A 69,404-nucleotide genomic window follows, 5' to 3' on the forward strand; every position below is an offset into this window, starting at 1 on the left:
TACCTGTGGGTAAACCTCCTCGTCCTGCCCCCTCCAAGGCCCTGAGGGACGCCGTTGTTTGCTGCTGTTGCCGGGCTGCTCCTTGGGCAGAGAAGAACTTGCACAGCTGCGCATTTGTCCAGGGACTTGGCAGCCAACGGACTTTGTTCGCAACATTCCGGCTAACCGAAGGACCAGGAACACCGAAGGGGAAGGCGCGGAGGGTCGTGCCGGGGAGAGGGGCACGCCATAAAGTCTACCTGTGGGTAAAACTCCTCGTCCTGCCCCCTCCAAGGCCCTGAGGGACGCCGTTGTTTGCTGCTGTTGCCGGGCTGCTCCTTGGGCAGCGAAGAACTTGCACAGCTGCGCATTTGTCCAGGGACTTGGCAGCCAACGGACTTTGTTCACAGCATTCCGGCTAACCGAAGGACCAGGAACACCTAAGGGGAAGGCGCGGAGGGTCGTGCCGGTGAGAGGGGCATGCCATAAAGTCTACCTGTGGGTAAACCTCCTCGTCCTAACCCCTCCAAGGCCCTGAGGGACGCCTTTGTTTGCTGCTGTTACCGGGCTCCTCCTTGGGCAGCGAAGAACTTGCACAGCTGCGCATTTGTCCAGGGACTTGGCAGCCAACGGACTTTGTTCGCAGCATTCCGGCTAACCGAAGGACCAGGAACACCTAAGGGGAAGGCGCGGAGGGTCGTGCCGGTGAGAGGGGCACGCCATAAAGTCTACCTGTGGGTAAAGCTCCTCGTCCTGCCCCCTCCACGGCCCTGAGGGACGCCGCTGTTTGCTCCTGTTGCCGGGCTGCTCCTTGGGCAGAGAAGAACTTGCACAGCTGCGCATTTGTCCAGGGACTTGGCAGCCAACGGACTTTGTTCGCAGCATTCCGGCTAACCGAAGGACCAGGAACACCTAAGGGGAAGTCGCGGAGGGTCGTGTCGGTGACAGGGGCACGCCATAAATTCTACCTGTGGGTAAACCTCCTCGTCCTGCCCCCTCCAAGGCCCTGAGGGACGCCGTTGTTTGCTGCTGTTGCCGGGCTGCTCCTTGGGCAGCGAAGAACTTGCACAGCTGCGCATTTGTCCAGGGACTTGGCAGCCAACGGACTTTGTTCGCAGCATTCCGGCTAACCGAAGGACCAGGAACACCTAAGCGGAAGGCGCGGAGGGTCGTGCCGGTGAGAGGGGCACGCCATAAAGTCTACCTGTGGGTAAACCTCCTCGTCCTGCCCCCTCCAAGGCGCTGAGGGACGCCTTTGTTTGCTGCTGTTGCTGGGCTGCTCCTTGGGCAGAGAAGAACTTGCACAGCTGCGCATTTGTCCAGGGACTTGGCAGCCAACGGACTTTGTTCGCAGCATTGGGGCTAACCGAAGGACCAGGAACACCGAAGGGGAAGGCGCGGAGGGTCGTGCCGGTGAGAGGGGCACGCCATAAAGTCTACCTGTGGGTAAACCTCCTCGTCCTGCCCCCTCCAAGGCCCTGAGGGACGCCTTTGTTTGCTGCTGTTGCCGGGCTGCTCCTTGGGCAGCGAAGAACTTACACAGCTGCACATTTGTCCAGGGACTTGGCAGCCAACGGACTATGTTCGCAGCATTCCAGCTAACCGAAGGACCAGGAACACCTGAGGGGAATGCGCGGAGGGTCGTGCCGGTGAGAGGGGCACGCCATAAAGTCTACCTGTGGGTAAACCTCCTCGTCCTGCCCCCTCCAAGGCCCAGAGGGACGCTGTTGTTTGCTGCTGTTGCCGGGCTGCTCCTTTGGCAGCGAAGAACTTGCACAGCTGCGCATTTGTCCAGGGACTTGGCAGCCAACGGACTTTGTTCGCAGCATTCCGGCTAACCGAAGGACCAGGAACACCTAAGGGGAAGTCGCGGAGGGTCGTGCCGGTGAGAGGGGCACGCCATAAATTTTACCTGTGGGTAAACCTCCTCGTCCTGCCCCCTCCAAGGCCCTGAGGGACGCCGTTGTTTGCTGCTGTTGCCGGGCTGCTCCTTGGGCAGCGAAGAACTTGCACAGCTGCGCATTTGTCCAGGGACTTGGCAGCCAACGGACTTTGTTCGCAGCATTCCGGCTAACCGAAGGACCAGGAACACCTAAGGGGAAGTCGCGGAGGGTCGTGCCGGTGAGAGGGGCACGCCATAAATTCTACCTGTGGGTAAACCTCCTCGTCCTGCCCCCTCCAAGGCCCTGAGGGACGCCGTTGTTTGCTGCTGTTGCCGGGCTGCTCCTTGGGCAGCGAAGAACTTGCACAGCTGCGCATTTGTCCAGGGACTTGGCAGCCAACGGACTTTGTTCGCAGCATTCCGGCTAACCGAAGGACCAGGAACACCTAAGGGGAAGGCGCGGAGGGTCGTGCCGGTGAGAGGGGCACGCCATAAAGTCTACCTGTGGGTAAACCTCCTCGTCCTGCCCCCTCCAAGGCCCTGAGGGACGCCTTTGTTTGCTGCTGTTACCGGGCTCCTCCTTGGGCAGCGAAGAACTTGCACAGCTGCGCATTTGTCCAGCGACTTGGCAGCCAACGGACTTTGTTCGCAGCATTCCGGCTAACCGAAGGACCAGGAACACCTAAGGGGAAGGCGCGGAGGGTTGTGCCGGTGAGAGGGGCAGGCCATAAAGTCTACCTGTGGGTAAACCTCCTCGTCCTGCCCCCTCCAAGGCCCTGAGGGACGCCGCTGTTTGCTCCTGTTGCCGGGCTGCTCCTTGGGCAGAGAAGAACTTGCACAGCTGCGCATTTGTCCAGGGACTTGGCAGCCAACGGACTTTGTTCGCAGCATTCCGGCTAACCGAAGGACCAGGAACACCGAAGGGGAAGGCGCGGAGGGTCGTGCCGGTGAGAGGGGCACGCCATAAAGTCTACCTGTGGGTAAACCTCCTCGTCCTGCCCCCTCCAAGGCCCTGAGGGACGCCGTTGTTTGCTGCTGTTGCCGGGCTGCTCCTTGGGCAGCGAAGAACTTGCACAGCTGCGCATTTGTCCAGGGAATTGGCAGCCAACGGACTTTGTTCGCAGCATTCTGGCTAACCGAAGGACCAGGAACACCTAAGGGTAAGGCGCGGAGGGTCGTGCCGGTGAGAGGGGCACGCCATAAAGTCTACCTTTGGGTAAACCTCCTCGTCCTGCCCCCTCCAAGGCCCTGAGGGACGCCGTTGTTTGCTGCTGTTGCCGGGCTGCTCCTTGGGCAGAGAAGAACTTGCACAGCTGCGCATTTGTCCAGGGACTTGGCAGCCAACGGACTTTGTTCGCAGCATTCCGGCTAACCGAAGGACCAGGAACACCGAAGGGGAAGGCGCGGAGGGTCGTGCCGGGGAGAGGGGCACGCCATAAAGTCTACCTGTGGGTAAAACTCCTCGTCCTGCCCCCTCCAAGGCCCTGAGGGACGCCGTTGTTTGCTGCTGTTGCCGGGCTGCTCCTTGGGCAGCGAAGAACTTGCACAGCTGCGCATTTGTCCAGGGACTTGGCAGCCAACGGACTTTGTTCACAGCATTCCGGCTAACCGAAGGACCAGGAACACCTAAGGGGAAGGCGCGGAGGGTCGTGCCGGTGAGAGGGGCACGCCATAAAGTCTACCTGTGGGTAAACCTCCGCGTCCTAACCCCTCCAAGGCCCTGAGGGACGCCTTTGTTTGCTGCTGTTACCGGGCTCCTCCTTGGGCAGCGAAGAACTTGCACAGCTGCGCATTTGTCCAGGGACTTGGCAGCCAACGGACTTTGTTCGCAGCATTCCGGCTAACCGAAGGACCAGGAACACCTAAGGGGAAGGCGCGGAGGGTCGTGCCGGTGAGAGGGGCACGCCATAAAGTCTACCTGTGGGTAAAGCTCCTCGTCCTGCCCCCTCCACGGCCCTGAGGGACGCCGCTGTTTGCTTCTGTTGCCGGGCTCCTCCTTGGGCAGAGAAGAACTTGCACAGCTGCGCATTTGTCCAGGGACTTGGCAGCCAACGGACTTTGTTCGCAGCATTCTGGCTAACCGAAGGACCAGGAACACCTAAGGGGAAGTCGCGGAGGGTCGTGCCGGTGAGAGGGGCACGCCATAAATTCTACCTGTGGGTAAACCTCCTCGTCCTGCCCCCTCCAAGGCCCTGAGGGACGCCGTTGTTTGCTGCTGTTGCCGGGCTGCTCCTTGGGCAGCGAAGAACTTGCACAGCTGCGCATTTGTCCAGGGACTTGGCAGCCAACGGACTTTGTTCACAGCATTCCGGCTAACCGAAGGACCAGGAACACCTAAGGGGAAGGCGCGGAGGGTCGTGCCGGTGAGAGGGGCATGCCATAAAGTCTACCTGTGGGTAAACCTCCTCGTCCTAACCCCTCCAAGGCCCTGAGGGACGCCTTTGTTTGCTGCTGTTACCGGGCTCCTCCTTGGGCAGCGAAGAACTTGCACAGCTGCGCATTTGTCCAGGGACTTGGCAGCCAACGGACTTTGTTCGCAGCATTCCGGCTAACCGAAGGACCAGGAACACCTAAGGGGAAGGCGCGGAGGGTCGTGCCGGTGAGAGGGGCACGCCATAAAGTCTACCTGTGGGTAAAGCTCCTCGTCCTGCCCCCTCCACGGCCCTGAGGGACGCCGCTGTTTGCTCCTGTTGCCGGGCTGCTCCTTGGGCAGAGAAGAACTTGCACAGCTGCGCATTTGTCCAGGGACTTGGCAGCCAACGGACTTTGTTCGCAGCATTCCGGCTAACCGAAGGACCAGGAACACCTAAGGGGAAGTCGCGGAGGGTCGTGTCGGTGACAGGGGCACGCCATAAATTCTACCTGTGGGTAAACCTCCTCGTCCTGCCCCCTCCAAGGCCCTGAGGGACGCCGTTGTTTGCTGCTGTTGCCGGGCTGCTCCTTGGGCAGCGAAGAACTTGCACAGCTGCGCATTTGTCCAGGGACTTGGCAGCCAACGGACTTTGTTCGCAGCATTCCGGCTAACCGAAGGACCAGGAACACCTAAGGGGAAGGCGCGGAGGGTCGTGCCGGTGAGAGGGGCACGCCATAAAGTCTACCTGTGGGTAAACCTCCTCGTCCTGCCCCCTCCAAGGCGCTGAGGGACGCCTTTGTTTGCTGCTGTTGCTGGGCTGCTCCTTGGGCAGAGAAGAACTTGCACAGCTGCGCATTTGTCCAGGGACTTGGCAGCCAACGGACTTTGTTCGCAGCATTGGGGCTAACCGAAGGACCAGGAACACCGAAGGGGAAGGCGCGGAGGGTCGTGCCGGTGAGAGGGGCACGCCATAAAGTCTACCTGTGGGTAAACCTCCTCGTCCTGCCCCCTCCAAGGCCCTGAGGGACGCCTTTGTTTGCTGCTGTTGCCGGGCTGCTCCTTGGGCAGCGAAGAACTTACACAGCTGCACATTTGTCCAGGGACTTGGCAGCCAACGGACTATGTTCGCAGCATTCCAGCTAACCGAAGGACCAGGAACACCTGAGGGGAATGCGCGGAGGGTCGTGCCGGTGAGAGGGGCACGCCATAAAGTCTACCTGTGGGTAAACCTCCTCGTCCTGCCCCCTCCAAGGCCCAGAGGGACGCTGTTGTTTGCTGCTGTTGCCGGGCTGCTCCTTTGGCAGCGAAGAACTTGCACAGCTGCGCATTTGTCCAGGGACTTGGCAGCCAACGGACTTTGTTCGCAGCATTCCGGCTAACCGAAGGACCAGGAACACCTAAGGGGAAGTCGCGGAGGGTCGTGCCGGTGAGAGGGGCACGCCATAAATTTTACCTGTGGGTAAACCTCCTCGTCCTGCCCCCTCCAAGGCCCTGAGGGACGCCGTTGTTTGCTGCTGTTGCCGGGCTGCTCCTTGGGCAGCCAAGAACTTGCACAGCTGCGCATTTGTCCAGGGACTTGGCAGCCAACGGACTTTGTTCGCAGCATTCCGGCTACCCGAAGGACCAGGAGCACCTAAGGGGAAGGCGCGAAGGGTCGTGCCGGTGAGAGGGGCACGCCATAAAGTCTACCTGTGGGTAAACCTCCTCGTCCTGCCCCCTCCAAGGCCCTGAGGGACGCTGTTGTTTGCTGCTGTTGCCGGGCTGCTCCTTGGGCAGCGAAGAACTTGCACAGCTGCGCATTTGTACAGGGACTTGGCAGCCAACGGACTTTGTTCGCAGCATTCCGGCTAACCGAAGGACCAGGAACACCTAAGCGGAAGGCACGGAGGGTCGTGCCGGTGAGAGGGGCACGCCATAAATTCTACCTGTGGGTAAACCTCCTCGTCCTGCCCCCTCCAAGGCCCTGAGGGACGCCGTTGTTTGCTGCTGTTGCCGGGCTGGTACTTGGGCAGCGAAGAACTTGCACAGCTGCGCATTTGTCCAGGGACTTGGCAGCCAACGGACTTTGTTCGCAGCATTCCGGCTAACCGAAGGACCAGGAACACCTAAGGGGAAGGAGCGGAGGGTCGTGCCGGTGAGAGGGGCACGCCATAAAGTCTACCTGTGGGTAAACCTCCTCGTCCTGCCCCCTCCAAGGCCCTGAGGGACGCCTTTGTTTGCTGCTGTTACCGGGCTCCTCCTTGGGCAGCGAAGAACTTGCACAGCTGCGCATTTGTCCAGGGACTTGGCAGCCAACGGACTTTGTTCGCAGCATTCCGGCTAACCGAAGGACCAGGAACACCTAAGGGGAAGGCGCGGAGGGTTGTGCCGGTGAGAGGGGCACGCCATAAAGTCTACCTGTGGGTAAACCTCCTCGTCCTGCCCCCTCCAAGGCCCTGAGGGACGCCGCTGTTTGCTCCTGTTGCCGGGCTGCTCCTTGGGCAGAGAAGAACTTGCACAGCTGCGCATTTGTCCAGGGACTTGGCAGCCAACGGACTTTGTTCGCAGCATTCCGGCTAACCGAAGGACCAGGAACACCGAAGGGGAAGGCGCGGAGGGTCGTGCCGGTGAGAGGGGCACGCCATAAAGTCTACCTGTGGGTAAACCTCCTAGTCCTGCCCCCTCCAAGGCCCTGAGGGACGCCGTTGTTTGCTGCTGTTGCCGGGCTGCTCCTTGGGCAGCGAAGAACTTGCACAGCTGCGCATTTGTCCAGGGAATTGGCAGCCAACGGACTTTGTTCGCAGCATTCTGGCTAACCGAAGGACCAGGAACACCTAAGGGGAAGGCGCGGAGGGTCGTGCCGGTGAGAGGGGCACGCCATAAAGTCTACCTGTGGGTAAACCTCCTCGTCCTGCCCCCTCCAAGGCCCTGAGGGACGCCGTTGTTTGCTGCTGTTGCCGGGCTGCTCCTTGGGCAGAGAAGAACTTGCACAGCTGCGCATTTGTCCAGGGACTTGGCAGCCAACGGACTTTGTTCGCAGCATTCCGGCTAACCGAAGGACCAGGAACACCGAAGGGGAAGGCGCGGAGGGTCGTGCCGGGGAGAGGGGCACGCCATAAAGTCTACCTGTGGGTAAAACTCCTCGTCCTGCCCCCTCCAAGGCCCTGAGGGACGCCGTTGTTTGCTGCTGTTGCCGGGCTGCTCCTTGGGCAGCGAAGAACTTGCACAGCTGCGCATTTGTCCAGGGACTTGGCAGCCAACGGACTTTGTTCACAGCATTCCGGCTAACCGAAGGACCAGGAACACCTAAGGGGAAGGCGCGGAGGGTCGTGCCGGTGAGAGGGGCACGCCATAAAGTCTACCTGTGGGTAAACCTCCTCGTCCTGCCCCCTCCAAGGCGCTGAGGGACGCCTTTGTTTGCTGCTGTTGCTGGGCTGCTCCTTGGGCAGAGAAGAACTTGCACAGCTGCGCATTTGTGCAGGGACTTGGCAGCCAACGGACTTTGTTCTCAGCATTCCGGCTAACCGAAGGACCAGGAACACCTAAGGGGAAGGCGCGGAAGGTCGTGCCGGTGAGAGGGGCACGCCATAAAGTCTACCTGTGGGTAAACCTCCTCGTCCTGCCCCCTCCAAGGCCCTGAGGGACGCCTTTGTTTGCTGCTGTTGCCGGGCTGCTCCTTGGGCAGCGAAGAACTTACACAGCTGCACATTTGTCCAGGGACTTGGCAGCCAACGGACTATGTTCGCAGCATTCCGGCTAACCGAAGGACCAGGAACACCTGAGGGGAATGCGCGGAGGGTCGTGCCGGTGAGAGGGGCACGCCATAAAGTCTACCTGTGGGTAAACATCCTCGTCCTGCCCCCTCCAAGGCCCAGAGGGACGCTGTTGTTTGCTGCTGTTGCCGGGCTGCTCCTTGGGCAGCGAAGAACTTGCACAGCTGCGCATTTGTCCAGGGACTTGGCAGCCAACGGACTTTGTTCGCAGCATTCCGGCTAACCGAAGGACCAGGAACACCTAAGGGGAAGTCGCGGAGGGTCGTGCCGGTGAGAGGGGCACGCCATAAATTCTACCTGTGGGTAAACCTCCTCGTCCTGCCCCCTCCAAGGCCCTGAGGGACGCCGTTGTTTGCTGCTGTTGCCGGGCTGCTCCTTGGGCAGCGAAGAACTTGCACAGCTGCGCATTTGTCCAGGGACTTGGCATCCAACGGACTTTGTTCGCAGCATTCCGGCTAACCGAAGGACCAGGAACACCTAAGGGGAAGGCGCGGAGGGTCGTGCCGGTGAGAGGGGCACGCCATAACGTCTACCTGTGGGTAAACCTCCTCGTCCTGCCCCCTCCAAGGCCCTGAGTGACGCCTTTGTTTGCTGCTGTTACCGGGCTCCTCCTTGGGCAGCGAAGAACTTGCACAACTGCGCATTTGTCCAGGGACTTGGCAGCCAACGGACTTTGTTCGCAGCATTCCGGCTAACCGAAGGACCAGGAACACCTAAGGGGAAGGCGCGGAGGGTTGTGCCGGTGAGAGGGGCACGCCATAAAGTCTACCTGTGGGTAAACCTCCTCGTCCTGCCCCCTCCAAGGCCCTGAGGGACGCCGCTGTTTGCTCCTGTTGCCGGGCTGCTCCTTGGGCAGAGAAGAACTTGCACAGCTGCGCATTTGTCCAGGGAATTGGCAGCCAACGGACTTTGTTCGCAGCATTCCGGCTAACCGAAGGACCAGGAACACCTAAGGGGAAGGCGCGGAGGGTCGTGCCGGTGAGAGGGGCACGCCATAAATTCTACCTGTGGGTAAACCTCCTCGTCCTGCCCCCTCCAAGGCCCTGAGGGACGCCGTTGTTTGCTGCTGTTGCCGGGCTGCTCCTTGGGCAGCGAAGAACTTGCACAGCTGCGCATTTGTCCAGGGACTTGGCAGCCAACGGACTTTGTTCGCAGCATTCCGGCTAACCGAAGGACCAGGAACACCTAAGGGAAAGGCGCGGAGGGTCGTGCCGGTGAGAGGGGCACGCCATAAAGTCTACCTGTGGGTAAACCTCCTCGTCCTAACCCCTCCAAGGCCCTGAGGGACGCCTTTGTTTGCTGCTGTTACCGGGCTCCTCCTTGGGCAGCGAAGAACTTGCACAGCTGCGCATTTGTCCAGGGACTTGGCAGCCAACGGACTTTGTTCGCAGCATTCCGGCTAACCGAAGGACCAGGAACACCTAAGGGGAAGGCGCGGAGGGTCGTGCCGGTGAGAGGGGCACGCCATAAAGTCTACCTGCGGGTAAAGCTCCTCGTCCTGCCCCCTCCAAGGCCCTGAGGGATGCCGCTGTTTGCTCCTGTTGCCGGGCTGCTCCTTGGGCAGAGAAGAACTTGCACAGCTGCGCATTTGTCCAGGGACTTGGCAGCCAACGGACTTTGTTCGCAGCATTCCGGCTAACCGAAGGACCAGGAACACCTAAGGGGAAGTCGCGGAGGGTCGTGCCGGTGAGAGGGGCACGCCATAAATTCTACCTGTGGGTAAACCTCCTCGTCCTGCCCCCTCCAAGGCCCTGAGGGACGCCGTTGTTTGCTGCTGTTGCCGGGCTGCTCCTTGGGCAGCGAAGAACTTGCACAGCTGCGCATTTGTCCAGGGACTTGGCAGCCAACGGACTTTGTTCTCAGCATTCCGGTTAACCGAAGGACCAGGAACACCTAAGGGGAAGGCGCGGAGGGTCGTGCCGGTGAGAGGGGCACGCCATAAAGTCTACCTGTGGGTAAACCTCCTCGTCCTGCCCCCTCCAAGGCCCTGAGGGACACCTTTGTTTGCTGCTGTTGCCGGGCTGCTCCTTGGGCAGAGAAGAACTTGCACAGCTGCGCATTTGTCCAGGGACTTGGCAGCCAACGGACTTTGTTCGCAGCATTGGGGCTAACCGAAGGACCAGGAACACCGAAGGGGAAGGCGCGGAGGGTCGTGCCGGTGAGAGGGGCACGCCATAAAGTCTACCTGTGGGTAAACCTCCTCGTCCTGCCCCCTCCAAGGCCCTGAGGGACGCCTTTGTTTGCTGCTGTTGCCGGGCTGCTCCTTGGGCAGCGAAGAACTTACACAGCTGCGCATTTGTCCAGGGACTTGGCAGCCAACGGACTATGTTCGCAGCATTCCGGCTAACCGAAGGACCAGGAACACCTGAGGGGAATGCGCGAAGGGTCGTGCCGGTGAGAGGGGCACGCCATAAAGTCTACCTGTGGGTAAACCTCCTCGTCCTGCCCCCTCCAAGGCCCTGAGGGACGCCGTTGTTTGCTGCTGTTGCCGGGCTGCTCCTTGGGCAGCGAAGAACTTGCACAGCTGCGCATTTGTCCAGGGACTTGGCAGCCTACAAACTTTGTTCGCAGCATTCCGGCTAACCGAAGGACCAGGAACACCTAAGGGGAAGGCGCGGAGGGTTGTGCCGGTGAGAGGAGCACGCCATAAAGTCTACCTGTGGGTAAACCTCCTCGTCTTGCACCCTCCAAGGCCCTGAGGGACGCCTTTGTTTGCTGCTGTTGCCGGGCTGCGCCTTGGGCAGCCAAGAACTTGCACAGCTGCGCATTTGTCCAGGGACTTGGCAGCCAACGGACTTTGTTCGCAGCATTCCGGCTACCCGAAGGACCAGGAGCACCTAAGGGGAAGGCGCGAAGGGTCGTGCCGGTGAGAGGGGCACGCCATAAAGTCTACCTGTGGGTAAACCTCCTCGTCCTGCCCCCTCCAAGGCCCTGAGGGACGCTGTTGTTTGCTGCTGTTGCCGGGCTGCTCCTTGGGCAGCGAAGAACTTGCACAGCTGCGCATTTGTACAGGGACTTGGCAGCCAACGGACTTTGTTCGCAGCATTCCGGCTAACCGAAGGACCAGGAACACCTAAGCGGAAGGCGCGGAGGGTCGTGCCGGTGAGAGGGGCACGCCATAAATTCTACCTGTGGGTAAACCTCCTCGTCCTGCCCCCTCCAAGGCCCTGAGGGACGCCGTTGTTTGCTGCTGTTGCCGGGCTGCTCCTTGGGCAGCGAAGAACTTGCACAGCTGCGCATTTGTCCAGGGACTTGGCAGCCAACGGACTTTGTTCGCAGCATTCCGGCTAACCGAAGGACCAGGAACACCTAAGCGGAAGGCGCGGAGGGTCGTGCCGGTGAGAGGGGCACGCCATAAATTCTACCTGTGGGTAAACCTCCTCGTCCTGCCCCCTCCAAGGCCCTGAGGGACGCCGTTGTTTGCTGCTGTTGCCGGGCTGCTCCTTGGGCAGCGAAGAACTTGCACAGCTGCGCATTTGTCCAGGGACTTGGCAGCCAACGGACTTTGTTCGCAGCATTCCGGCTAACCGAAGGACCAGGAACACCTAAGGGGAAGGAGCGGAGGGTCGTGCCGGTGAGAGGGGCACGCCATAAAGTCTACCTGTGGGTAAACCTCCTCGTCCTGCCCCCTCCAAGGCCCTGAGGGACGCCTTTGTTTGCTGCTGTTACCGGGCTCCTCCTTGGGCAGCGAAGAACTTGCACAGCTGCGCATTTGTCCAGGGACTTGGCAGCCAACGGACTTTGTTCGCAGCATTCCGGCTAACCGAAGGACCAGGAACACCGAAGGGGAAGGCGCGGAGGGTTGTGCCGGTGAGAGGGGCACGCCATAAAGTCTACCTGTGGGTAAACCTCCTCGTCCTGCCCCCTCCAAGGCCCTGAGGGACGCCGCTGTTTGCTCCTGTTGCCGGGCTGCTCCTTGGGCAGAGAAGAACTTGCACAGCTGCGCATTTGTCCAGGGACTTGGCAGCCAACGGACTTTGTTCGCAGCATTCCGGCTAACCGAAGGACCAGGAACACCGAAGGGGAAGGCGCGGAGGGTCGTGCCGGTGAGAGGGGCACGCCATAAAGTCTACCTGTGGGTAAACCTCCTAGTCCTGCCCCCTCCAAGGCCCTGAGGGACGCCGTTGTTTGCTGCTGTTGCCGGGCTGCTCCTTGGGCAGCGAAGAACTTGCACAGCTGCGCATTTGTCCAGGGAATTGGCAGCCAACGGACTTTGTTCGCAGCATTCTGGCTAACCGAAGGACCAGGAACACCTAAGGGGAAGGCGCGGAGGGTCGTGCCGGTGAGAGGGGCACGCCATAAAGTCTACCTGTGGGTAAACCTCCTCGTCCTGCCCCCTCCAAGGCCCTGAGGGACGCCGTTGTTTGCTGCTGTTGCCGGGCTGCTCCTTGGGCAGAGAAGAACTTGCACAGCTGCGCATTTGTCCAGGGACTTGGCAGCCAACGGACTTTGTTCGCAGCATTCCGGCTAACCGAAGGACCAGGAACACCGAAGGGGAAGGCGCGGAGGGTCGTGCCGGTGAGAGGGGCACGCCATAAAGTCTACCTGTGGGTAAAACTCCTCGTCCTGCCCCCTCCAAGGCCCTGAGGGACGCCGTTGTTTGCTGCTGTTGCCGGGCTGCTCCTTGGGCAGCGAAGAACTTGCACAGCTGCGCATTTGTCCAGGGACTTGGCAGCCAACGGACTTTGTTCACAGCATTCCGGCTAACCGAAGGACCAGGAACACCTAAGGGGAAGGCGCGGAGGGTCGTGCCGGTGAGAGGGGCATGCCATAAAGTCTACCTGTGGGTAAACCTCCTCGTCCTAACCCCTCCAAGGCCCTGAGGGACGCCTTTGTTTGCTGCTGTTACCGGGCTCCTCCTTGGGCAGCGAAGAACTTGCACAGCTGCGCATTTGTCCAGGGACTTGGCAGCCAACGGACTTTGTTCGCAGCATTCCGGCTAACCGAAGGACCAGGAACACCTAAGGGGAAGGCGCGGAGGGTCGTGCCGGTGAGAGGGGCACGCCATAAAGTCTACCTGTGGGTAAAGCTCCTCGTCCTGCCCCCTCCACGGCCCTGAGGGACGCCGCTGTTTGCTCCTGTTGCCGGGCTGCTCCTTGGGCAGAGAAGAACTTGCACAGCTGCGCATTTGTCCAGGGACTTGGCAGCCAACGGACTTTGTTCGCAGCATTCCGGCTAACCGAAGGACCAGGAACACCTAAGGGGAAGTCGCGGAGGGTCGTGTCGGTGACAGGGGCACGCCATAAATTCTACCTGTGGGTAAACCTCCTCGTCCTGCCCCCTCCAAGGCCCTGAGGGACGCCGTTGTTTGCTGCTGTTGCCGGGCTGCTCCTTGGGCAGCGAAGAACTTGCACAGCTGCGCATTTGTCCAGGGACTTGGCAGCCAACGGACTTTGTTCGCAGCATTCCGGCTAACCGAAGGACCAGGAACACCTAAGGGGAAGGCGCGGAGGGTCGTGCCGGTGAGAGGGGCACGCCATAAAGTCTACCTGTGGGTAAACCTCCTCGTCCTGCCCCCTCCAAGGCGCTGAGGGACGCCTTTGTTTGCTGCTGTTGCTGGGCTGCTCCTTGGGCAGAGAAGAACTTGCACAGCTGCGCATTTGTCCAGGGACTTGGCAGCCAACGGACTTTGTTCGCAGCATTGGGGCTAACCGAAGGACCAGGAACACCGAAGGGGAAGGCGCGGAGGGTCGTGCCGGTGAGAGGGGCACGCCATAAAGTCTACCTGTGGGTAAACCTCCTCGTCCTGCCCCCTCCAAGGCCCTGAGGGACGCCTTTGTTTGCTGCTGTTGCCGGGCTGCTCCTTGGGCAGCGAAGAACTTACACAGCTGCACATTTGTCCAGGGACTTGGCAGCCAACGGACTATGTTCGCAGCATTCCAGCTAACCGAAGGACCAGGAACACCTGAGGGGAATGCGCGGAGGGTCGTGCCGGTGAGAGGGGCAGGCCATAAAGTCTACCTGTGGGTAAACCTCCTCGTCCTGCCCCCTCCAAGGCCCAGAGGGACGCTGTTGTTTGCTGCTGTTGCCGGGCTGCTCCTTTGGCAGCGAAGAACTTGCACAGCTGCGCATTTGTCCAGGGACTTGGCAGCCAACGGACTTTGTTCGCAGCATTCCGGCTAACCGAAGGACCAGGAACACCTAAGGGGAAGTCGCGGAGGGTCGTGCCGGTGAGAGGGGCACGCCATAAATTTTACCTGTGGGTAAACCTCCTCGTCCTGCCCCCTCCAAGGCCCTGAGGGACGCCGTTGTTTGCTGCTGTTGCCGGGCTGCTCCTTGGGCAGCGAAGAACTTGCACAGCTGCGCATTTGTCCAGGGACTTGGCAGCCAACGGACTTTGTTCGCAGCATTCCGGCTAACCGAAGGACCAGGAACACCTAAGGGGAAGTCGCGGAGGGTCGTGCCGGTGAGAGGGGCACGCCATAAATTCTACCTGTGGGTAAACCTCCTCGTCCTGCCCCCTCCAAGGCCCTGAGGGACGCCGTTGTTTGCTGCTGTTGCCGGGCTGCTCCTTGGGCAGCGAAGAACTTGCACAGCTGCGCATTTGTCCAGGGACTTGGCAGCCAACGGACTTTGTTCGCAGCATTCCGGCTAACCGAAGGACCAGGAACACCTAAGGGGAAGGCGCGGAGGGTCGTGCCGGTGAGAGGGGCACGCCATAAAGTCTACCTGTGGGTAAACCTCCTCGTCCTGCCCCCTCCAAGGCCCTGAGGGACGCCTTTGTTTGCTGCTGTTACCGGGCTCCTCCTTGGGCAGCGAAGAACTTGCACAGCTGCGCATTTGTCCAGCGACTTGGCAGCCAACGGACTTTGTTCGCAGCATTCCGGCTAACCGAAGGACCAGGAACACCTAAGGGGAAGGCGCGGAGGGTTGTGCCGGTGAGAGGGGCAGGCCATAAAGTCTACCTGTGGGTAAACCTCCTCGTCCTGCCCCCTCCAAGGCCCTGAGGGACGCCGCTGTTTGCTCCTGTTGCCGGGCTGCTCCTTGGGCAGAGAAGAACTTGCACAGCTGCGCATTTGTCCAGGGACTTGGCAGCCAACGGACTTTGTTCGCAGCATTCCGGCTAACCGAAGGACCAGGAACACCGAAGGGGAAGGCGCGGAGGGTCGTGCCGGTGAGAGGGGCACGCCATAAAGTCTACCTGTGGGTAAACCTCCTCGTCCTGCCCCCTCCAAGGCCCTGAGGGACGCCGTTGTTTGCTGCTGTTGCCGGGCTGTTCCTTGGGCAGCGAAGAACTTGCACAGCTGCGCATTTGTCCAGGGAATTGGCAGCCAACGGACTTTGTTCGCAGCATTCTGGCTAACCGAAGGACCAGGAACACCTAAGGGTAAGGCTCGGAGGGTCGTGCCGGTGAGAGGGGCACGCCATAAAGTCTACCTTTGGGTAAACCTCCTCGTCCTGCCCCCTCCAAGGCCCTGAGGGACGCCGTTGTTTGCTGCTGTTGCCGGGCTGCTCCTTGGGCAGAGAAGAACTTGCACAGCTGCGCATTTGTCCAGGGACTTGGCAGCCAACGGACTTTGTTCGCAGCATTCCGGCTAACCGAAGGACCAGGAACACCGAAGGGGAAGGCGCGGAGGGTCGTGCCGGGGAGAGGGGCACGCCATAAAGTCTACCTGTGGGTAAAACTCCTCGTCCTGCCCCCTCCAAGGCCCTGAGGGACGCCGTTGTTTGCTGCTGTTGCCGGGCTGCTCCTTGGGCAGCGAAGAACTTGCACAGCTGCGCCTTTGTCCAGGGACTTGGCAGCCAACGGACTTTGTTCACAGCATTCCGGCTAACCGAAGGACCAGGAACACCTAAGGGGAAGGCGCGGAGGGTCGTGCCGGTGAGAGGGGCACGCCATAAAGTCTACCTGTGGGTAAACCTCCGCGTCCTAACCCCTCCAAGGCCCTGAGGGACGCCTTTGTTTGCTGCTGTTACCGGGCTCCTCCTTGGGCAGCGAAGAACTTGCACAGCTGCGCATTTGTCCAGGGACTTGGCAGCCAACGGACTTTGTTCGCAGCATTCCGGCTAACCGAAGGACCAGGAACACCTAAGGGGAAGGCGCGGAGGGTCGTGCCGGTGAGAGGGGCACGCCATAAAGTCTACCTGTGGGTAAAGCTCCTCGTCCTGCCCCCTCCACGGCCCTGAGGGACGCCGCTGTTTGCTTCTGTTGCCGGGCTGCTCCTTGGGCAGAGAAGAACTTGCACAGCTGCGCATTTGTCCAGGGACTTGGCAGCCAACGGACTTTGTTCGCAGCATTCTGGCTAACCGAAGGACCAGGAACACCTAAGGGGAAGTCGCGGAGGGTCGTGCCGGTGAGAGGGGCACGCCATAAATTCTACCTGTGGGTAAACCTCCTCGTCCTGCCCCCTCCAAGGCCCTGAGGGACGCCGTTGTTTGCTGCTGTTGCCGGGCTGCTCCTTGGGCAGCGAAGAACTTGCACAGCTGCGCATTTGTCCAGGGACTTGGCAGCCAACGGACTTTGTTCGCAGCATTCCGGCTAACCGAAGGACCAGGAACACCTAAGGGGAAGGCGCGGAGGGTCGTGCCGGTGAGAGGGGCACGCCATAAAGTCTACCTGTGGGTAAACCTCCTCGTCCTGCCCCCTCCAAGTCGCTGAGGGACGCCTTTGTTTGCTGCTGTTGCTGGGCTGCTCCTTGGGCAGAGAAGAACTTGCACAGCTGCGCATTTGTCCAGGGACTTGGCAGCCAACGGACTTTGTTCTCAGCATTCCGGCTAACCGAAGGACCAGGAACACCTAAGGGGAAGGCGCGGAAGGTCGTGCCGGTGAGAGGGGCACGCCATAAAGTCTACCTGTGGGTAAACCTCCTCGTCCTGCCCCCTCCAAGGCCCTGAGGGACGCCTTTGTTTGCTGCTGTTGCCGGGCTGCTCCTTGGGCAGCGAAGAACTTACACAGCTGCACATTTGTCCAGGGACTTGGCAGCCAACGGACTATGTTCGCAGCATTCCGGCTAACCGAAGGACCAGGAACACCTGAGGGGAATGCGCGGAGGGTCGTGCCGGTGAGAGGGGCACGCCATAAAGTCTACCTGTGGGTAAACATCCTCGTCCTGCCCCCTCCAAGGCCCAGAGGGACGCTGTTGTTTGCTGCTGTTGCCGGGCTGCTCCTTGGGCAGCGAAGAACTTGCACAGCTGCGCATTTGTCCAGGGACTTGGCAGCCAACGGACTTTGTTCGCAGCATTCCGGCTAACCGAAGGACCAGGAACACCTAAGGGGAAGTCGCGGAGGGTCGTGCCGGTGAGAGGGGCACGCCATAAATTCTACCTGTGGGTAAACCTCCTCGTCCTGCCCCCTCCAAGGCCCTGAGGGACGCCGTTGTTTGCTGCTGTTGCCGGGCTGCTCCTTGGGCAGCGAAGAACTTGCACAGCTGCGCATTTGTCCAGGGACTTGGCATCCAACGGACTTTGTTCGCAGCATTCCGGCTAACCGAAGGACCAGGAACACCTAAGGGGAAGGCGCGGAGGGTCGTGCCGGTGAGAGGGGCACGCCATAACGTCTACCTGTGGGTAAACCTCCTCGTCCTGCCCCCTCCAAGGCCCTGAGTGACGCCTTTGTTTGCTGCTGTTACCGGGCTCCTCCTTGGGCAGCGAAGAACTTGCACAACTGCGCATTTGTCCAGGGACTTGGCAGCCAACGGACTTTGTTCGCAGCATTCCGGCTAACCGAAGGACCAGGAACACCTAAGGGGAAGGCGCGGAGGGTCGTGCCGGTGAGAGGGGCACGCCATAAAGTCTACCTGTGGGTAAACCTCCTCGTCCTGCCCCCTCCAAGGCGCTGAGGGACGCCTTTGTTTGCTGCTGTTGCTGGGCTGCTCCTTGGGCAGAGAAGAACTTGCACAGCTGCGCATTTGTCCAGGGACTTGGCAGCCAACGGACTTTGTTCTCAGCATTCCGGCTAACCGAAGGACCAGGAACACCTAAGGGGAAGGCGCGGAAGGTCGTGCCGGTGAGAGGGGCACGCCATAAAGTCTACCTGTGGGTAAACCTCCTCGTCCTGCCCCCTCCAAGGCCCTGAGGGACGCCTTTGTTTGCTGCTGTTGCCGGGCTGCTCCTTGGGCAGCGAAGAACTTACACAGCTGCACATTTGTCCAGGGACTTGGCAGCCAACGGACTATGTTCGCAGCATTCCGGCTAACCGAAGGACCAGGAACACCTGAGGGGAATGCGCGGAGGGTCGTGCCGGTGAGAGGGGCACGCCATAAAGTCTACCTGTGGGTAAACATCCTCGTCCTGCCCCCTCCAAGGCCCAGAGGGACGCTGTTGTTTGCTGCTGTTGCCGGGCTGCTCCTTGGGCAGCGAAGAACTTGCACAGCTGCGCATTTGTCCAGGGACTTGGCAGCCAACGGACTTTGTTCGCAGCATTCCGGCTAACCGAAGGACCAGGAACACCTAAGGGGAAGTCGCGGAGGGTCGTGCCGGTGAGAGGGGCACGCCATAAATTCTACCTGTGGGTAAACCTCCTCGTCCTGCCCCCTCCAAGGCCCTGAGGGACGCCGTTGTTTGCTGCTGTTGCCGGGCTGCTCCTTGGGCAGCGAAGAACTTGCACAGCTGCGCATTTGTCCAGGGACTTGGCATCCAACGGACTTTGTTCGCAGCATTCCGGCTAACCGAAGGACCAGGAACACCTAAGGGGAAGGCGCGGAGGGTCGTGCCGGTGAGAGGGGCACGCCATAACGTCTACCTGTGGGTAAACCTCCTCGTCCTGCCCCCTCCAATGCCCTGAGTGACGCCTTTGTTTGCTGCTGTTACCGGGCTCCTCCTTGGGCAGCGAAGAACTTGCACAACTGCGCATTTGTCCAGGGACTTGGCAGCCAACGGACTTTGTTCGCAGCATTCCGGCTAACCGAAGGACCAGGAACACCTAAGGGGAAGGCGCGGAGGGTTGTGCCGGTGAGAGGGGCACGCCATAAAGTCTACCTGTGGGTAAACCTCCTCGTCCTGCCCCCTCCAAGGCCCTGAGGGACGCCGCTGTTTGCTCCTGTTGCCGGGCTGCTCCTTGGGCAGAGAAGAACTTGCACAGCTGCGCATTTGTCCAGGGACTTGGCAGCCAACGGACTTTGTTCGCAGCATTCCGGCTAACCGAAGGACCAGGAACACCGAAGGGGAAGGCGCGGAGGGTCGTGCCGGTGAGAGGGGCACGCCATAAAGTCTACCTGTGGGTAAACCTCCTCGTCCTGCCCCCTCCAAGGCCCTGAGGGACGCCGTTGTTTGCTGCTGTTGCCGGGCTGCTCCTTGGGCAGCGAAGAACTTGCACAGCTGCGCATTTGTCCAGGGAATTGGCAGCCAACGGACTTTGTTCGCAGCATTCCGGCTAACCGAAGGACCAGGAACACCTAAGGGGAAGGCGCGGAGGGTCGTGCCGGTGAGAGGGGCACGCCATAAAGTCTACCTGTGGGTAAACCTCCTCGTCCTGCCCCCTCCAAGGCCCTGAGGGACGCCGTTGTTTGCTGCTGTTGCCGGGCTGCTCCTTGGGCAGAGAAGAACTTGCACAGCTGCGCATTTGTCCAGGGACTTGGCAGCCAACGGACTTTGTTCGCAGCATTCCGGCTAACCGAAGGACCAGGAACACCGAAGGGGAAGGCGCGGAGGGTCGTGCCGGTGAGAGGGGCACGCCATAAAGTCTACCTGTAGGTAAACCTCCTCGTCCTGCCCCCTCCAAGGCCCTGAGGGACGCCGTTGTTTGCTGCTGTTGCCGGGCTGCTCCTTGGGCAGCGAAGAACTTGCACAGCTGCGCATTTGTCCAGGGACTTGGCAGCCAACGGACTTTGTTCGCAGCATTCCGGCTAACCGAAGGACCAGGAACACCGAAGGGGAAGGCGCGGAGGGTCGTGCCGGTGAGAGGGGCACGCCATAAAGTCTACCTGTGGGTAAACCTCCTCGTCCTGCCCCCTCCAAGGCCCTGAGGGATGCCGTTGTTTGCTGCTGTTGCCGGGCTGCTCCTTGCGCAGCGAAGAACTTGCACAGCTGCGCATTTGTCCAGGGACTTGGCAGCCAACGGACTTTGTTCTCAGCATTCCGGCTAAACGAAGGACCAGGAACAACTAAGGGGAAGGCGCGGAGGGTCGTGCCGGTGAGAGGGCCACGCCATAAAGTCTACCTGTGGGTAAACCTCGTCCTGCCCCCTCCAAGGCCCTGAGGGACGCCGTTGTTTGCTGCTATTGCCGGGCTGCTCCTTAGGCAGCAAAGAACTTGCACAGCTGCGCATTTGTCCAGGGACTTGGCAGCCAACGGACTTTGTTCGCAGCATTCCGGCTCACCGAAGGACCAGGAACACCGAAGGGGAAGGCGCGGAGGGTCGTGCCGGTGAGAGGGGCACGCCATAAAGTCTACCTGTGGGTAAACCTCCTCGTCCTGCCCCCTCCAAGGCCCTGAGGGACGCCGTTGTTTGCTGCTGTTGCCGGGCTGCTCCTTGGGCAGCGAACAACTTGCACAGCTGCGCATTTGTCCAGGGACTTGGCAGCCAACGGACTTTGTTCGCAGCATTCCGGCTAACCGAAGGACCAGGAACACCTGAGGGGAAGGCGCGGAGGGTCGTGCCGGTGAGAGGGGCACGCCATAAAGTCTACCTGTGGGTAAACCTCCTCGTCCTGCCCCCTCCAAGGCCCTGAGGGACGCCGTTGTTTGCTGCTGTTGCCGGGCTGCTCCTTGGGGAGCGAAGAAGTTGCACAGCTGCGCATTTGTCCAGGGACTTGGCAGCCTACGAACTTTGTTCGCAGCATTCCGGCTAACCGAAGGACCAGGAACACCTAAGGGGAAGGCGCGGAGGGTCGTGCCGGTGAGAGGAGCACGCCATAAAGTCTACCTGTGGGTAAACCTCCTCGTCTTGCACCCTCCAAGGCCCTGAGGGACGCCTTTGTTTGCTGCTGTTGCCGGGCTGCTCCTTGGGCAGCCAAGAACTTGCACAGCTGCGCATTTGTCCAGGGACTTGGCAGCCAACGGAATTTGTTCGCAGCATTCCGGCTAACCGAAGGACCAGGAGCACCTATGGGGAAGGCGCGGAGGGTCGTGCCGGTGAGAGGGGCACGCCATAAAGTCTACCTGTGGGTAAACCTCCTCGTCCTGCCCCCTCCAAGGCCCTGAGGGACGCCGTTGTTTGCTGCTGTTGCCGGGCTGCTCCTTGGGCAGCGAAGAACTTGCACAGCTGCGCATTTGTCCAGGGACTTGGCAGCCAACGGACTTTGTTCACAGCATTCCGGCTAACCGAAGGACCAGGAACACCTAAGGGGAAGGCGCGGAGGGTCGTGCCGGTGAGAGGGGCACGCCATAAAGTCTACCTGTGGGTAAACCTCCTCGTCCTAACCCCTCCAAGGCCCTGAGGGACGCCTTTGTTTGCAGCTGTTACCGGGCTCCTCCTTGGGCAGCGAAGAACTTGCACAGCTGCGCATTTGTCCAGGGACTTGGCAGCCAACGGACTTTGTTCGCAGCATTCCGGCTAACCGAAGGACCAGGAACACCTAAGGGGAAGGCGCGGAGGGTCGTGCCGGTGAGAGGGGCACGCCATAAAGTCTACCTGTGGGTAAAGCTCCTCGTCCTGCCCCCTCCACGGCCCTGAGGGACGCCGCTGTTTGCTCCTGTTGCCGGGCTGCTCCTTGGGCAGAGAAGAACTTGCACAGCTGCGCATTTGTCCAGGGACTTGGCAGCCAACGGACTTTGTTCGCAGCATTCCGGCTAACCGAAGGACCAGGAACACCTAAGGGGAAGTCGCGGAGGGTCGTGCCGGTGAGAGGGGCACGCCATAAATTCTACCTGTGGGTAAACCTCCTCGTCCTGCCCCCTCCAAGGCCCTGAGGGACGCCGTTGTTTGCTGCTGTTGCCGGGCTGCTCCTTGGGCAGCGAAGAACTTGCACAGCTGCGCATTTGTCCAGGGACTTGGCAGCCAACGGACTTTGTTCGCAGCATTCCGGCGAACCGAAGGACCAGGAACACCTAAGGGGAAGGCGCGGAGGGTCGTGCCGGTGAGAGGGGCACGCCATAAAGTCTACCTGTGGGTAAACCTCCTCGTCCTGCCCCCTCCAAGGCCCTGAGGGACGCCGTTGTTTGCTGCTGTTGCCGGGCTGCTCCTTGGGCAGCGAAGAACTTGCACAGCTGCGCATTTGTCCAGGGACTTGGCAGCCAACGGACTTTGTTCGCAGCATTCCGGCTAACCGAAGGACCAGGAACACCTAAGGGGAAGGCGCGGAGGGTCGTGCCGGTGAGAGGGGCACGCCATAAAGTCTACCTGTGGGTAAACCTCCTCGTCCTGCCCCCTCCAAGGCCCTGAGGGACGCCTTTGTTTGCTGCTGTTACCGGGCTCCTCCTTGGGCAGCGAAGAACTTGCACAGCTGCGCATTTGTCCAGCGACTTGGCAGCCAACGGACTTTGTTCGCAGCATTCCGGCTAACCGAAGGACCAGGAACACCTAAGGGGAAGGCGCGGAGGGTTGTGCCGGTGAGAGGGGCAGGCCATAAAGTCTACCTGTGGGTAAACCTCCTCGTCCTGCCCCCTCCAAGGCCCTGAGGGACGCCGCTGTTTGCTCCTGTTGCCGGGCTGCTCCTTGGGCAGAGAAGAACTTGCACAGCTGCGCATTTGTCCAGGGACTTGGCAGCCAACGGACTTTGTTCGCAGCATTCCGGCTAACCGAAGGACCAGGAACACCGAAGGGGAAGGCGCGGAGGGTCGTGCCGGTGAGAGGGGCACGCCATAAAGTCTACCTGTGGGTAAACCTCCTCGTCCTGCCCCCTCCAAGGCCCTGAGGGACGCCGTTGTTTGCTGCTGTTGCCGGGCTGCTCCTTGGGCAGCGAAGAACTTGCACAGCTGCGCATTTGTCCAGGGAATTGGCAGCCAACGGACTTTGTTCGCAGCATTCTGGCTAACCGAAGGACCAGGAACACCTAAGGGTAAGGCTCGGAGGGTCGTGCCGGTGAGAGGGGCACGCCATAAAGTCTACCTTTGGGTAAACCTCCTCGTCCTGCCCCCTCCAAGGCCCTGAGGGACGCCGTTGTTTGCTGCTGTTGCCGGGCTGCTCCTTGGGCAGAGAAGAACTTGCACAGCTGCGCATTTGTCCAGGGACTTGGCAGCCAACGGACTTTGTTCGCAGCATTCCGGCTAACCGAAGGACCAGGAACACCGAAGGGGAAGGCGCGGAGGGTCGTGCCGGGGAGAGGGGCACGCCATAAAGTCTACCTGTGGGTAAAACTCCTCGTCCTGCCCCCTCCAAGGCCCTGAGGGACGCCGTTGTTTGCTGCTGTTGCCGGGCTGCTCCTTGGGCAGCGAAGAACTTGCACAGCTGCGCCTTTGTCCAGGGACTTGGCAGCCAACGGACTTTGTTCACAGCATTCCGGCTAACCGAAGGACCAGGAACACCTAAGGGGAAGGCGCGGAGGGTCGTGCCGGTGAGAGGGGCACGCCATAAAGTCTACCTGTGGGTAAACCTCCGCGTCCTAACCCCTCCAAGGCCCTGAGGGACGCCTTTGTTTGCTGCTGTTACCGGGCTCCTCCTTGGGCAGCGAAGAACTTGCACAGCTGCGCATTTGTCCAGGGACTTGGCAGCCAACGGACTTTGTTCGCAGCATTCCGGCTAACCGAAGGACCAGGAACACCTAAGGGGAAGGCGCGGAGGGTCGTGCCGGTGAGAGGGGCACGCCATAAAGTCTACCTGTGGGTAAAGCTCCTCGTCCTGCCCCCTCCACGGCCCTGAGGGACGCCGCTGTTTGCTTCTGTTGCCGGGCTGCTCCTTGGGCAGAGAAGAACTTGCACAGCTGCGCATTTGTCCAGGGACTTGGCAGCCAACGGACTTTGTTCGCAGCATTCTGGCTAACCGAAGGACCAGGAACACCTAAGGGGAAGTCGCGGAGGGTCGTGCCGGTGAGAGGGGCACGCCATAAATTCTACCTGTGGGTAAACCTCCTCGTCCTGCCCCCTCCAAGGCCCTGAGGGACGCCGTTGTTTGCTGCTGTTGCCGGGCTGCTCCTTGGGCAGCGAAGAACTTGCACAGCTGCGCATTTGTCCAGGGACTTGGCAGCCAACGGACTTTGTTCGCAGCATTCCGGCTAACCGAAGGACCAGGAACACCTAAGGGGAAGGCGCGGAGGGTCGTGCCGGTGAGAGGGGCACGCCATAAAGTCTACCTGTGGGTAAACCTCCTCGTCCTGCCCCCTCCAAGTCGCTGAGGGACGCCTTTGTTTGCTGCTGTTGCTGGGCTGCTCCTTGGGCAGAGAAGAACTTGCACAGCTGCGCATTTGTCCAGGGACTTGGCAGCCAACGGACTTTGTTCTCAGCATTCCGGCTAACCGAAGGACCAGGAACACCTAAGGGGAAGGCGCGGAAGGTCGTGCCGGTGAGAGGGGCACGCCATAAAGTCTACCTGTGGGTAAACCTCCTCGTCCTGCCCCCTCCAAGGCCCTGAGGGACGCCTTTGTTTGCTGCTGTTGCCGGGCTGCTCCTTGGGCAGCGAAGAACTTACACAGCTGCACATTTGTCCAGGGACTTGGCAGCCAACGGACTATGTTCGCAGCATTCCGGCTAACCGAAGGACCAGGAACACCTGAGGGGAATGCGCGGAGGGTCGTGCCGGTGAGAGGGGCACGCCATAAAGTCTACCTGTGGGTAAACATCCTCGTCCTGCCCCCTCCAAGGCCCAGAGGGACGCTGTTGTTTGCTGCTGTTGCCGGGCTGCTCCTTGGGCAGCGAAGAACTTGCACAGCTGCGCATTTGTCCAGGGACTTGGCAGCCAACGGACTTTGTTCGCAGCATTCCGGCTAACCGAAGGACCAGGAACACCTAAGGGGAAGTCGCGGAGGGTCGTGCCGGTGAGAGGGGCACGCCATAAATTCTACCTGTGGGTAAACCTCCTCGTCCTGCCCCCTCCAAGGCCCTGAGGGACGCCGTTGTTTGCTGCTGTTGCCGGGCTGCTCCTTGGGCAGCGAAGAACTTGCACAGCTGCGCATTTGTCCAGGGACTTGGCATCCAACGGACTTTGTTCGCAGCATTCCGGCTAACCGAAGGACCAGGAACACCTAAGGGGAAGGCGCGGAGGGTCGTGCCGGTGAGAGGGGCACGCCATAACGTCTACCTGTGGGTAAACCTCCTCGTCCTGCCCCCTCCAAGGCCCTGAGTGACGCCTTTGTTTGCTGCTGTTACCGGGCTCCTCCTTGGGCAGCGAAGAACTTGCACAACTGCGCATTTGTCCAGGGACTTGGCAGCCAACGGACTTTGTTCGCAGCATTCCGGCTAACCGAAGGACCAGGAACACCTAAGGGGAAGGCGCGGAGGGTCGTGCCGGTGAGAGGGGCACGCCATAAAGTCTACCTGTGGGTAAACCTCCTCGTCCTGCCCCCTCCAAGGCGCTGAGGGACGCCTTTGTTTGCTGCTGTTGCTGGGCTGCTCCTTGGGCAGAGAAGAACTTGCACAGCTGCGCATTTGTCCAGGGACTTGGCAGCCAACGGACTTTGTTCTCAGCATTCCGGCTAACCGAAGGACCAGGAACACCTAAGGGGAAGGCGCGGAAGGTCGTGCCGGTGAGAGGGGCACGCCATAAAGTCTACCTGTGGGTAAACCTCCTCGTCCTGCCCCCTCCAAGGCCCTGAGGGACGCCTTTGTTTGCTGCTGTTGCCGGGCTGCTCCTTGGGCAGCGAAGAACTTACACAGCTGCACATTTGTCCAGGGACTTGGCAGCCAACGGACTATGTTTGCAGCATTCCGGCTAACCGAAGGACCAGGAACACCTGAGGGGAATGCGCGGAGGGTCGTGCCGGTGAGAGGGGCACGCCATAAAGTCTACCTGTGGGTAAACATCCTCGTCCTGCCCCCTCCAAGGCCCAGAGGGACGCTGTTGTTTGCTGCTGTTGCCGGGCTGCTCCTTGGGCAGCGAAGAACTTGCACAGCTGCGCATTTGTCCAGGGACTTGGCAGCCAACGGACTTTGTTCGCAGCATTCCGGCTAACCGAAGGACCAGGAACACCTAAGGGGAAGTCGCGGAGGGTCGTGCCGGTGAGAGGGGCACGCCATAAATTCTACCTGTGGGTAAACCTCCTCGTCCTGCCCCCTCCAAGGCCCTGAGGGACGCCGTTGTTTGCTGCTGTTGCCGGGCTGCTCCTTGGGCAGCGAAGAACTTGCACAGCTGCGCATTTGTCCAGGGACTTGGCATCCAACGGACTTTGTTCGCAGCATTCCGGCTAACCGAAGGACCAGGAACACCTAAGGGGAAGGCGCGGAGGGTCGTGCCGGTGAGAGGGGCACGCCATAACGTCTACCTGTGGGTAAACCTCCTCGTCCTGCCCCCTCCAATGCCCTGAGTGACGCCTTTGTTTGCTGCTGTTACCGGGCTCCTCCTTGGGCAGCGAAGAACTTGCACAACTGCGCATTTGTCCAGGGACTTGGCAGCCAACGGACTTTGTTCGCAGCATTCCGGCTAACCGAAGGACCAGGAACACCTAAGGGGAAGGCGCGGAGGGTTGTGCCGGTGAGAGGGGCACGCCATAAAGTCTACCTGTGGGTAAACCTCCTCGTCCTGCCCCCTCCAAGGCCCTGAGGGACGCCGCTGTTTGCTCCTGTTGCCGGGCTGCTCCTTGGGCAGAGAAGAACTTGCACAGCTGCGCATTTGTCCAGGGACTTGGCAGCCAACGGACTTTGTTCGCAGCATTCCGGCTAACCGAAGGACCAGGAACACCGAAGGGGAAGGCGCGGAGGGTCGTGCCGGTGAGAGGGGCACGCCATAAAGTCTACCTGTGGGTAAACCTCCTCGTCCTGCCCCCTCCAAGGCCCTGAGGGACGCCGTTGTTTGCTGCTGTTGCCGGGCTGCTCCTTGGGCAGCGAAGAACTTGCACAGCTGCGCATTTGTCCAGGGAATTGGCAGCCAACGGACTTTGTTCGCAGCATTCCGGCTAACCGAAGGACCAGGAACACCTAAGGGGAAGGCGCGGAGGGTCGTGCCGGTGAGAGGGGCACGCCATAAAGTCTACCTGTGGGTAAACCTCCTCGTCCTGCCCCCTCCAAGGCCCTGAGGGACGCCGTTGTTTGCTGCTGTTGCCGGGCTGCTCCTTGGGCAGAGAAGAACTTGCACAGCTGCGCATTTGTCCAGGGACTTGGCAGCCAACGGACTTTGTTCGCAGCATTCCGGCTAACCGAAGGACCAGGAACACCGAAGGGGAAGGCGCGGAGGGTCGTGCCGGTGAGAGGGGCACGCCATAAAGTCTACCTGTAGGTAAACCTCCTCGTCCTGCCCCCTCCAAGGCCCTGAGGGACGCCGTTGTTTGCTGCTGTTGCCGGGCTGCTCCTTGGGCAGCGAAGAACTTGCACAGCTGCGCATTTGTCCAGGGACTTGGCAGCCAACGGACTTTGTTCGCAGCATTCCGGCTAACCGAAGGACCAGGAACACCGAAGGGGAAGGCGCGGAGGGTCGTGCCGGTGAGAGGGGCACGCCATAAAGTCTACCTGTGGGTAAACCTCCTCGTCCTGCCCCCTCCAAGGCCCTGAGGGATGCCGTTGTTTGCTGCTGTTGCCGGGCTGCTCCTTGCGCAGCGAAGAACTTGCACAGCTGCGCATTTGTCCAGGGACTTGGCAGCCAACGGACTTTGTTCTCAGCATTCCGGCTAAACGAAGGACCAGGAACAACTAAGGGGAAGGCGCGGAGGGTCGTGCCGGTGAGAGGGCCACGCCATAAAGTCTACCTGTGGGTAAACCTCGTCCTGCCCCCTCCAAGGCCCTGAGGGACGCCGTTGTTTGCTGCTATTGCCGGGCTGCTCCTTAGGCAGCAAAGAACTTGCACAGCTGCGCATTTGTCCAGGGACTTGGCAGCCAACGGACTTTGTTCGCAGCATTCCGGCTCACCGAAGGACCAGGAACACCGAAGGGGAAGGCGCGGAGGGTCGTGCCGGTGAGAGGGGCACGCCATAAAGTCTACCTGTGGGTAAACCTCCTCGTCCTGCCCCCTCCAAGGCCCTGAGGGACGCCGTTGTTTGCTGCTGTTGCCGGGCTGCTCCTTGGGCAGCGAACAACTTGCACAGCTGCGCATTTGTCCAGGGACTTGGCAGCCAACGGACTTTGTTCGCAGCATTCCGGCTAACCGAAGGACCAGGAACACCTGAGGGGAAGGCGCGGAGGGTCGTGCCGGTGAGAGGGGCACGCCATAAAGTCTACCTGTGGGTAAACCTCCTCGTCCTGCCCCCTCCAAGGCCCTGAGGGACGCCGTTGTTTGCTGCTGTTGCCGGGCTGCTCCTTGGGGAGCGAAGAAGTTGCACAGCTGCGCATTTGTCCAGGGACTTGGCAGCCTACGAACTTTGTTCGCAGCATTCCGGCTAACCGAAGGACCAGGAACACCTAAGGGGAAGGCGCGGAGGGTCGTGCCGGTGAGAGGAGCACGCCATAAAGTCTACCTGTGGGTAAACCTCCTCGTCTTGCACCCTCCAAGGCCCTGAGGGACGCCTTTGTTTGCTGCTGTTGCCGGGCTGCTCCTTGGGCAGCCAAGAACTTGCACAGCTGCGCATTTGTCCAGGGACTTGGCAGCCAACGGAATTTGTTCGCAGCATTCCGGCTAACCGAAGGACCAGGAGCACCTATGGGGAAGGCGCGGAGGGTCGTGCCGGTGAGAGGGGCACGCCATAAAGTCTACCTGTGGGTAAACCTCCTCGTCCTGCCCCCTCCAAGGCCCTGAGGGACGCCGTTGTTTGCTGCTGTTGCCGGGCTGCTCCTTGGGCAGCGAAGAACTTGCACAGCTGCGCATTTGTCCAGGGACTTGGCAGCCAACGGACTTTGTTCACAGCATTCCGGCTAACCGAAGGACCAGGAACACCTAAGGGGAAGGCGCGGAGGGTCGTGCCGGTGAGAGGGGCACGCCATAAAGTCTACCTGTGGGTAAACCTCCTCGTCCTAACCCCTCCAAGGCCCTGAGGGACGCCTTTGTTTGCTGCTGTTACCGGGCTCCTCCTTGGGCAGCGAAGAACTTGCACAGCTGCGCATTTGTCCAGGGACTTGGCAGCCAACGGACTTTGTTCGCAGCATTCCGGCTAACCGAAGGACCAGGAACACCTAAGGGGAAGGCGCGGAGGGTCGTGCCGGTGAGAGGGGCACGCCATAAAGTCTACCTGTGGGTAAAGCTCCTCGTCCTGCCCCCTCCACGGCCCTGAGGGACGCCGCTGTTTGCTCCTGTTGCCGGGCTGCTCCTTGGGCAGAGAAGAACTTGCACAGCTGCGCATTTGTCCAGGGACTTGGCAGCCAACGGACTTTGTTCGCAGCATTCCGGCTAACCGAAGGACCAGGAACACCTAAGGGGAAGTCGCGGAGGGTCGTGCCGGTGAGAGGGGCACGCCATAAATTCTACCTGTGGGTAAACCTCCTCGTCCTGCCCCCTCCAAGGCCCTGAGGGACGCCGTTGTTTGCTGCTGTTGCCGGGCTGCTCCTTGGGCAGCGAAGAACTTACACAGCTGCGCATTTGTCCAGGGACTTGGCAGCCAACGGACTTTGTTCGCAGCATTCCGGCGAACCGAAGGACCAGGAACACCTAAGGGGAAGGCGCGGAGGGTCGTGCCGGTGAGAGGGGCACGCCATAAAATCTACCTGTGGGTAAACCTCCTCGTCCTGCCCCCTCCAAGGCGCTGAGGGACGCCTTTGTTTCCTGCTGTTGCTGGGCTGCTCCTTGGGCAGAGAAGAACTTGCACAGCTGTGCATTTGTCCAGGGACTTGGGAGCCAACGGACTTTGTTCGCAGCATTGGGGCTAACCGAAGGACCAGGAACACCGAAGGGGAAGGCGCGGAGGGTCGTGCCGGTGAGAGGGGCACGCCATAAAGTCTACCTGTGGGTAAACCTCCTCGTCCTGCCCCCTCCAAGGCCCTGAGGGACGCCTTTGTTTGCTGCTGTTGCCGGGCTGCTCCTTGGGCAGCGAAGAACTTGCACAGCTGCGCATTTGTCCAGGGACTTGGCAGCCAACGGACTTTGTTCGCAGCATTCCGGCTAACCGAAGGACCAGGAACACCGAAGGGGAAGGCGCGGAGGGTCGTGCCGGGGAGAGGGGCACGCCATAAAGTCTACCTGTGGGTAAACCTCCTCGTCCTGCCCCCTCCAAGGCCCTGAGGGACGCCGCTGTTTGCTCCTGTTGCCGGGCTGCTCCTTGGGCAGAGAAGAACTTGCACAGCTGCGCATTTGTCCAGGGACTTGGCAGCCAACGGACTTTGTTCGCAGCATTCCGGCTAACCGAAGGACCAGGAACACCGAAGGGGAAGGCGCGGAGGGTCGTGCCGGTGAGAGGGGCACGCCATAAAGTCTACCTGTGGGTAAACCTCCTCGTCCTGCCCCCTCCAAGGCCCTGAGGGACGCCGTTGTTTGCTGCTGTTGCCGGGCTGCTCCTTGGGCAGCAAAGAACTTGCACAGCTGCGCATTTGTCCAGGGAATTGGCAGCCAACGGACTTTGTTCGCAGCATTCCGGCTAACCGAAGGACCAGGAACACCTAAGGGGAAGGCGCGGAGGGTCGTGCCGGTGAGAGGGGCAGGCCATAAAGTCTACCTGTGGGTAAACCTACTCGTCCTGCCCCCTCCAAGGCCCTGAGGGACGCCGTTGTTTGCTGCTGTTGCCGGGCTGCTCCTTGGGCAGAGAAGAACTTGCACAGCTGCGCATTTGTCCAGGGACTTGGCAGCCAACGGACTTTGTTCGCAGCATTCCGGCTAACCGAAGGACCAGGAACACCGAAGGGGAAGGCGCGGAGGGTCGTGCCGGTGAGAGGGGCACGCCATAAAGTCTACCTGTGGGTAAACCTCCTCGTCCTGCCCCCTCCAAGGCCCTGAGGGACGCCGTTGTTTGCTGCTGTTGCCGGGCTGCTCCTTGGGCAGCGAAGAACTTGCACAGCTGCGCATTTGTCCAGGGAATTGGCAGCCAACGGACTTTGTTCACAGCATTCCGGCTAACCGAAGGACCAGGAACACCTAAGGGAAAGGCGCGGAGGGTCGTGCCGGTGAGAGGGGCACGCCATAAAGTCTACCTGTGGGTAAACCTCCTCGTCCTGCCCCCTCCACGGCCCTGAGGGACCCCGTTGTTTGCTGCTGTTGCCGGGCTGCTCCTTGGGCAGCGAAGAACTTGCACAGCTGCGCATTTGTCCAGGGACTTGGCAGCCAACGGACTTTGTTCGCAGCATTCCGGCTAACCGAAGGACCAGGAACACCTAAGGGGAAGGCGCGGAGGGTCGTGCCGGTGAGAGGGGCACGCCATAAAGTCTACCTGTGGGTAAACCTCCTCGTCCTGCCCCCTCCAAGGCCCTGAGGGACCCCGTTGTTTGCTGCTGTTGCCGGGCTGCTCCTTGGGCAGCGAAGAACGTGCACAGCTGCGCATTTGTCCAGGGACTTGGCAGCCAACGGACTTTGTTCGCAGCATTCCGGCTAACCGAAGGACCAGGAACACCTAAGGGGAAGGCGCAGAGGGTCGTGCCGGTGAGAGGGGCACGCCATAAAGTCTACCTGTGGGTAAACCTCCTCGTCCTGCCCCCTCCAAGGCCCTGAGGGACGCCGTTGTTTGCTGCTGTTGCCGGGCTGCTCCTTGGGCAGCGAAGAACTTGCACAGCTGCGCATTTGTCCAGGGACTTGGCAGCCAACGGACTATGTTCGCAGCATTCCGGCTAACTGAAGGACCAGGAACACCTGAGGGGATGGCGCGGAGGGTCGTGCCGGTGAGAGGGGCACGCCATAAAGTCTACCTGTGGGTAAACCTCCTCGTCCTGCCCCCTCCAAGGCCCTGAGGGACGCTGTTGTTTGCTGCTGTTGCCGGGCTGCTCCTTGGGCAGCGAAGAACTTGCACAGCTGCGCATTTGTCCAGGGACTTGGCAGCCAACGGACTTTGTTCGCAGCATTCCGGCTAACCGAAGGACCAGGAACACCTAAGGGGAAGGCGCGGAGGGTCGTGCTGGTGAGAGGGGCACGCCATAAAGTCTACCTGTGGGTAAACCTCCTCGTCCTGCCCCCTCCAAGGCCCTGAGGGACGCCGTTGTTTGCTACTGTTGCCGGGCTGCTCCTTGGGCAGCGAAGAACTTGCACAGCTGCGCATTTGTCCAGGGACTTGGCAGCCAACGAACTTTGTTCGCAGCATTCCGGCTAACCGAAGGACCAGGAACACCTTAGGGGAAGGCGCAGAGGGTCGTGCCGGTGAGAGGGGCACGCCATAAAGTCTACCTGTGGGTAAACCTCCTCGTCCTGCCCCCTCCAAGGCCCTGAGGGACGCCGTTGTTTGCTGCTGTTGCCGGGCTGCTCCTTGGGCAGCGAAGAACTTGCACAGCTGCGCATTTGTCCAGGGACTTGGCAGCCAACGGACTATGTTCGCAGCATTCCGGCTAACTGAAGGACCAGGAACACCTGAGGGGATGGCGCGGAGGGTCGTGCCGGTGAGAGGGGCACGCCATAAAGTCTACCTGTGGGTAAACCTCCTCGTCCTGCCCCCTCCAAGGCCCTGAGGGACGCCGTTGTTTGCTGCTGTTGCCGGGCTGCTCCTTGGGCAGCGAAGAACTTGCACAGCTGCGCATTTGTCCAGGGACTTGGCAGCCAACGGACTTTGTTCGCAGCATTCCGGCTAACCGAAGGACCAGGAACACCTAAGGGGAAGGCGCGGAGGGTCGTGCTGGTGAGAGGGGCACGCCATAAAGTCTACCTGTGGGTAAACCTCCTCGTCCTGCCCCCTCCAAGGCCCTGAGGGACGCCGTTGTTTGCTACTGTTGCCGGGCTGCTCCTTGGGCAGCGAAGAACTTGCACAGCTGCGCATTTGTCCAGGGACTTGGCAGCCAACGAACTTTGTTCGCAGCATTCCGGCTAACCGAAGGACCAGGAACACCTAAGGGGAAGGCGCGGAGGGTCGTGCTGGTGAGAGGGGCACGCCATAAAGTCTACCTGTGGGTAAACCTCCTCGTCCTGCCCCCTCCAAGGCCCGGAGGGACGCCGTTGTTTGCTACTGTTGCCGGGCTGCTCCTTGGGCAGCGAAGAACTTGCACAGCTGCGCATTTGTCCAGGGACTTGGCAGCCAACGAACTTTGTTCGCAGCATTCCGGCTAACCGAAGGACCAGGAACACCTAAGGGGAAGTCGCGGAGGGTCGTGCCGGTGAGAGGGGCACGCCATAAAGTCTACCTGTGGGTAAACCTCCTCGTCCTGCCCCCTCCAAGGCCCTGAGGGACGCCGTTGTTTGCTGCTGTTGCCGGGCTGCTCCTTGGGCAGCGAAGAACTTGCACAGCTGCGCATTTGTCCAGGGACTTGGCAACCAACGGACTTTGTTCACAGCATTCCGGCTAACCGAAGGACCAGGAACACCTAAGGGGAAGGCGCGGAGGGTCGTGCCGGTGAGAGGGGCACGCCATAAAGTCTACCTGTGGGTAAACCTCCTCGTCCTGCCCCCTCCAAGGCCCTTAGGGACGCCGTTGTTTGCTGCTGTTGCCGGGCTGCTCCTTGGGCAGCGAAGAACTTGCACAGCTGCGCATTTGTCCAGGGACTTGGCAGCCAACGGACTTTGTTCTCAGCATTCCAGCTAAACGAAGGACCAGGAACACCTAAGGGGAAGGCGCGGAGGGTCGTGCCGGTGAGAGGGGCACGCCATAAAGTCTACCTGTGGGTAAACCTCCTCGTCCTGCCCCCTCCAAGGCCCTGAGGGACCCCGTTGTTTGCTGCTGTTGCCGGGCTGCTCCTTGGGCAGCGAAGAACTTGCACAGCTGCGCATTTGTCCAGGGACTTGGCAGCCAACGGACTTTGTTCGCAGCATTCCGGCTAACCGAAGGACCAGTAACACCTAAGGGGAAGGCACGGAGTGTCGTGCCGGTGAGAGGGGCACGCCATAAAGTCTACCTGTGGGTAAACCTCCTCATCCTGCCCCCTCCAAGGCCCTGAGGGACGCCTTTGTTTGCTGCTGTTGCCGGGCTGCTCCTTGGGCAGCCAAGAACTCGCACAGCTGCGCATTTGTCCAGGGACTTGGCAGCCAACGGACTTTGTTCGCAGCATTCCGGCTAACCGAAGGACCAGGAACACCTAAGGGGAAGGCACGGAGGGTCGTGCCGGTGAGAGGGGCACGCCATAAAGTCTACCTATGGGTAAACCTCCTCGTCCTGCCCCCTTCAAGGTCCTGAGGGACGCCTTTGTTTGCTGCTGTTGCCGGGCTGCTCCTTGGGCAGCGAAGAACTTGCACAGCTGCGCATTGTCCAGGGACTTGGCAGCCAACGGACTTTGTTCGCAGCATTCCGGCTAACCGAAGGACCAGGAACACCTAAGGGGAAGGCGCGGAGGGTCGTGCCGGTGAGAGGGGCACGCCATAAAGTCTACCTGTGGGTAAACCTCCTCGTCCTGCCCCCTCCAAGGCCCTGACGGATGCCGTTGTTTGCTGCTGTTGCCGGGCTGCTCCTTGGGCAGCGAAGAACTTGCACAGCTGCGCATTTGTCCAGGGACTTGGCAGCCAACGGACTTTGTTCTCAGCATTCCGGCTAAACGAAGTACCAGGAACAACTAAGGGGAAGGCGCGGAGGGTCGTGCCGGTGAGAGGGGCACGCCATAAAGTCTACCTGTGGGTAAACCTCGTCCTGCCCCCTCCAAGGCCCTGAGGGACGCCGTTGTTTGCTGCTATTGCCGGGCTGCTCCTTGGGCAGCAAAGAACTTGCACAGCTGCGCATTTGTCCAGGGACTTGGCAGCCAACGGACTTTGTTCGCAGCATTCCGGCTCACCGAAGGACCAGGAACACCGAAGGGGAAGGCGCGGAGGGTCGTGCCGGTGAGAGGGGCACGCCATAAAGTCTACCTGTGGGTAAACCTCCTCGTCCTGCCCCCTCCAAGGCCCTGAGGGACGCCGTTGTTTGCTGCTGTTGCCGGGCTGCTCCTTGCGCAGCGAAGAACTTGCACAGCTGCGCATTTGTCCAGGGACTTGGCAGCCAACGGACTTTGTTCTCAGCATTCCGGCTAACCGAAGGACCAGGAACACCTGAGGGGAAGGCGCGGAGGGTCGTGCCGGTGAGAGGGGCACGCCATAAAGTCTACCTGTGGGTAAACCTCCTCGTCCTGCCCCCTCCAAGGCCCTGAGGGATGCCGTTGTTTGCTGCTGTTGCCGGGCTGCTCCTTGGGGAGCGAAGAAGTTGCACAGCTGCGCATTTGTCCAGGGACTTGGCAGCCTACGAACTTTGTTCGCAGCATTCCGACTAACCGAAGGACCAGGAACACCTAAGGGGAAGGCGCGGAGGGTCGTGCCGGTGAGAGGAGCACGCCATAAAGTCTACCTGTGGGTAAACCTCCTCGTCTTCCACCCTCCAAGGCCCTGAGGGACGCCTTTGTTTGCTGCTGTTGCCGGGCTGCTCCTTGGGCAGCCAAGAACTTGCACAGCTGCGCATTTGTCCAGGGACTTGGCAGCCAACGGACTTTGTTCGCAGCATTCCGGCTAACCGAAGGACCAGGAGCACCTAAGGGGAAGGCGCGGAGGGTCGTGCCGGTGAGAGGGGCACGCCATAAAGTCTACCTGTGGGTAAACCTCCTCGTCCTGCCCCCTCCAAGGCCCTGAGGGACGCTGTTGTTTGCTGCTGTTGCCGGACTGCTCCTTGGGCAGCGAAGAACTTGCACAGCTGCGTATTTGTCCAGGGACTTGGCAGCCAACGGACTTTGTTCGCAGCATTCCGGCTAACCGAAGGACCAGGAACACCTAAGGGGAAGTCGCGGAGGGTCGTGCCGGTGAGAGGGGCACGCCATAAATTCTACCTGTGGGTAAACCTCCTCGTCCTGCCCCCTCCAAGGCCCTGAGGGACGCCGTTGTTTGCTGCTGTTGCCGGGCTGGTACTTGGGCAGCGAAGAACTTGCACAGCTGCGCATTTGTCCAGGGACTTGGCAGCCAACGGACTTTGTTCGCAGCATTCCGGCTAACCGACGGACCAGGAACACCTAAGGGAAAGGCGCGGAGGGTCGTGCCGGTGAGAGGGGCACGCCATAAAGTCTACCTGTGGGTAAACCTCCTCGTCCTAACCCCTCCAAGGCCCTGAGGGACGCCTTTGTTTGCTGCTGTTACCGGGCTCCTCCTTGGGCAGCGAAGAACTTGCACAGCTGCGCATTTGTCCAGGGACTTGGCAGCCAACGGACTTTGTTCGCAGCATTCCGGCTAACCGAAGGACCAGGAACACCTAAGGGGAAGTCGCGGAGGGTCGTGCCGGTGAGAGGGGCACGCCATAAATTCTACCTGTGGGTAATCCTCCTCGTCCTGCCCCCTCCAAGGCCCTGAGGGACGCCGTTGTTTGCTGCTGTTGCCGGGCTGGTACTTGGGCAGCGAAGAACTTGCACAGCTGCGCATTTGTCCAGGGACTTGGCAGCCAACGGACTTTGTTCGCAGCATTCCGGCAAACCGAAGGACCAGGAACACCTAAGGGAAAGGCGCGGAGGGTCGTGCCGGTGAGAGGGGCACGCCATAAAGTCTACCTGTGGGTAAACCTCCTCGTCCTAACCCCTCCAAGGCCCTGAGGGACGCCTTTGTTTGCTGCTGTTACCGGGCTCCTCCTTGGGCAGCGAAGAACTTGCACAGCTGCGCATTTGTCCAGGGACTTGGCAGCCAACGGACTTTGTTCGCAGCATTCCGGCTAACCGAAGGACCAGGAACACCTAAGGGGAAGGCGCGGAGGGTCGTGCCGGTGAGAGGGGCACGCCATAAAGTCTACCTGCGGGTAAAGCTCCTCGTCCTGCCCCCTCCAAGGCCCTGAGGGACGCCGCTGTTTGCTCCTGTTGCCGGGCTGCTCCTTGGGCAGAGAAGAACTTGCACAGCTGCGCATTTGTCCAGGGACTTGGCAGCCAACGGACTTTGTTCGCAGCATTCCGGCTAACCGAAGGACCAGGAACACCTAAGGGGAAGTCGCGGAGGGTCGTGCCGGTGAGAGGGGCACGCCATAAATTCTACCTGTGGGTAAACCTCCTCGTCCTGCCCCCTCCAAGGCCCTGAGGGACGCCGTTGTTTGCTGCTGTTGCCGGGCTGCTCCTTGGGCAGCGAAGAACTTGCACAGCTGCGCATTTGTCCAGGGACTTGGCAGCCAACGGACTTTGTTCTCAGCATTCCGGTTAACCGAAGGACCAGGAACACCTAAGGGGAAGGCGCGGAGGGTCGTGCCGGTGAGAGGGGCACGCCATAAAGTCTACCTGTGGGTAAACCTCCTCGTCCTGCCCCCTCCAAGGCCCTGAGGGACACCTTTGTTTGCTGCTGTTGCCGGGCTGCTCCTTGGGCAGAGAAGAACTTGCACAGCTGCACATTTGTCCAGGGACTTGGCAGCCAACGGACTTTGTTCGCAGCATTGGGGCTAACCGAAGGACCAGGAACACCGAAGGGGAAGGCGCGGAGGGTCGTGCCGGTGAGAGGGGCACGCCATAAAGTCTACCTGTGGGTAAACCTCCTCGTCCTGCCCCCTCCAAGGCCCTGAGGGACGCCTTTGTTTGCTGCTGTTGCCGGGCTGCTCCTTGGGCAGCGAAGAACTTACACAGCTGCGCATTTGTCCAGGGACTTGGCAGCCAACGGACTATGTTCGCAGCATTCCGGCTAACCGAAGGACCAGGAACACCTGAGGGGAATGCGCGGAGGGTCGTGCCGGTGAGAGGGGCACGCCATAAAGTCTACCTGTGGGTAAACCTCGTCATCCTGCCCCCTCCAAGGCCCTGAGGGACGCCGTTGTTTGCTGCTGTTGCCGGGCTGCTCCTTGGGCAGCGAAGAACTTGCACAGCTGCGCATTTGTCCAGGGACTTGGCAGCCTACAAACTTTGTTCGCAGCATTCCGGCTAACCGAAGGACCAGGAACACCTAAGGGGAAGGCGCGGAGGGTTGTGCCGGTGAGAGGAGCACGCCATAAAGTCTACCTGTGGGTAAACCTCCTCGTCTTGCACCCTCCAAGGCCCTGAGGGACGCCTTTGTTTGCTGCTGTTGCCGGGCTGCTCCTTGGGCAGCCAAGAACTTGCACAGCTGCGCATTTGTCCAGGGACTTGGCAGCCAACGGACTTTGTTCGCAGCATTCCGGCTACCCGAAGGACCAGGAGCACCTAAGGGGAAGGCGCGAAGGGTCGTGCCGGTGAGAGGGGCACGCCATAAAGTCTACCTGTGGGTAAACCTCCTCGTCCTGCCCCCTCCAAGGCCCTTAGGGACGCTGTTGTTTGCTGCTGTTGCCGGGCTGCTCCTTGGGCAGCGAAGAACTTGCACAGCTGCGCATTTGTACAGGGACTTGGCAGCCAACGGACTTTGTTCGCAGCATTCCGGCTAACCGAAGGACCAGGAACACCTAAGCGGAAGGCGCGGAGGGTCGTGCCGGTGAGAGGGGCACGCCATAAATTCTACCTGTGGGTAAACCTCCTCGTCCTGCCCCCTCCAAGGCCCTGAGGGACGCCGTTGTTTGCTGCTGTTGCCGGGCTGCTCCTTGGGCAGCGAAGAACTTGCACAGCTGCGCATTTGTCCAGGGACTTGGCAGCCAACGGACTTTGTTCGCAGCATTCCGGCTAACCGAAGGACCAGGAACACCTAAGGGGAAGGAGCGGAGGGTCGTGCCGGTGAGAGGGGCACGCCATAAAGTCTACCTGTGGGTAAACCTCCTCGTCCTGCCCCCTCCAAGGCCCTGAGGGACGCCTTTGTTTGCTGCTGTTACCGGGCTCCTCCTTGGGCAGCGAAGAACTTGCACAGCTGCGCATTTGTCCAGGGACTTGGCAGCCAACGGACTTTGTTCGCAGCATTCCGGCTAACCGAAGGACCAGGAACACCTAAGGGGAAGGCGCGGAGGGTTGTGCCGGTGAGAGGGGCACGCCATAAAGTCTACCTGTGGGTAAACCTCCTCGTCCTGCCCCCTCCAAGGCCCTGAGGGACGCCGCTGTTTGCTCCTGTTGCCGGGCTGCTCCTTGGGCAGAGAAGAACTTGCACAGCTGCGCATTTGTCCAGGGACTTGGCAGCCAACGGACTTTGTTCGCAGCATTCCGGCTAACCGAAGGACCAGGAACACCGAAGGGGAAGGCGCGGAGGGTCGTGCCGGTGAGAGGGGCACGCCATAAAGTCTACCTGTGGGTAAACCTCCTAGTCCTGCCCCCTCCAAGGCCCTGAGGGACGCCGTTGTTTGCTGCTGTTGCCGGGCTGCTCCTTGGGCAGCGAAGAACTTGCACAGCTGCGCATTTGTCCAGGGAATTGGCAGCCAACGGACTTTGTTCGCAGCATTCTGGCTAACCGAAGGACCAGGAACACCTAAGGGGAAGGCGCGGAGGGTCGTGCCGGTGAGAGGGGCACGCCATAAAGTCTACCTGTGGGTAAACCTCCTCGTCCTGCCCCCTCCAAGGCCCTGAGGGACGCCGTTGTTTGCTGCTGTTGCCGGGCTGCTCCTTGGGCAGAGAAGAACTTGCACAGCTGCGCATTTGTCCAGGGACTTGGCAGCCAACGGACTTTGTTCGCAGCATTCCGGCTAACCGAAGGACCAGGAACACCGAAGGGGAAGGCGCGGAGGGTCGTGCCGGGGAGAGGGGCACGCCATAAAGTCTACCTGTGGGTAAAACTCCTCGTCCTGCCCCCTCCAAGGTCCTGAGGGACGCCGTTGTTTGCTGCTGTTGCCGGGCTGCTCCTTGGGCAGCGAAGAACTTGCACAGCTGCGCATTTGTCCAGGGACTTGGCAGCCAACGGACTTTGTTCACAGCATTCCGGCTAACCGAAGGACCAGGAACACCTAAGGGGAAGGCGCGGAGGGACGTGCCGGTGAGAGGGGCATGCCATAAAGTCTACCTGTGGGTAAACCTCCTCGTCCTAACCCCTCCAAGGCCCTGAAGGACGCCTTTGTTTGCTGCTGTTACCGGGCTCCTCCTTGGGCAGCGAAGAACTTGCACAGCTGCGCATTTGTCCAGGGACTTGGCAGCCAACGGACTTTGTTCGCAGCATTCCGGCTAACCGAAGGACCAGGAACACCTAAGGGGAAGGCGCGGAGGGTCGTGCCGGTGAGAGGGGCACGCCATAAAGTCTACCTGTGGGTAAAGCTCCTCGTCCTGCCCCCTCCACGGCCCTGAGGGACGCCGCTGTTTGCTCCTGTTGCCGGGCTGCTCCTTGGGCAGAGAAGAACTTGCACAGCTGCGCATTTGTCCAGGGACTTGGCAGCCAACGGACTTTGTTCGCAGCATTCCGGCTAACCGAAGGACCAGGAACACCTAAGGGGAAGTCGCGGAGGGTCGTGTCGGTGACAGGGGCACGCCATAAATTCTACCTGTGGGTAAACCTCCTCGTCCTGCCCCCTCCAAGGCCCTGAGGGACGCCGTTGTTTGCTGCTGTTGCCGGGCTGCTCCTTGGGCAGCGAAGAACTTGCACAGCTGCGCATTTGTCCAGGGACTTGGCAGCCAACGGACTTTGTTCGCAGCATTCCGGCTAACCGAAGGACCAGGAACACCTAAGGGGAAGGCGCGGAGGGTCGTGCCGGTGAGAGGGGCACGCCATAAAGTCTACCTGTGGGTAAACCTCCTCGTCCTGCCCCCTCCAAGGCGCTGAGGGACGCCTTTGTTTGCTGCTGTTGCTGGGCTGCTCCTTGGGCAGCGAAGAACTTGCACAGCTGCGCATTTGTCCAGGGACTTGGCAGCCAACGGACTTTGTTCGCAGCATTGGGGCTAACCGAAGGACCAGGAACACCGAAGGGGAAGGCGCGGAGGGTCGTGCCGGTGAGAGGGGCACGCCATAAAGTCTACCTGTGGGTAAACCTCCTCGTCCTGCCCCCTCCATGGCCCTGAGGGACGCCTTTGTTTGCTGCTGTTGCCGGGCTGCTCCTTGGGCAGCGAAGAACTTACACAGCTGCACATTTGTCCAGGGACTTGGCAGCCAACGGACTATGTTCGCAGCATTCCAGCTAACCGAAGGACCAGGAACACCTGAGGGGAATGCGCGGAGGGTCGTGCCGGTGAGAGGGGCACGCCATAAAGTCTACCTGTGGGTAAACCTCCTCGTCCTGCCCCCTCCAAGGCCCTGAGTGACGCTGTTGTTTGCTGCTGTTGCCGGGCTGCTCCTTGGGCAGCGAAGAACTTGCACAGCTGCGCATTTGTCCAGGGACTTGGCAGCCAACGGACTTTGTTCGCAGCATTCCGGCTAACCGAAGGACCAGGAACACCTAAGGGGAAGTCGCGGAGGGTCGTGCCGGTGAGAGGGGCACGCCATAAATTCTACCTGTGGGTAAACCTCCTCGTCCTGCCCCCTCCAAGGCCCTGAGGGACGCCGTTGTTTGCTGCTGTTGCCGGGCTGCTCCTTGGGCAGCGAAGAACTTGCACAGCTGCGCATTTGTCCAGGGACTTGGCAGCCAACGGACTTTGTTCGCAGCATTCCGGCTAACCGAAGGACCAGGAACACCTAAGGGGAAGTCGCGGAGGGTCGTGCCGGTGAGAGGGGCACGCCATAAATTCTACCTGTGGGTAAACCTCCTCGTCCTGCCCCCTCCAAGGCCCTGAGGGACGCCGTTGTTTGCTGCTGTTGCCGGGCTGCTCCTTGGGCAGCGAAGAACTTGCACAGCTGCCCATTTGTCCAGGGACTTGGCAGCGAACGGACTTTGTTCGCAGCATTCCGGCTAACCGAAGGACCAGGAACACCGAAGGGGAAGGCGCGGAGGGTCGTGCCGGTGAGAGGGGCACGCCATAAAGTCTACCTGTGGGTAAACCTCCTCGTCCTGCCCCCTCCAAGGCCCTGAGGGACGCCGTTGTTTGCTGCTGTTGCCGGGCTGCTCCTTGGGCAGCGAAGAACTTGCACAGCTGCGCATTTGTCCAGGGACTTGGCAGCCAACGGACTTTGTTCGCAGCATTCCGGCTAACCGAAGGACCAGGAACACCGAAGGGGAAGGCGCGGAGGGTCGTGCCGATGAGAGGGGCACGCCATAAAGTCTACCTGTGGGTAAACCTCCTCGTCCTGCCCCCCTCCAAGGCCCTGAGGGACGCCGTTGTTTGCTGCTGTTGCCGGGCTGCTCCTTGGGCAGCGAAGGACTTGCACAGCTGCGTATTTGTCCAGGGACTTGGCAGCCAACGGACTTTGTTCTCAGCATTCCGGCTAAACGAAGGACCAGGAACACCTAAGGGGAAGGCGCGGAGGGTCGTGCCGGTGAGAGGGGCACGCCATAAAGTCTACCTGTGGGTAAACCTCCTCGTCCTGCCCCCTCCAAGGCCCTGAGGGACGCCGTTGTTTGCTGCTGTTGCCGGGCTGCTCCTTGGTCAGGGAAGAACTTGCACAGCTGCGCATTTGTCCAGGGACTTGGCAGCCAACGGACTTTGTTCGCAGCATTCCGGCTAACCGAAGGACCAGGAACACCTAAGGGGAAGGCGCGGAGCGTCGTGCCGGTGAGAGGGGCACGCCATAAAGTCTACCTGTGGGTAAACCTCCTCGTCCTGCCCCCTCCAAGGCCCTTAGGGACGCCGTTGTTTGCTGCTGTTGCCGGGCTGCTCCTTGGGCAGCGAAGAACTTGCACAGCTGCGCATTTGTACAGGGACTTGGCAGCCAACGGACTTTGTTCTCAGCATTCCGGCTAAACGAAGGACCAGGAACACCTAAGGGGAAGGCGCGGAGGGTCGTGCCGGTGAGAGGGGCACGCCATAAAGTCTACCTGTGGGTAAACCTCCTCGTCCTGCCCCCTCCAAGGCCCTGAGGGACCCCGTTGTTTGCTGCTGTTGCCGGGCTGCTCCTTGGGCAGCGAAGAACTTGCACAGCTGCGCATTTGTCCAGGGACTTGGCAGCCAACGGACTTTGTTCGCAGCATTCCGGCTAACCGAAGGACCAGTAACACCTAAGGGGAAGGCACGGAGTGTCGTGCCGGTGAGAGGGGCACGCCATAAAGTCTACCTGTGGGTAAACCTCCTCATCCTGCCCCCTCCAAGGCCCTGAGGGACGCCTTTGTTTGCTGCTGTTGCCGGGCTGCTCCTTGGGCAGCCAAGAACTCGCACAGCTGCGCATTTGTCCAGGGACTTGGCAGCCAACGGACTTTGTTCGCAGCATTCCGGCTAACCGAAGGACCAGGAACACCTAAGGGGAAGGCACGGAGGGTCGTGCCGGTGAGAGGGGCACGCCATAAAGTCTACCTATGGGTAAACCTCCTCGTCCTGCCCCCTCCAAGGTCCTGAGGGACGCCTTTGTTTGCTGCTGTTGCCGGGCTGCTCCTTGGGCAGCGAAGAACTTACACAGCTGCGCATTGTCCAGGGACTTGGCAGCCAACGGACTTTGTTCGCAGCATTCCGGCTAACCGAAGGACCAGGAACACCTAAGGGGAAGGCGCGGAGGGTCGTGCCGGTGAGAGGGGCACGCCATAAAGTCTACCTGTGGGTAAACCTCCTCGTCCTGCCCCCTCCAAGGCCCTGAGGGATGCCGTTGTTTGCTGCTGTTGCCGGGCTGCTCCTTGGGCAGCGAAGAACTTGCACAGCTGCGCATTTGTCCAGGGACTTGGCAGCCAACGGACTTTGTTCGCAGCATTCCGGCTAAACGAAGTACCAGGAACAACTAAGGGGAAGGCGCGGAGGGTCGTGCCGGTGAGAGGGGCACGCCATAAAGTCTACCTGTGGGTAAACCTCGTCCTGCCCCCTCCAAGGCCCTGAGGGACGCCGTTGTTTGCTGCTATTGCCGGGCTGCTCCTTGGGCAGCAAAGAACTTGCATAGCTGCGCATTTGTCCAGGGACTTGGCAGCCAACGGACTTTGTTCGCAGCATTCCGGCTCACCGAAGGACCAGGAACACCGAAGGGGAAGGCGCGGAGGGTCGTGCCGGTGAGAGGGGCACGCCATAAAGTCTACCTGTGGGTAAACCTCCTCGTCCTGCCCCCTCCAAGGCCCTGAGGGACGCCGTTGTTTGCTGCTGTTGCCGGGCTGCTCCTTGGGCAGCGAAGAACTTGCACAGCTGCGCATTTGTCCAGGGACTTGGCAGCCAACGGACTTTGTTCTCAGCATTCCGGCTAACCGAAGGACCAGGAACACCTGAGGGGAAGGCGCGGAGGGTCGTGCCGGTGAGAGGGGCACGCCATAAAGTCTACCTGTGGGTAAACCTCCTCGTCCTGCCCCCTCCAAGGCCCTGAGGGACGCCGTTGTTTGCTGCTGTTGCCGGGCTGCTCCTTGGGGAGCGAAGAAGTTGCACAGCTGCGCATTTGTCCAGGGACTTGGCAGCCTACGAACTTTGTTCGCAGCATTCCGACTAACCGAAGGACCAGGAACACCTAAGGGGAAGGCGCGGAGGGTCGTGCCGGTGAGAGGAGCACGCCATAAAGTCTACCTGTGGGTAAACCTCCTCGTCTTCCACCCTCCAAGGCCCTGAGGGACGCCTTTGTTTGCTGCTGTTGCCGGGCTGCTCCTTGGGCAGCCAAGAACTTGCACAGCTGCGCATTTGTCCAGGGACTTGGCAGCCAACGGACTTTGTTCGCAGCATTCCGGCTAACCGAAGGACCAGGAGCACCTAAGGGGAAGGCGCGGAGGGTCGTGCCGGTGAGAGGGGCACGCCATAAAGTCTACCTGTGGGTAAACCTCCTCGTCCTGCCCCCTCCAAGGCCCTGAGGGACGCTGTTGTTTGCTGCTGTTGCCGGACTGCTCCTTGGGCAGCGAAGAACTTGCACAGCTGCGCATTTGTCCAGGGACTTGGCAGCCAACGGACTTTGTTCGCAGCATTCCGGCTAACCGAAGCACCAGGAACACCTAAGGGGAAGTCGCGGAGGGTCGTGCCGGTGAGAGGGGCACGCCATAAATTCTACCTGTGGGTAAACCTCCTCGTCCTGCCCCCTCCAAGGCCCTGAGGGACGCCGTTGTTTGCTGCTGTTGCCGGGCTGGTACTTGGGCAGCGAAGAACTTGCACAGCTGCGCATTTGTCCAGGGACTTGGCAGCCAACGGACTTTGTTCGCAGCATTCCGGCTAACCGAAGGACCAGGAACACCTAAGGGAAAGGCGCGGAGGGTCGTGCCGGTGAGAGGGGCACGCCATAAAGTCTACCTGTGGGTAAACCTCCTCGTCCTAACCCCTCCAAGGCCCTGAGGGACGCCTTTGTTTGCTGCTGTTACCGGGCTCCTCCTTGGGCAGCGAAGAACTTGCACAGCTGCGCATTTGTCCAGGGACTTGGCAGCCAACGGACTTTGTTCGCAGCATTCCGGCTAACCGAAGGACCAGGAACACCTAAGGGGAAGTCGCGGAGGGTCGTGCCGGTGAGAGGGGCACGCCATAAATTCTACCTGTGGGTAAACCTCCTCGTCCTGCCCCCTCCAAGGCCCTGAGGGACGCCGTTGTTTGCTGCTGTTGCCGGGCTGGTACTTGGGCAGCGAAGAACTTGCACAGCTGCGCATTTGTCCAGGGACTTGGCAGCCAACGGACTTTGTTCGCAGCATTCCGGCTAACCGAAGGACCAGGAACACCTAAGGGAAAGGCGCGGAGGGTCGTGCCGGTGAGAGGGGCACGCCATAAAGTCTACCTGTGGGTAAACCTCCTCGTCCTAACCCCTCCAAGGCCCTGAGGGACGCCTTTGTTTGCTGCTGTTACCGGGCTCCTCCTTGGGCAGCGAAGAACTTGCACAGCTGCGCATTTGTCCAGGGACTTGGCAGCCAACGGACTTTGTTCGCAGCATTCCGGCTAACCGAAGGACCAGGAACACCTAAGGGGAAGGCGCGGAGGGTCGTGCCGGTGAGAGGGGCACGCCATAAAGTCGACCTGCGGGTAAAGCTCCTCGTCCTGCCCCCTCCAAGGCCCTGAGGGACGCCGCTGTTTGCTCCTGTTGCCGGGCTGCTCCTTGGGCAGAGAAGAACTTGCACAGCTGCGCATTTGTCCAGGGACTTGGCAGCCAACGGACTTTGTTCGCAGCATTCCGGCTAACCGAAGGACCAGGAACACCTAAGGGGAAGTCGCGGAGGGTCGTGCCGGTGAGAGGGGCACGCCATAAATTCTACCTGTGGGTAAACCTCCTCGTCCTGCCCCCTCCAAGGCCCTGAGGGACGCCGTTGTTTGCTGCTGTTGCCGGGCTGCTCCTTGGGCAGCGAAGAACTTGCACAGCTGCGCATTTGTCCAGGGACTTGGCAGCCAACGGACTTTGTTCTCAGCATTCCGGTTAACCGAAGGACCAGGAACACCTAAGGGGAAGGCGCGGAGGGTCGTGCCGGTGAGAGGGGCACGCCATAAAGTCTACCTGTGGGTAAACCTCCTCGTCCTGCCCCCTCCAAGGCCCTGACGGACACCTTTGTTTGCTGCTGTTGCCGGGCTGCTCCTTGGGCAGAGAAGAACTTGCACAGCTGCGCATTTGTCCAGGGACTTGGCAGCCAACGGACTTTGTTCGCAGCATTGGGGCTAACCGAAGGACCAGGAACACCGAAGGGGAAGGCGCGGAGGGTCGTGCCGGTGAGAGGGGCACGCCATAAAGTCTACCTGTGGGTAAACCTCCTCGTCCTGCCCCCTCCAAGGCCCTGAGGGACGCCTTTGTTTGCTGCTGTTGCCGGGCTGCTCCTTGGGCAGCGAAGAACTTACACAGCTGCGCATTTGTCCAGGGACTTGGCAGCCAACGGACTATGTTCGCAGCATTCCGGCTAACCGAAGGACCAGGAACACCTGAGGGGAATGCGCGGAGGGTCGTGCCGGTGAGAGGGGCACGCCATAAAGTCTACCTGTGGGTAAACCTCCTCGTCCTGCCCCCTCCAAGGCCCTGAGGGACGCCGTTGTTTGCTGCTGTTGCCGGGCTGCTCCTTGGGCAGCGAAGAACTTGCACAGCTGCGCATTTGTCCAGGGACTTGGCAGCCTACAAACTTTGTTCGCAGCATTCCGGCTAACCGAAGGACCAGGAACACCTAAGGGGAAGGCGCGGAGGGTTGTGCCGGTGAGAGGAGCACGCCATAAAGTCTACCTGTGGGTAAACCTCCTCGTCTTGCACCCTCCAAGGCCCTGAGGGACGCCTTTGTTTGCTGCTGTTGCCGGGCTGCTCCTTGGGCAGCCAAGAACTTGCACAGCTGCGCATTTGTCCAGGGACTTGGCAGCCAACGGACTTTGTTCGCAGCATTCCGGCTACCCGAAGGACCAGGAGCACCTAAGGGGAAGGCGCGAAGGGTCGTGCCGGTGAGAGGGGCACGCCATAAAGTCTACCTGTGGGTAAACCTCCTCGTCCTGCCCCCTCCAAGGCCCTGAGGGACGCTGTTGTTTGCTGCTGTTGCCGGGCTGCTCCTTGGGCAGCGAAGAACTTGCACAGCTGCGCATTTGTACAGGGACTTGGCAGCCAACGGACTTTGTTCGCAGCATTCCGGCTAACCGAAGGACCAGGAACACCTAAGCGGAAGGCGCGGAGGGTCGTGCCGGTGAGAGGGGCACGCCATAAATTCTACCTGTGGGTAAACCTCCTCGTCCTGCCCCCTCCAAGGCCCTGAGGGACGCCGTTGTTTGCTGCTGTTGCCGGGCTGCTCCTTGGGCAGCGAAGAACTTGCACAGCTGCGCATTTGTCCAGGGACTTGGCAGCCAACGGACTTTGTTCGCAGCATTCCGGCTAACCGAAGGACCAGGAACACCTAAGGGGAAGGAGCGGAGGGTCGTGCCGGTGAGAGGGGCACGCCATAAAGTCTACCTGTGGGTAAACCTCCTCGTCCTGCCCCCTCCAAGGCCCTGAGGGACGCCTTTGTTTGCTGCTGTTACCGGGCTCCTCCTTGGGCAGCGAAGAACTTGCACAGCTGCGCATTTGTCCAGGGACTTGGCAGCCAACGGACTTGTTCGCAGCATTCCGGCTAACCGAAGGACCAGGAACACCTAAGGGGAAGGCGCGGAGGGTTGTGCCGGTGAGAGGGGCACGCCATAAAGTCTACCTGTGGGTAAACCTCCTCGTCCTGCCCCCTCCAAGGCCCTGAGGGACGCCGCTGTTTGCTCCTGTTGCCGGGCTGCTCCTTGGGCAGAGAAGAACTTGCACAGCTGCGCATTTGTCCAGGGACTTGGCAGCCAACGGACTTTGTTCGCAGCATTCCGGCTAACCGAAGGACCAGGAACACCGAAGGGGAAGGCGCGGAGGGTCGTGCCGGTGAGAGGGGCACGCCATAAAGTCTACCTGTGGGTAAACCTCCTAGTCCTGCCCCCTCCAAGGCCCTGAGGGACGCCGTTGTTTGCTGCTGTTGCCGGGCTGCTCCTTGGGCAGCGAAGAACTTACACAGCTGCGCATTTGTCCAGGGACTTGGCAGCCAACGGACTATGTTCGCAGCATTCCGGCTAACCGAAGGACCAGGAACACCTGAGGGGAATGCGCGGAGGGTCGTGCCGGTGAGAGGGGCACGCCATAAAGTCTACCTGTGGGTAAACCTCCTCGTCCTGCCCCCTCCAAGGCCCTGAGGGACGCCGTTGTTTGCTGCTGTTGCCGGGCTGCTCCTTGGGCAGCGAAGAACTTGCACAGCTGCGCATTTGTCCAGGGACTTGGCAGCCTACAAACTTTGTTCGCAGCATTCCGGCTAACCGAAGGACCAGGAACACCTAAGGGGAAGGCGCGGAGGGTTGTGCCGGTGAGAGGAGCACGCCATAAAGTCTACCTGTGGGTAAACCTCCTCGTCTTGCACCCTCCAAGGCCCTGAGGGACGCCTTTGTTTGCTGCTGTTGCCGGGCTGCTCCTTGGGCAGCCAAGAACTTGCACAGCTGCGCATTTGTCCAGGGACTTGGCAGCCAACGGACTTTGTTCGCAGCATTCCGGCTACCCGAAGGACCAGGAGCACCTAAGGGGAAGGCGCGAAGGGTCGTGCCGGTGAGAGGGGCACGCCATAAAGTCTACCTGTGGGTAAACCTCCTCGTCCTGCCCCCTCCAAGGCCCTGAGGGACGCTGTTGTTTGCTGCTGTTGCCGGGCTGCTCCTTGGGCAGCGAAGAACTTGCACAGCTGCGCATTTGTACAGGGACTTGGCAGCCAACGGACTTTGTTCGCAGCATTCCGGCTAACCGAAGGACCAGGAACACCTAAGCGGAAGGCGCGGAGGGTCGTGCCGGTGAGAGGGGCACGCCATAAATTCTACCTGTGGGTAAACCTCCTCGTCCTGCCCCCTCCAAGGCCCTGAGGGACGCCGTTGTTTGCTGCTGTTGCCGGGCTGCTCCTTGGGCAGCGAAGAACTTGCACAGCTGCGCATTTGTCCAGGGACTTGGCAGCCAACGGACTTTGTTCGCAGCATTCCGGCTAACCGAAGGACCAGGAACACCTAAGGGGAAGGAGCGGAGGGTCGTGCCGGTGAGAGGGGCACGCCATAAAGTCTACTTGTGGGTAAACCTCCTCGTCCTGCCCCCTCCAAGGCCCTGAGGGACGCCTTTGTTTGCTGCTGTTACCGGGCTCCTCCTTGGGCAGCGAAGAACTTGCACAGCTGCGCATTTGTCCAGGGACTTGGCAGCCAACGGACTTTGTTCGCAGCATTCCGGCTAACCGAAGGACCAGGAACACCTAAGGGGAAGGCGCGGAGGGTTGTGCCGGTGAGAGGGGCACGCCATAAAGTCTACCTGTGGGTAAACCTCCTCGTCCTGCCCCCTCCAAGGCCCTGAGGGACGCCGCTGTTTGCTCCTGTTGCCGGGCTGCTCCTTGGGCAGAGAAGAACTTGCACAGCTGCGCATTTGTCCAGGGACTTGGCAGCCAACGGACTTTGTTCGCAGCATTCCGGCTAACCGAAGGACCAGGAACACCGAAGGGGAAGGCGCGGAGGGTCGTGCCGGTGAGAGGGGCACGCCATAAAGTCTACCTGTGGGTAAACCTCCTAGTCCTGCCCCCTCCAAGGCCCTGAGGGACGCCGTTGTTTGCTGCTGTTGCCGGGCTGCTCCTTGGGCAGCGAAGAACTTGCACAGCTGCGCATTTGTCCAGGGAATTGGCAGCCAACGGACTTTGTTCGCAGCATTCTGGCTAACCGAAGGACCAGGAACACCTAAGGGGAAGGCGCGGAGGGTCGTGTCGGTGAGAGGGGCACGCCATAAAGTCTACCTGTGGGTAAACCTCCTCGTCCTGCCCCCTCCAAGGCCCTGAGGGACGCCGTTGTTTGCTGCTGTTGCCGGGCTGCTCCTTGGGCAGAGAAGAACTTGCACAGCTGCGCATTTGTCCAGGGACTTGGCAGCCAACGGACTTTGTTCGCAGCATTCCGGCTAACCGAAGGACCAGGAACACCGAAGGGGAAGGCGCGGAGGGTCGTGCCGGGGAGAGGGGCACGCCATAAAGTCTACCTGTGGGTAAAACTCCTCGTCCTGCCCCCTCCAAGGCCCTGAGGGACGCCGTTGTTTGCTGCTGTTGCCGGGCTGCTCCTTGGGCAGCGAAGAACTTGCACAGCTGCGCATTTGTCCAGGGACTTGGCAGCCAACGGACTTTGTTCACAGCATTCCGGCTAACCGAAGGACCAGGAACACCTAAGGGGAAGGCGCGGAGGGTCGTGCCGGTGAGAGGGGCATGCCATAAAGTCTACCTCTGGGTAAACCTCCTCGTCCTAACCCCTCCAAGGCCCTGAGGGACGCCTTTGTTTGCTGCTGTTACCGGGCTCCTCCTTGGGCAGCGAAGAACTTGCACAGCTGCGCATTTGTCCAGGGACTTGGCAGCCAACGGACTTTGTTCGCAGCATTCCGGCTAACCGAAGGACCAGGAACACCTAAGGGGAAGGCGCGGAGGGTCGTGCCGGTGAGAGGGGCACGCCATAAAGTCTACCTGTGGGTAAAGCTCCTCGTCCTGCCCCCTCCACGGCCCTGAGGGACGCCGCTGTTTGCTCCTGTTGCCGGGCTGCTCCTTGGGCAGAGAAGAACTTGCACAGCTGCGCATTTGTCCAGGGACTTGGCAGCCAACGGACTTTGTTCGCAGCATTCCGGCTAACCGAAGGACCAGGAACACCTAAGGGGAAGTCGCGGAGGGTCGTGTCGGTGACAGGGGCACGCCATAAATTCTACCTGTGGGTAAACCTCCTCGTCCTGCCCCCTCCAAGGCCCTGAGGGACGCCGTTGTTTGCTGCTGTTGCCGGGCTGCTCCTTGGGCAGCGAAGAACTTGCACAGCTGCGCATTTGTCCAGGGACTTGGCAGCCAACGGACTTTGTTCGCAGCATTCCGGCTAACCGAAGGACCAGGAACACCTAAGGGGAAGGCGCGGAGGGTCGTGCCGGTGAGAGGGGCACGCCATAAAGTCTACCTGTGGGTAAACCTCCTCGTCCTGCCCCCTCCAAGGCGCTGAGGGACGCCTTTGTTTGCTGCTGTTGCTGGGCTGCTCCTTGGGCAGAGAAGAACTTGCACAGCTGCGCATTTGTCCAGGGACTTGGCAGCCAACGGACTTTGTTCGCAGCATTCCGGCTAACCGAAGGACCAGGAACACCGAAGGGGAAGGCGCGGAGGGTCGTGCCGGTGAGAGGGGCACGCCATAAAGTCTACCTGTGGGTAAACCTCCTCGTCCTGCCCCCTCCAAGGCCCTGAGGGACGCCGTTGTTTGCTGCTGTTGCCGGGCTGCTCCTTGGGCAGCGAAGAACTTGCACAGCTGCGCATTTGTCCAGGGAATTGGCAGCCAACGGACTTTGTTCGCAGCATTCTGGCTAACCGAAGGACCAGGAACACCTAAGGGGAAGGCGCGGAGGGTCGTGCCGGTGAGAGGGGCACGCCATAAAGTCTACCTGTGGGTAAACCTCCTCGTCCTGCCCCCTCCAAGGCCCTGAGGGACGCCGTTGTTTGCTGCTGTTGCCGGGCTGCTCCTTGGGCAGAGAAGAACTTGCACAGCTGCGCATTTGTCCAGGGACTTGGCAGCCAACGGACTTTGTTCGCAGCATTCCGGCTAACCGAAGGACCAGGAACACCGAAGGGGAAGGCGCGGAGGGTCGTGCCGGGGAGAGGGGCACGCCATAAAGTCTACCTGTGGGTAAAACTCCTCGTCCTGCCCCCTCCAAGGCCCTGAGGGACGCCGTTGTTTGCTGCTGTTGCCGGGCTGCTCCTTGGGCAGCGAAGAACTTGCACAGCTGCGCATTTGTCCAGGGACTTGGCAGCCAACGGACTTTGTTCGCAGCATTCCGGCTAACCGAAGGACCAGGAACACCTAAGGGGAAGGCGCGGAGGGTCGTGCCGGTGAGAGGGGCACGCCATAAAGTCTACCTGTGGGTAAACCTCCTCGTCCTAACCCCTCCAAGGCCCTGAGGGACGCCTTTGTTTGCTGCTGTTACCGGGCTCCTCCTTGGGCAGCGAAGAACTTGCACAGCTGCGCATTTGTCCAGGGACTTGGCAGCCAACGGACTTTGTTCGCAGCATTCCGGCTAACCAAAGGACCAGGAACACCTAAGGGGAAGGCGCGGAGGCTCGTGCCGGTGAGAGGGGCACGCCATAAAGTCTACCTGTGGGTAAAGCTCCTCGTCCTGCCCCCTCCACGGCCCTGAGGGACGCCGCTGTTTGCTCCTGTTGCCGGGCTGCTCCTTGGGCAGAGAAGAACTTGCACAGCTGCGCATTTGTCCAGGGACTTGGCAGCCAACGGACTTTGTTCGCAGCATTCTGGCTAACCGAAGGACCAGGAACACCTAAGGGGAAGGCGCGGAGGGTCGTGCCGGTGAGAGGGGCACGCCATAAATTCTACCTGTGGGTAAACCTCCTCGTCCTGCCCCCTCCAAGGCCCTGAGGGACGCCGTTGTTTGCTGCTGTTGCCGGGCTGCTCCTTGGGCAGCGAAGAACTTGCACAGCTGCGCATTTGTCCAGGGACTTGGCAGCCAACGGACTTTGTTCGCAGCATTCCGGCTAACCGAAGGACCAGGAACACCTAAGGGGAAGGCGCGGAGGGTCGTGCCGGTGAGAGGGGCACGCCATAAAGTCTACCTGTGGGTAAACCTCCTCGTCCTGCCCCCTCCAAGGCGCTGAGGGACGCCTTTGTTTGCTGCTGTTGCTGGGCTGCTCCTTGGGCAGAGAAGAACTTGCACAGCTGCGCATTTGTCCAGGGACTTGGCAGCCAACGGACTTTGTTCGCAGCATTGGGGCTAACCGAAGGACCAGGAACACCTAAGGGGAAGGCGCGGAAGGTCGTGCCGGTGAGAGGGGCACGCCATAAAGTCTACCTGTGGGTAAACCTCCTCGTCCTGCCCCCTCCAAGGCCCTGAGGGACGCCTTTGTTTGCTGCTGTTGCCGGGCTGCTCCTTGGGCAGCGAAGAACTTACACAGCTGCACATTTGTCCAGGGACTTGGCAGCCAACGGACTATGTTCGCAGCATTCCGGCTAACCGAAGGACCAGGAACACCTGAGGGGAATGCGCGGAGGGTCGTGCCGGTGAGAGGGGCACGCCATAAAGTCTACCTGTGGGTAAACATCCTCGTCCTGCCCCCTCCAAGGCCCAGAGGGACGCTGTTGTTTGCTGCTGTTGCCGGGCTGCTCCTTGGGCAGCGAAGAACTTGCACAGCTGCGCATTTGTCCAGGGACTTGGCAGCCAATGGACTTTGTTCGCAGCATTCCGGCTAACCGAAGGACCAGGAACACCTAAGGGGAAGTCGCGGAGGGTCGTGCCGGTGAGAGGGGCACGCCATAAATTCTACCTGTGGGTAAACCTCCTCGTCCTGCCCCCTCCAAGGCCCTGAGGGACGCCGTTGTTTGCTGCTGTTGCCGGGCTGCTCCTTGGGCAGCGAAGAACTTGCACAGCTGCGCATTTGTCCAGGGACTTGGCATCCAACGGACTTTGTTCGCAGCATTCCGGCTAACCGAAGGACCAGGAACACCTAAGGGGAAGGCGCGGAGGGTCGTGCCGGTGAGAGGGGCACGCCATAACGTCTAACTGTGGGTAAACCTCCTCGTCCTGCCCCCTCCAAGGCCCTGAGTGACGCCTTTGTTTGCTGCTGTTACCGGGCTCCTCCTTGGGCAGCGAAGAACTTGCACAACTGCGCATTTGTCCAGGGACTTGGCAGCCAACGGACTTTGTTCGCAGCATTCCGGCTAACCGAAGGACCAGGAACACCTAAGGGGAAGGCGCGGAGGGTTGTGCCGGTGAGAGGGGCACGCCATAAAGTCTACCTGTGGGTAAACCTCCTCGTCCTGCCCCCTCCAAGGCCCTGAGGGACGCCGCTGTTTGCTCCTGTTGCCGGGCTGCTCCTTGGGCAGAGAAGAACTTGCACAGCTGCGCATTTGTCCAGGGACTTGGCAGCCAACGGACTTTGTTCGCAGCATTCCGGCTAACCGAAGGACCAGGAACACCGAAGGGGAAGGCGCGGAGGGTCGTGCCGGTGAGAGGGGCACGCCATAAAGTCTACCTGTGGGTAAACCTCCTCGTCCTGCCCCCTCCAAGGCCCTGAGGGACGCCGTTGTTTGCTGCTGTTGCCGGGCTGCTCCTTGGGCAGCGAAGAACTTGCACAGCTGCGCATTTGTCCAGGGACTTGGCAGCCAACGGACTTTGTTCGCAGCATTCCGGCTAACCGAAGGACCAGGAACACCGAAGGGGAAGGCGCGGAGGGTCGTGCCGGTGAGAGGGGCACGCCATAAAGTCTACCTGTGGGTAAACCTCCTCGTCCTGCCCCCTCCAAGGCCCTGAGAGATGCCGTTGTTTGCTGCTGTTGCCGGGCTGCTCCTTGCGCAGCGAAGAACTTGCACAGCTGCGCATTTGTCCAGGGACTTGGCAGCCAACGGACTTTGTTCTCAGCATTCCGGCTAAACGAAGGACCAGGAACAACTAAGGGGAAGGCGCGGAGGGTCGTGCCGGTGAGAGGGGCACGCCATAAAGTCTACCTGTGGGTAAACCTCGTCCTGCCCCCTCCAAGGCCCTGAGGGACGCCGTTGTTTGCTGCTATTGCCGGGCTGCTCCTTGGGCAGCAAAGAACTTGCACAGCTGCGCATTTGTCCAGGGACTTGGCAGCCAACGGACTTTGTTCGCAGCATTCCGGCTCACCGAAGGACCAGGAACACCTGAGGGGAATGCGCGGAGGGTCGTGCCGGTGAGAGGGGCACGCCATAAAGTCTACCTGTGGGTAAACCTCCTCGTCCTGCCCCCTCCAAGGCCCTGAGGGACGCCGTTGTTTGCTGCTGTTGCCGGGCTGCTCCTTGGGCAGCGAAGAACTTGCACAGCTGCGCATTTGTCCAGGGACTTGGCAGCCTACAAACTTTGTTCGCAGCATTCCGGCTAACCGAAGGACCAGGAACACCTAAGGGGAAGGCGCGGAGGGTTGTGCCGGTGAGAGGAGCACGCCATAAAGTCTACCTGTGGGTAAACCTCCTCGTCTTGCACCCTCCAAGGCCCTGAGGGACGCCTTTGTTTGCTGCTGTTGCCGGGCTGCTCCTTGGGCAGCCAAGAACTTGCACAGCTGCGCATTTGTCCAGGGACTTGGCAGCCAACGGACTTTGTTCGCAGCATTCCGGCTACCCGAAGGACCAGGAGCACCTAAGGGGAAGGCGCGAAGGGTCGTGCCGGTGAGAGGGGCACGCCATAAAGTCTACCTGTGGGTAAACCTCCTCGTCCTGCCCCCTCCAAGGCCCTGAGGGACGCTGTTGTTTGCTGCTGTTGCCGGGCTGCTCCTTGGGCAGCGAAGAACTTGCACAGCTGCGCATTTGTACAGGGACTTGGCAGCCAACGGACTTTGTTCGCAGCATTCCGGCTAACCGAAGGACCAGGAACACCTAAGCGGAAGGCGCGGAGGGTCGTGCCGGTGAGAGGGGCACGCCATAAATTCTACCTGTGGGTAAACCTCCTCGTCCTGCCCCCTCCAAGGCCCTGAGGGACGCCGTTGTTTGCTGCTGTTGCCGGGCTGCTCCTTGGGCAGCGAAGAACTTGCACAGCTGCGCATTTGTCCAGGGACTTGGCAGCCAACGGACTTTGTTGGCAGCATTCCGGCTAACCGAAGGACCAGGAACACCTAAGGGGAAGGAGCGGAGGGTCGTGCCGGTGAGAGGGGCACGCCATAAAGTCTACTTGTGGGTAAACCTCCTCGTCCTGCCCCCTCCAAGGCCCTGAGGGACGCCTTTGTTTGCTGCTGTTACCGGGCTCCTCCTTGGGCAGCGAAGAACTTGCACAGCTGCGCATTTGTCCAGGGACTTGGCAGCCAACGGACTTTGTTCGCAGCATTCCGGCTAACCGAAGGACCAGGAACACCTAAGGGGAAGGCGCGGAGGGTTGTGCCGGTGAGAGGGGCACGCCATAAAGTCTACCTGTGGGTAAACCTCCTCGTCCTGCCCCCTCCAAGGCCCTGAGGGACGCCGCTGTTTGCTCCTGTTGCCGGGCTGCTCCTTGGGCAGAGAAGAACTTGCACAGCTGCGCATTTGTCCAGGGACTTGGCAGCCAACGGACTTTGTTCGCAGCATTCCGGCTAACCGAAGGACCAGGAACACCGAAGGGGAAGGCGCGGAGGGTCGTGCCGGTGAGAGGGGCACGCCATAAAGTCTACCTGTGGGTAAACCTCCTAGTCCTGCCCCCTCCAAGGCCCTGAGGGACGCCGTTGTTTGCTGCTGTTGCCGGGCTGCTCCTTGGGCAGCGAAGAACTTGCACAGCTGCGCATTTGTCCAGGGAATTGGCAGCCAACGGACTTTGTTCGCAGCATTCTGGCTAACCGAAGGACCAGGAACACCTAAGGGGAAGGCGCGGAGGGTCGTGTCGGTGAGAGGGGCACGCCATAAAGTCTACCTGTGGGTAAACCTCCTCGTCCTGCCCCCTCCAAGGCCCTGAGGGACGCCGTTGTTTGCTGCTGTTGCCGGGCTGCTCCTTGGGCAGAGAAGAACTTGCACAGCTGCGCATTTGTCCAGGGACTTGGCAGCCAACGGACTTTGTTCGCAGCATTCCGGCTAACCGAAGGACCAGGAACACCGAAGGGGAAGGCGCGGAGGGTCGTGCCGGGGAGAGGGGCACGCCATAAAGTCTACCTGTGGGTAAAACTCCTCGTCCTGCCCCCTCCAAGGCCCTGAGGGACGCCGTTGTTTGCTGCTGTTGCCGGGCTGCTCCTTGGGCAGCGAAGAACTTGCACAGCTGCGCATTTGTCCAGGGACTTGGCAGCCAACGGACTTTGTTCACAGCATTCCGGCTAACCGAAGGACCAGGAACACCTAAGGGGAAGGCGCGGAGGGTCGTGCCGGTGAGAGGGGCATGCCATAAAGTCTACCTCTGGGTAAACCTCCTCGTCCTAACCCCTCCAAGGCCCTGAGGGACGCCTTTGTTTGCTGCTGTTACCGGGCTCCTCCTTGGGCAGCGAAGAACTTGCACAGCTGCGCATTTGTCCAGGGACTTGGCAGCCAACGGACTTTGTTCGCAGCATTCCGGCTAACCGAAGGACCAGGAACACCTAAGGGGAAGGCGCGGAGGGTCGTGCCGGTGAGAGGGGCACGCCATAAAGTCTACCTGTGGGTAAAGCTCCTCGTCCTGCCCCCTCCACGGCCCTGAGGGACGCCGCTGTTTGCTCCTGTTGCCGGGCTGCTCCTTGGGCAGAGAAGAACTTGCACAGCTGCGCATTTGTCCAGGGACTTGGCAGCCAACGGACTTTGTTCGCAGCATTCCGGCTAACCGAAGGACCAGGAACACCTAAGGGGAAGTCGCGGAGGGTCGTGTCGGTGACAGGGGCACGCCATAAATTCTACCTGTGGGTAAACCTCCTCGTCCTGCCCCCTCCAAGGCCCTGAGGGACGCCGTTGTTTGCTGCTGTTGCCGGGCTGCTCCTTGGGCAGCGAAGAACTTGCACAGCTGCGCATTTGTCCAGGGACTTGGCAGCCAACGGACTTTGTTCGCAGCATTCCGGCTAACCGAAGGACCAGGAACACCTAAGGGGAAGGCGCGGAGGGTCGTGCCGGTGAGAGGGGCACGCCATAAAGTCTACCTGTGGGTAAACCTCCTCGTCCTGCCCCCTCCAAGGCGCTGAGGGACGCCTTTGTTTGCTGCTGTTGCTGGGCTGCTCCTTGGGCAGAGAAGAACTTGCACAGCTGCGCATTTGTCCAGGGACTTGGCAGCCAACGGACTTTGTTCGCAGCATTCCGGCTAACCGAAGGACCAGGAACACCGAAGGGGAAGGCGCGGAGGGTCGTGCCGGTGAGAGGGGCACGCCATAAAGTCTACCTGTGGGTAAACCTCCTCGTCCTGCCCCCTCCAAGGCCCTGAGGGACGCCGTTGTTTGCTGCTGTTGCCGGGCTGCTCCTTGGGCAGCGAAGAACTTGCACAGCTGCGCATTTGTCCAGGGAATTGGCAGCCAACGGACTTTGTTCGCAGCATTCTGGCTAACCGAAGGACCAGGAACACCTAAGGGGAAGGCGCGGAGGGTCGTGCCGGTGAGAGGGGCACGCCATAAAGTCTACCTGTGGGTAAACCTCCTCGTCCTGCCCCCTCCAAGGCCCTGAGGGACGCCGTTGTTTGCTGCTGTTGCCGGGCTGCTCCTTGGGCAGAGAAGAACTTGCACAGCTGCGCATTTGTCCAGGGACTTGGCAGCCAACGGACTTTGTTCGCAGCATTCCGGCTAACCGAAGGACCAGGAACACCGAAGGGGAAGGCGCGGAGGGTCGTGCCGGGGAGAGGGGCACGCCATAAAGTCTACCTGTGGGTAAAACTCCTCGTCCTGCCCCCTCCAAGGCCCTGAGGGACGCCGTTGTTTGCTGCTGTTGCCGGGCTGCTCCTTGGGCAGCGAAGAACTTGCACAGCTGCGCATTTGTCCAGGGACTTGGCAGCCAACGGACTTTGTTCGCAGCATTCCGGCTAACCGAAGGACCAGGAACACCTAAGGGGAAGGCGCGGAGGGTCGTGCCGGTGAGAGGGGCACGCCATAAAGTCTACCTGTGGGTAAACCTCCTCGTCCTAACCCCTCCAAGGCCCTGAGGGACGCCTTTGTTTGCTGCTGTTACCGGGCTCCTCCTTGGGCAGCGAAGAACTTGCACAGCTGCGCATTTGTCCAGGGACTTGGCAGCCAACGGACTTTGTTCGCAGCATTCCGGCTAACCAAAGGACCAGGAACACCTAAGGGGAAGGCGCGGAGGCTCGTGCCGGTGAGAGGGGCACGCCATAAAGTCTACCTGTGGGTAAAGCTCCTCGTCCTGCCCCCTCCACGGCCCTGAGGGACGCCGCTGTTTGCTCCTGTTGCCGGGCTGCTCCTTGGGCAGAGAAGAACTTGCACAGCTGCGCATTTGTCCAGGGACTTGGCAGCCAACGGACTTTGTTCGCAGCATTCTGGCTAACCGAAGGACCAGGAACACCTAAGGGGAAGGCGCGGAGGGTCGTGCCGGTGAGAGGGGCACGCCATAAATTCTACCTGTGGGTAAACCTCCTCGTCCTGCCCCCTCCAAGGCCCTGAGGGACGCCGTTGTTTGCTGCTGTTGCCGGGCTGCTCCTTGGGCAGCGAAGAACTTGCACAGCTGCGCATTTGTCCAGGGACTTGGCAGCCAACGGACTTTGTTCGCAGCATTCCGGCTAACCGAAGGACCAGGAACACCTAAGGGGAAGGCGCGGAGGGTCGTGCCGGTGAGAGGGGCACGCCATAAAGTCTACCTGTGGGTAAACCTCCTCGTCCTGCCCCCTCCAAGGCGCTGAGGGACGCCTTTGTTTGCTGCTGTTGCTGGGCTGCTCCTTGGGCAGAGAAGAACTTGCACAGCTGCGCATTTGTCCAGGGACTTGGCAGCCAACGGACTTTGTTCGCAGCATTGGGGCTAACCGAAGGACCAGGAACACCTAAGGGGAAGGCGCGGAAGGTCGTGCCGGTGAGAGGGGCACGCCATAAAGTCTACCTGTGGGTAAACCTCCTCGTCCTGCCCCCTCCAAGGCCCTGAGGGACGCCTTTGTTTGCTGCTGTTGCCGGGCTGCTCCTTGGGCAGCGAAGAACTTACACAGCTGCACATTTGTCCAGGGACTTGGCAGCCAACGGACTATGTTCGCAGCATTCCGGCTAACCGAAGGACCAGGAACACCTGAGGGGAATGCGCGGAGGGTCGTGCCGGTGAGAGGGGCACGCCATAAAGTCTACCTGTGGGTAAACATCCTCGTCCTGCCCCCTCCAAGGCCCAGAGGGACGCTGTTGTTTGCTGCTGTTGCCGGGCTGCTCCTTGGGCAGCGAAGAACTTGCACAGCTGCGCATTTGTCCAGGGACTTGGCAGCCAATGGACTTTGTTCGCAGCATTCCGGCTAACCGAAGGACCAGGAACACCTAAGGGGAAGTCGCGGAGGGTCGTGCCGGTGAGAGGGGCACGCCATAAATTCTACCTGTGGGTAAACCTCCTCGTCCTGCCCCCTCCAAGGCCCTGAGGGACGCCGTTGTTTGCTGCTGTTGCCGGGCTGCTCCTTGGGCAGCGAAGAACTTGCACAGCTGCGCATTTGTCCAGGGACTTGGCATCCAACGGACTTTGTTCGCAGCATTCCGGCTAACCGAAGGACCAGGAACACCTAAGGGGAAGGCGCGGAGGGTCGTGCCGGTGAGAGGGGCACGCCATAACGTCTAACTGTGGGTAAACCTCCTCGTCCTGCCCCCTCCAAGGCCCTGAGTGACGCCTTTGTTTGCTGCTGTTACCGGGCTCCTCCTTGGGCAGCGAAGAACTTGCACAACTGCGCATTTGTCCAGGGACTTGGCAGCCAACGGACTTTGTTCGCAGCATTCCGGCTAACCGAAGGACCAGGAACACCTAAGGGGAAGGCGCGGAGGGTTGTGCCGGTGAGAGGGGCACGCCATAAAGTCTACCTGTGGGTAAACCTCCTCGTCCTGCCCCCTCCAAGGCCCTGAGGGACGCCGCTGTTTGCTCCTGTTGCCGGGCTGCTCCTTGGGCAGAGAAGAACTTGCACAGCTGCGCATTTGTCCAGGGACTTGGCAGCCAACGGACTTTGTTCGCAGCATTCCGGCTAACCGAAGGACCAGGAACACCGAAGGGGAAGGCGCGGAGGGTCGTGCCGGTGAGAGGGGCACGCCATAAAGTCTACCTGTGGGTAAACCTCCTCGTCCTGCCCCCTCCAAGGCCCTGAGGGACGCCGTTGTTTGCTGCTGTTGCCGGGCTGCTCCTTGGGCAGCGAAGAACTTGCACAGCTGCGCATTTGTCCAGGGACTTGGCAGCCAACGGACTTTGTTCGCAGCATTCCGGCTAACCGAAGGACCAGGAACACCGAAGGGGAAGGCGCGGAGGGTCGTGCCGGTGAGAGGGGCACGCCATAAAGTCTACCTGTGGGTAAACCTCCTCGTCCTGCCCCCTCCAAGGCCCTGAGAGATGCCGTTGTTTGCTGCTGTTGCCGGGCTGCTCCTTGCGCAGCGAAGAACTTGCACAGCTGCGCATTTGTCCAGGGACTTGGCAGCCAACGGACTTTGTTCTCAGCATTCCGGCTAAACGAAGGACCAGGAACAACTAAGGGGAAGGCGCGGAGGGTCGTGCCGGTGAGAGGGGCACGCCATAAAGTCTACCTGTGGGTAAACCTCGTCCTGCCCCCTCCAAGGCCCTGAGGGACGCCGTTGTTTGCTGCTATTGCCGGGCTGCTCCTTGGGCAGCAAAGAACTTGCACAGCTGCGCATTTGTCCAGGGACTTGGCAGCCAACGGACTTTGTTCGCAGCATTCCGGCTCACCGAAGGACCAGGAACACCGAAGGGGAAGGCGCGGAGGGTCGTGCCGGTGAGAGGGGCACGCCATAAAGTCTACCTGTGGGTAAACCTCCTCGTCCTGCCCCCTCCAAGGCCCTGAGGGACGCCGTTGTTTGCTGCTGTTGCCGGGCTGCTCCTTGGGCAGCGAAGAACTTGCACAGCTGCGCATTTGTCCAGGGACTTGGCAGCCAACGGACTTTGTTCTCAGCATTCCGGCTAACCGAAGGACCAGGAACACCTGAGGGGAAGGCGCGGAGGGTCGTGCCGGTGAGAGGGGCACGCCATAAAGTCTACCTGTGGGTAAACCTCCTCGTCCTGCCCCCTCCAAGGCCCTGAGGGACGCCGTTGTTTGCTGCTGTTGCCGGGCTGCTCCTTGGGGAGCGAAGAAGTTGCACAGCTGCGCATTTGTCCAGGGACTTGGCAGCCTACGAACTTTGTTCGCAGCATTCCGGCTAACCGAAGGACCAGGAACACCTAAGGGGAAGGCGCGGAGGGTCGTGCCGGTGAGAGGAGCACGCCATAAAGTCTACCTGTGGGTAAACCTCCTCGTCTTGCACCCTCCAAGGCCCTGAGGGACGCCTTTGTTTGCTGCTGTTGCCGGGCTGCTCCTTGGGCAGCCAAGAACTTGCACAGCTGCGCATTTGTCCAGGGACTTGGCAGCCAACGGAATTTGTTCGCAGCATTCCGGCTAACCGAAGGACCAGGAGCACCTAAGGGGAAGGCGCGGAGGGTCGTGCCGGTGAGAGGGGCACGCCATAAAGGCTACCTGTGGGTAAACCTCCTCGTCCTGCCCCCTCCAAGGCCCTGAGGGACGCTGTTGTTTGCTGCTGTTGCCGGGCTGCTCCTTGGGCAGCGAAGAACTTGCACAGCTGCGCATTTGTCCAGGGACTTGGCAGCCAACGGACTTTGTTCGCAGCATTCCGGCTAACCGAAGGACCAGGAACACCTAAGGGGAAGTCGCGGAGGGTCGTGCCGGTGAGAGGGGCACGCCATAAATTCTACCTGTGGGTAAACCTCCTCGTCCTGCCCCCTCCAAGGCCCTGAGGGACGCCGTTGTTTGCTGCTGTTGCCGGGCTGGTACTTGGGCAGCGAAGAACTTGCACAGCTGCGCATTTGTCCAGGGACTTGGCAGCCAACGGACTTTGTTCGCAGCATTCCGGCTAACCGAAGGACAAGGAACACCTAAGGGAAAGGCGCGGAGGGTCGTGCCGGTGAGAGGGGCACGCCATAAAGTCTACCTGTGGGTAAACCTCCTCGTCCTAACCCCTCCAAGGCCCTGAGGGACGCCTTTGTTTGCTGCTGTTACCGGGCTCCTCCTTGGGCAGCGAAGAACTTGCACAGCTGCGCATTTGTCCAGGGACTTGGCAGCCAACGGACTTTGTTCGCAGCATTCCGGCTAACCGAAGGACCAGGAACACCTAAGGGGAAGGCGCGGAGGGTCGTGCCGGTGAGAGGGGCACGCCATAAAGCCTACCTGCGGGTAAAGCTCCTCGTCCTGCCCCCTCCAAGGCCCTGAGGGACGCCGCTGTTTGCTCCTGTTGCCGGGCTGCTCCTTGGGCAGAGAAGAACTTGCACAGCTGCGCATTTTTCCAGGGACTTGGCAGCCAACGGACTTTGTTCGCAGCATTCCGGCTAACCGAAGGACCAGGAACACCTAAGGGGAAGGCGCGGAGGGTCGTGCCGGTGAGAGGGGCACGCCATAAATTCTACCTGTGGGTAAACCTCCTCGTCCTGCCCCCTCCAAGGCCCTGAGGGACGCCGTTGTTTGCTGCTGTTGCCGGGCTGCTCCTTGGGCAGCGAAGAACTTGCACAGCTGCGCATTTGTCCAGGGACTTGGCAGCCAACGGACTTTGTTCTCAGCATTCCGGTTAACCGAAGGATCAGGAACACCTAAGGGGAAGGCGCGGAGGGTCGTGCCGGTGAGAGGGGCACGGCATAAAGTCTACCTGTGGGTAAACCTCCTCGTCCTGCCCCCTCCAAGGCCCTGAGGGACACCTTTGTTTGCTGCTGTTGCCGGGCTGCTCCTTGGGCAGAGAAGAACTTGCACAGCTGCGCATTTGTCCAGGGACTTGGCAGCCAACGGACTTTGTTCGCAGCATTGGGGCTAACCGAAGGACCAGGAACACCGAAGGGGAAGGCGCGGAGGGTCGTGCCGGTGAGAGGGGCACGCCATAAAGTCTACCTGTGGGTAAACCTCCTCGTCCTGCCCCCTCCAAGGCCCTGAGGGACGCCTTTGTTTGCTGCTGTTGCCGGGCTGCTCCTTGGGCAGCGAAGAACTTACACAGCTGCACATTTGTCCAGGGACTTGGCAGCCAACGGACTATGTTCGCAGCATTCCGGCTAACCGAAGGACCAGGAACACCTGAGGGGAATGCGCGGAGGGTCGTGCCGGTGAGAGGGGCACGCCATAAAGTCTACCTGTGGGTAAACCTCCTCGTCCTGCCCCCTCCAAGGCCCTGAGGGACGCCGTTGTTTGCTGCTGTTGCCGGGCTGCTCCTTGGGCAGCGAAGAACTTGCACAGCTGCGCATTTGTCCAGGGACTTGGCAGCCAACGGACTTTGTTCGCAGCATTCCGGCTAACCGAAGGACCAGGAACACCTAAGGGGAAGGCGCGGAGGGTTGTGCCGGTGAGAGGAGCACGCCATAAAGTCTACCTGTGGGTAAACCTCCTCGTCTTGCACCCTCCAAGGCCCTGAGGGACGCCTTTGTTTGCTGCTGTTGCCGGGCTGCTCCTTGGGCAGCCAAGAACTTGCACAGCTGCGCATTTGTCCAGGGACTTGGCAGCCAACGGACTTTGTTCGCAGCATTCCGGCTACCCGAAGGACCAGGAGCACCTAAGGGGAAGGCGCGAAGGGTCGTGCCGGTGAGAGGGGCACGCCATAAAGTCTACCTGTGGGTAAACCTCCTCGTCCTGCCCCCTCCAAGGCCCTGAGGGACGCTGTTGTTTGCTGCTGTTGCCAGGCTGCTCCTTGGGCAGCGAAGAACTTGCACAGCTGCGCATTTGTCCAGGGACTTGGCAGCCAACGGACTTTGTTCGCAGCATTCCGGCTAACCGAAGGACCAGGAACACCTAAGGGGAAGTCGCGGAGGGTCGTGCCGGTGAGAGGGGCACGCCATAAATTCTACCTGTGGGTAAACCTCCTCGTCCTGCCCCCTCCAAGGCCCTGAGGGACGCCGTTGTTTGCTGCTGTTGCCGGGCTGCTCCTTGGGCAGCGAAGAACTTGCACAGCTGCGCATTTGTCCAGGGACTTGGCTGCCAACGGACTTTGTTCGCAGCATTCCGGCTAACCGAAGGACCAGGAACACCTAAGGGGAAGGCGCGGAGGGTCGTGCCGGTGAGAGGGGCACGCCATAAAGTCTACCTGTGGGTAAACCTCCTCGTCCTGCCCCCTCCAAGGCCCTGAGGGACGCCTTTGTTTGCTGCTGTTACCGGGCTCCTCCTTGGGCAGCGAAGAACTTGCACAGCTGCGCATTTGTCCAGGGACTTGGCAGCCAACGGACTTTGTTCGCAGCATTCCGGCTAACCGAAGGACCAGGAACACCTAAGGGGAAGGCGCGGAGGGTTGTGCCGGTGAGAGGGGCACGCCATAAAGTCTACCTGTGGGTAAACCTCCTCGTCCTGCCCCCTCCAAGGCCCTGAGGGACGCCGCTGTTTGCTCCTGTTGCCGGGCTGCTCCTTGGGCAGAGAAGAACTTGCACAGCTGCGCATTTGTCCAGGGACTTGGCAGCCAACGGACTTTGTTCGCAGCATTCCGGCTAACCGAAGGACCAGGAACACCGAAGGGGAAGGCGCGGAGGGTCGTGCCGGTGAGAGGGGCACGCCATAAAGTCTACCTGTGGGTAAACCTCCTCGTCCTGCCCCCTCCAAGGCCCTGAGGGACGCCGTTGTTTGCTGCTGTTGCCGGGCTGCTCCTTGGGCAGCGAAGAACTTGCACAGCTGCGCATTTGTCCAGGGAATTGGCAGCCAACGGACTTTGTTCGCAGCATTCTGGCTAACCGAAGGACCAGGAACACCTAAGGGGAAGGCGCGGAGGGTCGTGCCGGTGAGAGGGGCACGCCATAAAGTCTACCTGTGGGTAAACCTCCTCGTCCTGCCCCCTCCAAGGCCCTGAGGGACGCCGTTGTTTGCTGCTGTTGCCGGGCTGCTCCTTGGGCAGAGAAGAACTTGCACAGCTGCGCATTTGTCCAGGGACTTGGCAGCCAACGGACTTTGTTCGCAGCATTCCGGCTAACCGAAGGACCAGGAACACCGAAGGGGAAGGCGCGGAGGGTCGTGCCGGGGAGAGGGGCACGCCATAAAGTCTACCTGTGGGTAAAACTCCTCGTCCTGCCCCCTCCAAGGCCCTGAGGGACGCCGTTGTTTGCTGCTGTTGCCGGGCTGCTCCTTGGGCAGCGAAGAACTTGCACAGCTGCGCATTTGTCCAGGGACTTGGCAGCCAACGGACTTTGTTCACAGCATTCCGGCTAACCGAAGGACCAGGAACACCTAAGGGGAAGGCCCGGAGGGTCGTGACGGTGAGAGGGGCACGCCATAAAGTCTACCTGTGGGTAAACCTCCTCGTCCTAACCCCTCCAAGGCCCTGAGGGACGCCTTTGTTTGCTGCTGTTACCGGGCTCCTCCTTGGGCAGCGAAGAACTTGCACAGCTGCGCATTTGTCCAGGGACTTGGCAGCCAACGGACTTTGTTCGCAGCATTCCGGCTAACCGAAGGACCAGGAACACCTAAGGGGAAGGCGCGGAGGGTCGTGCCGGTGAGAGGGGCACGCCATAAAGTCTACCTGTGGGTAAAGCTCCTCGTCCTGCCCCCTCCACGGCCCTGAGGGACGCCGCTGTTTGCTCCTGTTGCCGGGCTGCTCCTTGGGCAGAGAAGAACTTGCACAGCTGCGCATTTGTCCAGGGACTTGGCAGCCAACGGACTTTGTTCGCAGCATTCCGGCTAACCGAAGGACCAGGAACACCTAAGGGGAAGTCGCGGAGGGTCGTGCCGGTGAGAGGGGCACGCCATAAATTCTACCTGTGGGTAAACCTCCTCGTCCTGCCCCCTCCAAGGCCCTGAGGGACGCCGTTGTTTGCTGCTGTTGCCGGGCTGCTCCTTGGGCAGCGAAGAACTTGCACAGCTGCGCATTTGTCCAGGGACTTGGCAGCCAACGGACTTTGTTCGCAGCATTCCGGCGAACCGAAGGACCAGGAACACCTAAGGGGAAGGCGCGGAGGGTCGTGCCGGTGAGAGGGGCACGCCATAAAGTCTACCTGTGGGTAAACCTCCTCGTCCTGCCCCCTCCAAGGCGCTGAGGGACGCCTTTGTTTGCTGCTGTTGCTGGGCTGCTCCTTGGGCAGAGAAGAACTTGCACAGCTGTGCATTTGTCCAGGGACTTGGCAGCCAACGGACTTTGTTCGCAGCATTGGGGCTAACCGAAGGACCAGGAACACCGAAGGGGAAGGCGCGGAGGGTCGTGCCGGTGAGAGGGGCACGCCATAAAGTCTACCTGTGGGTAAACCTCCTCGTCCTGCCCCCTCCAAGGCCCTGAGGGACGCCTTTGTTTGCTGCTGTTGCCGGGCTGCTCCTTGGGCAGCGAAGAACTTACACAGCTGCACATTTGTCCAGGGACTTGGCAGCCAACGGACTATGTTCGCAGCATTCCGGCTAACCGAAGGACCAGGAACACCTGAGGGGAATGCGCGGAGGGTCGTGCCGGTGAGAGGGGCACGCCATAAAGTCTACCTGTGGGTAAACCTCCTCGTCCTTCCCCCTCCAAGGCCCAGAGGGACGCTGTTGTTTGCTGCTGTTTCCGGGCTGCTCCTTGGGCAGCGAAGAACTTGCACAGCTTCGCATTTGTCCAGGGACTTGGCAGCCAACGGACTTTGTTCGCAGCATTCCGGCTAACCGAAGGACCAGGAACACCTAAGGGGAAGTCGCGGAGGGTCGTGCCGGTGAGAGGGGCACGCCATAAATTCTACCTGTGGGTAAACCTCCTCGTCCTGCCCCCTCCAAGGCCCTGAGGGACGCCGTTGTTTGCTGCTGTTGCCGGGCTGCTCCTTGGGCAGCGAAGAACTTGCACAGCTGCGCATTTGTCCAGGGACTTGGCAGCCAACGGACTTTGTTCGCAGCATTCCGGCTAACCGAAGGACCAGGAACACCTAAGGGGAAGGCGCGGAGGGTCGTGCCGGTGAGAGGGGCACGCCATAAAGTCTACCTGTGGGTAAACCTCCTCGTCCTGCCCCCTCCAAGGCCCTGAGTGACGCCTTTGTTTGCTGCTGTTACCGGGCTCCTCCTTGGGCAGCGAAGAACTTGCACAGCTGCGCATTTGTCCAGGGACTTGGCAGCCAACGGACTTTGTTCGCAGCATTCCGGCTAACCGAAGGACCAGGAACATCTAAGGGGAAGGCGCGGAGGGTTGTGCCGGTGAGAGGGACACGCCATAAAGTCTACCTGTGGGTAAACCTCCTCGTCCTGCCCCCTCCAAGGCCCTGAGGGACGCCGCTGTTTGTTCCTGTTGCCGGGCTGCTCCTTGGGCAGAGAAGAACTTGCACAGCTGCGCATTTGTCCAGGGACTTGGCAGCCAACGGACTTTGTTCGCAGCATTCCGGCTAACCGAAGGACCAGGAACACCGAAGGGGAAGGCGCGGAGGGTCGTGCCGGTGAGAGGGGCACGCCATAAAGTCTACCTGTGGGTAAACCTCCTCGTCCTGCCCCCTCCAAGGCCCTGAGGGACGCCGTTGTTTGCTGCTGTTGCCGGGCTGCTCCTTGGGCAGCGAAGAACTTGCACAGCTGCGCATTTGTCCAGGGAATTGGCAGCCAACGGACTTTGTTCGCAGCATTCCGGCTAACCGAAGGACCAGGAACACCTAAGGGGAAGGCGCGGAGGGTCGTGCCGGTGAGAGGGGCAGGCCATAAAGTCTACCTGTGGGTAAACCTCCTCGTCCTGCCCCCTCCAAGGCCCTGAGGGACGCCGTTGTTTGCTGCTGTTGCCGGGCTGCTCCTTGGGCAGAGAAGAACTTGCACAGCTGCGCATTTGTCCAGGGACTTGGCAGCCAACGGACTTTGTTCGCAGCATTCCGGCTAACCGAAGGACCAGGAACACCGAAGGGGAAGGCGCGGAGGGTCGTGCCGGTGAGAGGGGCACGCCATAAAGTCTACCTGTGGGTAAACCTCCTCGTCCTGCCCCCTCCAAGGCCCTGAGGGACGCCGTTGTTTGCTGCTGTTGCCGGGCTGCTCCTTGGGCAGCGAAGAACTTGCACAGCTGCGCATTTGTCCAGGGAATTGGCAGCCAACGGACTTTGTTCACAGCATTCCGGCTAACCGAAGGACCAGGAACACCTAAGGGAAAGGCGCGGAGGGTCGTGCCGGTGAGAGGGGCACGCCATAAAGTCTACCTGTGGGTAAACCTCCTCGTCCTGCCCCCTCCACGGCCCTGAGGGACCCCGTTGTTTGCTGCTGTTGCCGGGCTGCTCCTTGGGCAGCGAAGAACTTGCACAGCTGCGCATTTGTCCAGGGACTTGGCAGCCAACGGACTTTGTTCGCAGCATTCCGGCTAACCGAAGGACCAGGAACACCTAAGGGGAAGGCGCGGAGGGTCGTACCGGTGAGAGGGGCACGCCATAAAGTCTACCTGTGGGTAAACCTCCTCGTCCTGCCCCCTCCAAGGCCCTGAGGGACCCCGTTGTTTGCTGCTGTTGCCGGGCTGCTCCTTGGGCAGCGAAGAACGTGCACAGCTGCGCATTTGTCCAGGGACTTGGCAGCCAACGGACTTTGTTCTCAGCATTCCGGCTAACCGAAGGACCAGGAACACCTAAGGGGAAGGCGCAGAGGGTCGTGCCGGTGAGAGGGGCACGCCATAAAGTCTACCTGTGGGTAAACCTCCTCGTCCTGCCCCCTCCAAGGCCCTGAGGGACGCCGTTGTTTGCTGCTGTTGCCGGGCTGCTCCTTGGGCAGCGAAGAACTTGCACAGCTGCGCATTTGTCCAGGGACTTGGCAGCCAACGGACTATGTTCGCAGCATTCCGGCTAACTGAAGGACCAGGAACACCTGAGGGGATGGCGCGGAGGGTCGTGCCGGTGAGAGGGGCACGCCATAAAGTCTACCTGTGGGTAAACCTCCTCGTCCTGCCCCCTCCAAGGC

The sequence above is a fragment of the Sceloporus occidentalis genome, unplaced genomic scaffold, assembly GCF_023333645.1.
Source record: "Sceloporus occidentalis isolate IW3139 unplaced genomic scaffold, rSceOcc1.0.p SCAF_91, whole genome shotgun sequence".
NCBI lineage: Eukaryota > Metazoa > Chordata > Lepidosauria > Squamata > Phrynosomatidae > Sceloporus > Sceloporus occidentalis.